The 70,049-nt window shown below is 33.1% G+C and overlaps 9 protein-coding genes across 25 annotated transcripts; 3 read left to right on the forward strand and 6 right to left on the reverse strand.

Moving 5' to 3' along the window:
- Positions 1-434: 434 nt before the first annotated feature.
- LOC127253836 (uncharacterized) lies at positions 435-6,458 on the reverse strand. 2 transcript variants are annotated; one of them, XM_051278617.1, is made up of 15 exons: positions 6,335-6,458; positions 5,259-5,407; positions 5,067-5,178; positions 4,855-4,974; positions 4,234-4,338; positions 3,585-3,668; positions 3,376-3,491; positions 3,029-3,130; positions 2,800-2,913; positions 2,661-2,717; positions 2,101-2,167; positions 1,855-1,908; positions 1,559-1,633; positions 875-910; positions 435-786 (listed from the first exon to the last, which is right to left on the reverse strand). In XM_051278617.1, the coding sequence occupies exons 2-15, from the start codon at positions 5,276-5,278 to the stop codon at positions 688-690; spliced, it is 1,161 nt and encodes a 386-aa protein (XP_051134574.1). In that variant the 5' UTR covers positions 5,279-5,407; positions 6,335-6,458; the 3' UTR covers positions 435-687. The 2 variants fall into 2 exon arrangements, with proteins under 2 accessions (XP_051134574.1, XP_051134573.1); XM_051278616.1 differs by having other exon boundaries at positions 6,232-6,431.
- Positions 6,459-9,430: 2,972 nt separating this feature from the next.
- Positions 9,431-13,088, reverse strand: LOC127253751 (uncharacterized). Of its 2 annotated transcripts, XM_051278507.1 has the most exons (5): positions 13,050-13,088; positions 11,688-12,846; positions 10,921-11,594; positions 10,273-10,840; positions 9,431-9,933 (listed from the first exon to the last, which is right to left on the reverse strand). In XM_051278507.1, the coding sequence occupies exons 2-5, from the start codon at positions 12,800-12,802 to the stop codon at positions 9,483-9,485; spliced, it is 2,808 nt and encodes a 935-aa protein (XP_051134464.1). In that variant the 5' UTR covers positions 12,803-12,846; positions 13,050-13,088; the 3' UTR covers positions 9,431-9,482. The 2 variants fall into 2 exon arrangements, with proteins under 2 accessions (XP_051134464.1, XP_051134463.1); XM_051278506.1 differs by lacking the exon at positions 13,050-13,088 and having other exon boundaries at positions 11,688-13,025.
- A 5,911-nt stretch (positions 13,089-18,999) lies between these two features.
- On the reverse strand, positions 19,000-25,299 carry LOC127253527 (receptor-like serine/threonine-protein kinase NCRK). 5 transcript variants are annotated; one of them, XM_051278168.1, is made up of 13 exons: positions 25,173-25,289; positions 24,193-24,242; positions 23,957-24,103; positions 23,047-23,173; positions 22,751-22,842; positions 22,396-22,512; positions 22,010-22,126; positions 21,530-21,802; positions 21,193-21,434; positions 20,807-21,103; positions 20,471-20,707; positions 20,158-20,385; positions 19,000-19,585 (listed from the first exon to the last, which is right to left on the reverse strand). In XM_051278168.1, exons 5-13 carry the CDS (start codon positions 22,818-22,820, stop codon positions 19,268-19,270), a joined length of 1,899 nt encoding a protein of 632 aa, XP_051134125.1. In that variant the 5' UTR covers positions 22,821-22,842; positions 23,047-23,173; positions 23,957-24,103; positions 24,193-24,242; positions 25,173-25,289; the 3' UTR covers positions 19,000-19,267. The 5 variants fall into 5 exon arrangements, with proteins under 5 accessions (XP_051134125.1, XP_051134124.1, XP_051134128.1 ...); XM_051278167.1 differs by lacking the exon at positions 24,193-24,242 and having other exon boundaries at positions 25,173-25,299; XM_051278171.1 differs by lacking the exon at positions 24,193-24,242 and having other exon boundaries at positions 23,047-23,190; positions 25,173-25,299.
- Positions 25,300-29,515: 4,216 nt separating this feature from the next.
- LOC127253890 (E3 ubiquitin-protein ligase WAV3-like) lies at positions 29,516-34,789 on the reverse strand. Of its 2 annotated transcripts, XM_051278695.1 has the most exons (3): positions 34,690-34,789; positions 34,281-34,550; positions 29,516-31,827 (listed from the first exon to the last, which is right to left on the reverse strand). In XM_051278695.1, exons 2-3 carry the CDS (start codon positions 34,515-34,517, stop codon positions 29,932-29,934), a joined length of 2,133 nt encoding a protein of 710 aa, XP_051134652.1. In that variant the 5' UTR covers positions 34,518-34,550; positions 34,690-34,789; the 3' UTR covers positions 29,516-29,931. The 2 variants fall into 2 exon arrangements, with proteins under 2 accessions (XP_051134652.1, XP_051134651.1); XM_051278694.1 differs by having other exon boundaries at positions 34,281-34,788.
- Positions 34,790-37,888: 3,099 nt separating this feature from the next.
- LOC127253644 (mediator of RNA polymerase II transcription subunit 20a) lies at positions 37,889-42,222 on the forward strand. The gene is made up of 5 exons (XM_051278317.1): positions 37,889-38,126; positions 38,233-38,375; positions 39,013-39,191; positions 39,453-39,542; positions 41,833-42,222. The coding sequence occupies exons 1-5, from the start codon at positions 38,113-38,115 to the stop codon at positions 42,073-42,075; spliced, it is 669 nt and encodes a 222-aa protein (XP_051134274.1). The 5' UTR covers positions 37,889-38,112; the 3' UTR covers positions 42,076-42,222.
- LOC127253643 (pentatricopeptide repeat-containing protein At2g16880) lies at positions 40,714-47,936 on the reverse strand. 6 transcript variants are annotated; one of them, XM_051278312.1, is made up of 8 exons: positions 45,527-47,936; positions 45,294-45,361; positions 45,128-45,211; positions 44,866-44,960; positions 44,412-44,494; positions 43,921-43,962; positions 43,233-43,397; positions 40,714-40,906 (listed from the first exon to the last, which is right to left on the reverse strand). In XM_051278312.1, the coding sequence occupies exons 1-2, from the start codon at positions 47,856-47,858 to the stop codon at positions 45,354-45,356; spliced, it is 2,340 nt and encodes a 779-aa protein (XP_051134269.1). In that variant the 5' UTR covers positions 47,859-47,936; the 3' UTR covers positions 40,714-40,906; positions 43,233-43,397; positions 43,921-43,962; positions 44,412-44,494; positions 44,866-44,960; positions 45,128-45,211; positions 45,294-45,353. The 6 variants fall into 6 exon arrangements, with proteins under 6 accessions (XP_051134269.1, XP_051134273.1, XP_051134267.1 ...); XM_051278316.1 differs by lacking the exon at positions 40,714-40,906 and having other exon boundaries at positions 43,041-43,397; positions 44,866-44,953; XM_051278310.1 differs by lacking the exon at positions 40,714-40,906 and having other exon boundaries at positions 43,041-43,397.
- Positions 47,937-56,877: 8,941 nt separating this feature from the next.
- Positions 56,878-61,326, forward strand: LOC127253687 (septin and tuftelin-interacting protein 1 homolog 1). 4 transcript variants are annotated; one of them, XR_007839305.1, is made up of 4 exons: positions 56,878-57,054; positions 57,409-60,050; positions 60,902-60,954; positions 61,044-61,326. XR_007839305.1 is itself a non-coding variant. In XM_051278396.1 (3 exons), exon 2 carries the CDS (start codon positions 57,434-57,436, stop codon positions 60,017-60,019), a length of 2,586 nt encoding a protein of 861 aa, XP_051134353.1. In that variant the 5' UTR covers positions 56,878-57,054; positions 57,409-57,433; the 3' UTR covers positions 60,020-60,050; positions 60,902-61,326. The 4 variants fall into 4 exon arrangements, 2 of the variants coding, with proteins under 2 accessions (XP_051134353.1, XP_051134355.1); XR_007839306.1 differs by having other exon boundaries at positions 61,076-61,326; XM_051278396.1 differs by having other exon boundaries at positions 60,902-61,326.
- Positions 61,327-62,105: 779 nt separating this feature from the next.
- Positions 62,106-65,796, forward strand: LOC127253733 (putative late blight resistance protein homolog R1C-3). Of its 2 annotated transcripts, none has more exons than XM_051278470.1 (2): positions 62,106-64,408; positions 64,493-65,796. In XM_051278470.1, exons 1-2 carry the CDS (start codon positions 63,518-63,520, stop codon positions 65,693-65,695), a joined length of 2,094 nt encoding a protein of 697 aa, XP_051134427.1. In that variant the 5' UTR covers positions 62,106-63,517; the 3' UTR covers positions 65,696-65,796. The 2 variants fall into 2 exon arrangements, with proteins under 2 accessions (XP_051134427.1, XP_051134428.1); XM_051278471.1 differs by having other exon boundaries at positions 62,107-63,566; positions 63,969-65,796.
- Positions 65,797-66,850: 1,054 nt separating this feature from the next.
- On the reverse strand, positions 66,851-69,695 carry LOC127253780 (elongation factor 1-alpha-like). Its single transcript, XM_051278547.1, has 3 exons — positions 69,631-69,695; positions 68,513-68,989; positions 66,851-67,738 (listed from the first exon to the last, which is right to left on the reverse strand). The coding sequence occupies exons 2-3, from the start codon at positions 68,972-68,974 to the stop codon at positions 66,851-66,853; spliced, it is 1,350 nt and encodes a 449-aa protein (XP_051134504.1). The 5' UTR covers positions 68,975-68,989; positions 69,631-69,695.
- Positions 69,696-70,049: the final 354 nt, after the last annotated feature.

The following is a 70,049-nucleotide window of genomic DNA, read 5'->3' on the forward strand; positions in this document are numbered from 1 at the left end:
TAAAATAACTAAATAGTTTAATTAAGATTAAAAAAAAATAAAATTTAAAATAAGATTAAAGTGTATAATTATATTTCAAAAAAAAAATGGACAAATTACTTGGGACGGACGAAAATATAAAATAGGGACAAATTATGTGGGACAGAGGTAGTAATTTTCCCCTTAGAAAAATCCTCCAAATCCTTTACGACTCACAAATTTCGCAAGTTACTAATACACACGTGGAGATAAAATCCAACGGTCGTCTTTCATCAAACTTAACCAAACCAATATTCAGCTCTAGCTCATCAAACCAATGTTCTTGAAAATAAATAACCCTTTAAAATCATAACTAAGGTCCAATTATGCTTTAGATGTCAAAAATAATTATGTTTATATTTAGCCGATCAAAACAAAACTACATATTAGGCCAATTGCAACAACACATAGATCCATAGCAATAATATTCATCGATGGCGATGGCGATAAAACCGAAACAACCTTCTCTATATATATGTATATATATCTACTACTTATGCACAAGCAAAGGAGTCGCGTACCTATGGCCGTCACACAGCTATATATACAGACATCACATAGAAGGATCGGGCAGGGGCTGCTCTGCGGAGATGATGAAGCAAAAAATATCTCAGCAATATACAGACAAACAGACACGATAGATCTGTGTCAGATCCGGCAAAGCATGCTTCAAAGATGCTTGCCGTCAATTTGTGAAAAATACGACTTGTCTGCATTCGCCAGGCGATCCTGGAAAAGCCCCCACTCATATTTGCATCGCTCTCGTACCTGTTTTCAACATACGTTAGCACGTATCATAGAGTTGCAATGATCCACTACGATGAGCCAATTTTTAGCAACTATACATACAACATACCCCTTTCCATCCGGCTTTTCCACTGTCTGATTCACCCTGAGCATTGATAAGAACGAAAGAAGGAAATTTATGGAAGAGTAGATATACGAGCCAACACATGTAATTGGGCGAACCAAATGAAGACAATAATATAGAGAAGGTAAAGTACACAATTTGGGTAAATTAAGCTTTCCAACAATTAAGGTTGTAGTTGTAAAGATCGGTGAGTTGTGACTATTAACAGGTTACCAAGCCATTGTTGATTGCCGTTTTCGATTGATTAAACAGTATATACTAACGAATAAATAATATGCTTCATACAATAAAAAGGCAACTCCTAGTCTTGCATTAGTTTATTCTTCAAAAACAATAGGCAACTATTGTGGCCACGTTATCAATATTATGTCTATTTATAAAAATGGAAATAGATTTCTTTCAAGTTTCCCGGCAGTGAGTGCATGATCTATGTTAATTGAATTCCAATGACTATAAAACAAAGGTTATAGCTCCATTGCTCCAACATAACTCCAAACGCTGAAATTTCTATTAAATAAATCTACATCCCAGAGAAATAGTAAATGCCAGTGTCGAGAAATCTAATCCTAGGTATCTAGTATATTATCAAGGATACTTAATTCATTAAAAATATAAGTGATTATAACGATGGGTAGTAAAAACGCCCTTAGAGAATTGTGGGTTCCTGACCTGATTTCCAAGTGAAGGAATCACTTGATGCACAATCCACTGGGAATCTACAACACCAATTTTTTCATGTGGTGGCTGCAGCAAAAATTAGTGCAACATTTCAGGATTAAAATTGCGCTTTAGCGTTAAAAGTTGGATCACATCTTGTAAGCACAGTATTATATCTAGATCTACATTTTTCTTCATCATATCACTCAATTTGAGCATTATATTGCATTGTTAGGTGTGATCTTTTTTTACTGATATGGTTATAGTAGTGGCAATGGAGAGAGAGTGAGGGAGAGAGAATCACTGACATCCACACATCTTCTCAAAGCAAAATCCAATCCCCATCCGTGAACCAAATCATTCTGCAAACATATGATTATGTGAGAATTGAGTGACTAAAATATACTGACAGCAGAAACAGAACAAATAAAATGATAATGAGTGCCAAAAGTGATTCCGTTCGTGTCATGTAAGTTCTCACAAGATACAGTCTCAAGAGGATGAAAGGGGAAGAGATCAGGGGAAACATATTGAATGCCCACAAGATATGCTACCTGAATCATATGCCATACACATTTCCAAGCTTGACGAGAAAATACTGGAGCCATTATTTCCACAAATCTGCAAAACAATCATAACAATAAGCTATATATCATGAAGTGTTCCAGTTTGTCATCATAAATAGCTAGGCTAATACTATAATGGTGTATGCCTGTAACAATGAACATCGAAAACTATCATCCCCCTTAGCCACTTCCAGTTATTACATTCACGACAACTAAACCAAACACCCAAAAAGGGTCAAACTAATAAAATATAACCATGCCTATAATACAAGTATCTGTTTCTTCAAATAAAGCACATGTTCGCTTCCTTCTCTTCCATCCACTAAGACGACCTCACACCCCAACCCCCACACATATATATTATTTGCTTTTCACCCTTTTTGTTTTGTTCTTTAACACAACTTTGCTTTCTGAATGACTTTATTTTACAATTAAAAAAATATAAAAAAATTTCTTTACATGGGATGAATAACTTTTCACACACATGTATAAACAAATGCAAAGCCACAAACAAATGTTTCTAAGCAGCCCAGGGACGAAGAGCTTACGCTGCACATGGAGGCAAATTAGGATCACTACACCAGCCTGGTTTCTCCTCTGTATTCCTGTTATAAATATGTTAATCTTTGGGTTAATATGCCACAGAAATCGATGTCAGAAGAATTTACAGTAAACCCCTCATCCTACTTGTGAACTTCTCTGTCACCTCGCCTCTTCGTCATTTGCCAAGTCAGTCCATGGTTGGGTTCAAGGCCAGGTTGGGAAATCTCTAACCCATGCTTCTTAACCAATTCAATATACCTTCCATATGAATAAGGGTTAGTAGTTGAGTTAAAAGAGAATATAAAAAATGAAATACAACATAAAAGGCATCGCATATGAAACTCAATGAACTAGTTATAGGGGAGATTCTTACTTCTCCGCATTAAAGTGTTCGACTCCAAGATCTTCATCCCAAATGAAAATGTAATCATAAGCTGCTACAACATCTGGATGGAGAAATCTCTTTGCATACCACCTACAAGTTCAGACAATTCATCGAAGTATCTTAGAGAGGATAATTTTCATACCTCAAAGTGAGGCTCAAAAATGAAATTGATGGAACATATTATTGATTTAATCTTTAACAGCGAAAGCTTTGAATCTCTTTGATTTGTCAAGTTATAAGGATCAAGTATAGTAAGATTCTATATGCTTATAATTCATAATGAGCTTTGACATATGGAGAAGTCCAGAAGCTGGAAAAGTTGAGCACAATATTACCATTTTGTTTGTTTTCTAACACTGACATGCACAGCACGCTGTGACCACTCAAATTGATCCCATTCACTTGTCCGCCCATCATAATGAAAAAGCATTATCTGAAAATCCTCAGAGAACTGTAATAACACAGATAAATTAGTGTTGCGATGTCAGGGAATGTAAACACATGGAAATCTATTTAAGGAGAGTAATTTTAAACTGGCTTTTACCTTTTTCACGGCTTCATTAATATTTCTCTGCTGATCAAAACCAACTGTAAATGTTACTAGGTACTTCGGCTTCTTTTTCAAATCCTGAAATTCAAGACTGCTTTGTGAGAACACTCCAACAACCTAATATAATGACATTACTTCTGCAAAGCCCATAAAACAAAGCTCAAAAAACATAACATTAGGTCCCAACCATCATCATCATTAATTATATACACAGAAAGACCACATTGAAGACACTTATAAATAATGGGGAAAGATGATCAATGAAATTGCTACAAGCACAAAACCGACAAGATGCACACATAATGCAGCAAAAAAAGCTCTGTTTAGACAACAATACTTTTGGACTTCGGCACTATTCAACTTTTCAAAAATATTACATCAAATATATTTTTCTCTCACAAAACATCACATCAATTACTAACTTTTTACTATTTCCGAAATTTCAAAACTCCAAAACTCTCCACAAGCCTTTGTCTAAACAAACAATAGTATAATTACAAGAGCATCTAATTATACTAAAAATATGAAGAATGAAGCTTCAAATAAGCACAGTGATCAGCATTACACAAGGAAAATCAATAAAGCATGTGCAACCAATAAGAGTATATAACTATTACAAATATGTACATTTTTTAAGCCCTACCTCACTAGGATCACCCCATAAACGCCTCAGATAAAAATCTGATTCTGAGACTATAATTCCAGGAGGTAAAGACTCTGCGCCACGAGGATTGGTAGGAACATATATCTGAAAGCAAAATATGGGTCAAAATGAACATTCTGCTGAGTGCTGACAGGACCAAACAGAACAAAATCCATATGAAATTTAATAAAACAGTACGGAATCAAGAAAGGGAACATATATTCAAAAAATGATATTAAATAAGGTTTGTTAGGAAATTACAGTGGTAAAGAGAAGGACATCAGAAAATTTGTATCGATATGCAGAAACCCCAAACAACATATGCCTTTGTTGGAGTTAACAACACATTTTACAGAGAATGAGGGAAAGCATCCCAATCCTTGTGCAAAGACCACCAAATAAATGGCAACGTGAAAGATAATAAATAAATGAAATTAAAAGTAACTTCTTTCCTCATTGGCATGCATCATTAAGGAGACATTCATTACAAAATCTACTGTAGGTATATAGGATGGATATTATCCAACGACATCAATCATCACTTTTATATCAGAATGATGCCCATGACTCACTATAAAAGCAAATATATAGTAAATGAACACATGTGAGCAAAAGAATTACCTTGGGTGTCATAGGAGTACTACCTGAACCAAGATTTTCTGGAAAACTACGACTACCACTATGATCATTGTCATTAAAGGCCGAATCAAGAGACGATATTATACTTGAATGTAGATTAATCTGAAAATGAACATATGGATTACAATATGTCTATCGTATTTGATGATGAACAACCTTCAAAGACCAAAATTTAAAGATAATCATGTCCGTACCTTACTTAAAGAAACAGAAGGAAATGAAATTCCTATAAAATATCCAAATACCATTCCCATGATGGTTGTTATGAGGAGCCGTGCACCATCATTTGACTTCTTGAAAACCCCACTGCATAGCCACAAAAACACCAGTAACTAACAAATTACAGGATCATTCATCAATGTGATTCAGTGTGTAACTCTTCAAACCTTCGAAGTGAGGTTCCCATTGTGCCAAAAAGAATCGGTCAAGTCAAAGTCCAAGAACTAAGGCAGAAACCAATAATTTGAGTACTTGATTAAAAATCGCATCTACCACTTAAAACAAAGCTGAAAATGCGCCTTCAGAACTGATAATCCTGTACAACATGTTCACAGGAAACAAAAATTATGGAGGTTACGGTTTGTTTTATCAACTGAACATCAAGGTATCAGCAATCAACAATCTCTCCAGAAAAAACTTTCGAATTACAGCACTCTACATCAAAAATCTTAACAGCTCAAACTGTTCAAAAAGCAGGAGAACGTACAGATCGAAATCACTACACCAAACAATCAAGACAAGCGCATATAAAACCTTAAATCAGACTTGGATCCACTAGAAACAAATCCTGAAGCACATTACTACCGTCCCAATTACCAAAACCTAAGACCACATTTCCATTCGATGAATAATCCCAATAGCTGAATTCATATCAACTTTCTAAACAATTCAAATCTTTCTAGAGACAGATTAAACATCACGAAAAAAACCCAAACAGAATTAAACGTCCACTCACTACGGAATCAAAATCAACCTACAAAACCTCGAATCAAAGTTTGATCTGCGAGACACAAACCAAAACCAGATTCCACCAACCGCACTAAAACTCAAACTAAAAATCTCTCCCCACCGATTAAAAATAACCCAATCATACACTCATACGAAAGTTGCAGCTAATAAGTGAATCAGTGATTGAATAAGCACATAAATCCTAAACCCAGATGATGAAAAAAAAAATTAAATAAAATTAAATACAGAAAAATAGCCGAAGCAATCAAATTAACTGTAGGCTATTAGCAAGCAAAACTAGATTAGGGCAAAGAATAGGACTATAATTAATAGCATTATCGTAATCATGCTCCTGTTTCTAAGATCGACAAACCGAACTCATAAATGCTCCAGAAAAGGAAGAAAACGCACATCAATTAAAGAAGCCGCAGATACGAAACAACAATTAAGTTAATGAAGTTGGAAATGAAAGTAAATCAAATGTAGGGTGTAGATTTTCGCAATCAGGGCTCACAGATTCGGCCTGCGGAGAGAGAAGTGGAGAAGAAGAGCGAGAGAGCGCATTTGCGTTCCATACAGCTTGCGATTGCATCGAATCAATAACCCAAAAAAGCGAACGTTTGGTGCTGCAAAAAGAATATGGCAATGAAAAAGGTGAAAAACGAATATCAAAGTGGTTTTCGTAATTACGTTTTTGTCCTCTTCTTTTATTGTATTTACATTTGCACCCTTAACTTAATTTAACTTGACCCATCCTCTTGCTGTGATTGCATTAAAGTTTTGGCGTTAATTATTTTGTGGGTTGGTTATGACTACACGTTTTTATAATGGTAAAAAAAGTGGGTACCGGTTCAAATATAAATTGGAAGTTGAGTTTGTGAATACTTTATTTAATTTTTAATATTTAATTTATAATATCATAAATATAAAATTAAAAATTTTAAAATATATATTTTTAAATATTTTAAAAATTTGCTTCCCGTGAATACATATTTTAAATTTCATAATTTATATAAAAAAAATTATTTGTTTATTTTATATTTTGATTTAAATGAATTTTCTTATTTGAAGTATATAAAATCTTATAGATAATATAAAAATAATAATTATATTTTTTTTTTTTGGAAAAATGTGAATTATTTTCACAAAAACAACACACTTTAATTAAATTATTTATATTGTATTAAATCATTATTTTAATTTTAATAGTATAAAATTTTGAATTTAAATATAAAATTAATTTTTAATATAATATAAAAAAAATTTAAAATTATTTATTTAATTTAATATATTTAAAGTGAAAATATTTCTAGTAAAAATTATATACACATCCATTATTCCAATTAATGCTATTTATTTTTCTTAATAAATATATACTAAACATCCATAAAAATATAAATAGATTAATATAAGTGTTAGTTGTATTTGTTATGTTTCTAATTTCGAGTTTTGATTTAATATTTTATTTAAAAAAATATAATATTTTTATAGAGAAAAGAATATTGGAATTTGTTCACTTTATATGTTTTTTAATAATATAAACATTAAATAGGATATATAAAAATAGTTCTGCCTAGTTTCAAATATCCTTGCAACATTTTTTTTATTTTTGTTATGTCTTAAATACTTTGCAATATTTTTAAAATAGAAAATAATTAATTATATTTAATTTCTAGTACATATTTTATCACATCGCATCATCCAAATAAAAAAATAAAATATATATTTCTCTCTCCATCGTATTATCTAATTTATAAATTATCATACTTAGTACTATCTACCTAAAAATTCGTGCCAAAAATAAATATTACATCTTATTTGGGACGGAGAGAATATTGTTTTAATATGACATTAATAAATTAAAATTTAAAATGGGTTTGTATGCTTTGATTTGAATTTGATTTGTATTTATTTTTGCTTAAACAACTACTTAGAGTGTTTGTTTTGGGGAATTGAATTTTAAATACATTAGTCATCTCATTTTTTTCTTTTCAAAAATATCAAATCAAACACTTATTTTTTATTTTTTATATTATACTAAAAATTAATTTTACATTCAAAACATCACATTAACATCTATTTATATCACATCATTTAAATCCCAATTCAAAATCCAAACTCCCAAACAAACACAACCTTAATGTAACATTCTATTTTTGAAAAATACTATATTTTTATAAAAAAATCGTTTGAATTGAATACCAGTAATTTTAATTGAAAATCAAAACTAAACTATAGAAATAAACAAACAACAAAAAGTAAAATAAAAAGTAGGAAATGCATGGAAAGGCGTATATGGGTAAGGGAATATTGCTTTCACTTTACGGATAACATTAGTTGGTTTCCTGTGTTTGTATTTTAACGATTATTTATTTATTTATTTATTAATATTGGTCTTAAATTTGATTAAATCCGTTAGAGGAATAACATTTCAGCTCCAGAACTATAGCTTTAATTGGATTTGGTACAGGAGAGTATAAAGAATATTGATATTATATTAATAGTTGATAAAAAATATAGATAAAATACTTTTTTGCCCTTGTGAGTATATTAGTGTAAAAAATAGTGGCAATTGTGTAATAAAAATAAAAAGAAGTAGGGATAGTTTTACGGTGATATGATTATTTATGAAAATAAGATTATTGTTTTGAGACGGACAAAAATAGTAAACAAGACTATTGTAGTGGGACGGAGGGAGTATTAAATTCCCACAACAAAGACATATTATTCGAGTTTATTTGTATGTTGTCCGTTTTGGATTGAATCCGCACAAATTTATTTTTAACATACTAGTGAAATTCATATGGAACTTATAAGGAGTTAGATTTTCTTCTGGATCTTAGGTCTGCACCCACCAGTTTGAATAGTTTTTTCTAAAAAAATATTTTTTATTATGAAATATGAAAAATTGCAAAAATATTATATAAAATAATATTTTGTATATTTTTATTATTATGTGTATATTGTATATTATATATTGTATTTTTAATAATATATATATTTTTATAATTGTGCCATTCTCAAATATAAAACAAGGATCCTTTATAATTTGTTTTTATATCAATAGTTATTTGAACGAGTTTGTTTTTTTTGAAGTTATGTTTGAAAATATTAATAAATTAAAATAATATTGATACAATATAATAGATATAATACATGTTTTGAATAAAAAATATCTTTTAAATAATTTGAAAATATATATATATATATAATGCCATAACATAATCAAACTCAAATAACTAAGGGTACGTTTCTTTAGACCAATTTTCTCATATTTTACTACTTAAATTTTTCAAAAAAAATATATTTTTTTCTCTCACAAAATATCTCATCAAACATTATTATAATATAATCCCAAACCAAATTTTCTCAAACTCAACGAATAGGAACACACCCTTAGATCTGAAAATATGATTTTTAGACCGAAATTGTTATACGTATGAATTTGGCATTACTATTATTATTATATTTTTTTCATAGCATAAAAATGGCACTAGATAAAAATGACATCTTTTATTTTGACCAATCGACATGTTTTAAATTTTCCTCGTATTTTTACAATTGACATAATGTAATATAATGCATGTATTCATCCTCGAATAAAATGAAATCGAATAAAAAAAATAAAATTTTTTAGTAAGTACAAAATAAATTAAATTCAGTCAGAATGGCGCGCAATGCGAAGGCAGGCCGGTCAGGTAGTCGACGGCGACGACCTGACCGGCGCTGCATTCGAGCACATCCTGCCCGAGCTTTGCTCCGGCGGCCTTAAGCCCTTTAAGTGACACCGCCTGATTGAACAGGTTCAACGACGGCAACTTCGACGCCGGCGGGAGCTTCCCGTTGGGCAACAGGGACCTGAAGTCCTGCATGAGTAGCGGGACTTCGAAGTCCGTTTTGTCGTGGCGGACGACGTTGTCCTTAGCGTTCACGTGCGCCCCCGGCTCCATATGATTCGTCGAGAAGCTTGCTTGCCTCGGGAAGTTCGGGTATAGGCTCACGTACCCTCGTAGGTACATCATGTCGATCAAGAACTTCTTCCACGATGCTTGCCACCCGTTCGTCCGGGATTTCGGGATTTGGACCGGATTTTGCTTCGCATCCTCGGTGAATCTGTCGATGAAATGAATTAGTTTTATGTTTCTGTTAGATGATTATCTGACCTAAAAGTTTAAGTTTCGTATTCTCAGTGAATTTGTCGAGCGACATGATATGCGACGAATGAAGTATTTTATTGTTTATGTTTTAAATTACCATTTTATTTAAAAATTTAAGCTTATAGAGAAATGAATAATTAATAATATATGCGATGAATGAATTAATCTATCGTTTCTGTTAGAATTACTATTTTACCTCAATGTTTAAGCGGCTAGAGAAATGCATAATTAATTATATATTATATAATTTTTATTTTTATTTTTTATTTTTTATTTTTTATTTTTTCTGAAGTACCTCATGTTCATGTAGACGTAGAATTCTCTCCAGTGTTTAGGGAAGAAAACCGCGCCCCAACTACACGGGAGTTGGTGAAGATATGGCGTGTTCGGATGGATACGCCTGAAGAAGTCGGTCGCGTTCCATTTGGGGCGTTCTTTAACGACCTCGACTATTCGCGGCGTGTAGAGTGAGATCGACGATAATTCCGGGAGGGACACTTGAGGATCGTAGTGATACGACAAGATTGCGTATTTGATCCATAGATAGTAATACGGCGAGACCTCGATGTCATCCTCGAGCAAAAGGCCAAAATCGTCGTCCGACGACGGGTACCAACTCTCACTCACGGCGCGGATTAGCCCGCCTTGGATTATTCTCCGTCGAAGGGTTTTAGGCCCGTGTGGCCACTCGAACGAGCTCACAAGCTTCACTGTTGCCTCGTCGACTTTGCTATCCATGTTAAACGATATCGGGACCTCGTCCCCTAAATAGTACGCGTTGGTTAGCGACTTGAGAAGCCTCGTTAGAGAATTCGCCCGATTTTGCGTGATGATGCTTATCGAAAGCCTCATTCGATTCCAATCTGTTGGTCGAACCATCGAATGTTACGATCTGTTAGAGAGAATATGATGTGAAAAAGACACAGTAAATGAGAGTTCTTACTAGGTAAAGCCGTCGAGCGAAGATCGGCCATCCATAGGGCTTTTGGAATCGAGGATCTCCGTAAAAGTACCAATGACGAGGTGTTTGCGTTGATCTCCGACGCCATTTTCAAAGCTTTTCTAACCGTCGGATCGATATCCGATGTCGCGATCACCAAGCTCGGGTTATGGATCTTGATCAACCCTTTCATGCTAGCATACACACCTTGCAATACCGGCACCTCCGACTTCGAACTAATCGTCGACAAAGCACCTACTCCGAGATCGAAGATCTTGAACCGTCTCTCCTTGCACACGGCTTTCGACCATTTCAACGCTGCGGCCGCGCTTTCGCAAGGGCAAAAATCACCTCCCGAAACGACAATGTATGCTTTCTTTCCGACGTTGGTTCGGAATTTTTCGAATAGCGGCGACAAGGCTTTAACTTCTTCGACGGAATGCGCGTAGAACAATGCGTCAATCTTTTGCGGGTGCATCGCAGCCCATTGCGTAATGTAGCCCGTCGAGAGGGCTTTCCACCATTGATCGTCGCGAACTTGAACGATATCTTTGAAGATCACCGTCGTCTCGGACACATATGCCAGCCGGTGCTCGCTATCGCCCCATGTTTCTTTGTCCTTCGGATCGACCGGCAACACCAACGATCGAGCATCTCGGTACTTCTGTAGTTGATAGCTGCATTCGTAGTTTCATACGGTTAATTGGTCAAAATATTTAACAAAACATATCGAAAGGAACGAACAAGCCATCCGATCGATCGATCGATACCTCAAGTGCAAGTCTTCTCCCGTCATGAAAGTGAACGGCGTCTCGATGAAAAGAGTTTTAACTAGCTCGGCGGAGAGAAACCACGAGCTCGAAAGAAAATCGACTTGCACGACGCGATCGACATTGATGTCATAAGCGGGATCGGGCAAGTAAAGGCCAGCCTCTTTCGATCGAAACTTTCGATAGCTCGGAAAGGTGAAGTCTTTTTGTCGAAACGGTAGAATCCTTCCGATGCTCCCGAGTACCGAATTCTTGTACTTTTCGGTCCCGGCGACGTGCGACAAGATCTCCAACATCTTTCTTCCCGGGATCATATCATCGTCGAGTACGTACACGAAATCTGCGTCGCTCTGCAGCGCGATTTGGAACCTCCCGTAGTACTTGAAATCGTAGCTTGAACTTATGAAACTGATTCTTGAGTTGTTGTAGCCGTCGACGATCATCTTCAACGATCGCTCGTTAGGACTCCCGAACGAAAGCACCCAAACATGATGGAACGGGATCGTTTGGTGAAGCAACGAGTCAAGCTGCGAACACAACGTCTTACGCTTGAAATGGTTGAGGATCACCGTGATTTTCGGGGAGTTCGTTCCTCGTCGATCCCATTTCGATTTCATCGACATTAGCTCCGGCAGCGTCTCCGATCCGAGCGACTTCCTCTGGAAATCAAGCACTTCTCTGTAAAGCTCTGTTTTTAACTTGATCATCATCGCATCGCTCGATTTCTTTTGCTCGAAATCGATCTTCTCGTGCTCGCAAACTTGGGTTAGGTCGATCGCCACCGCCGTCACCGTCGCATTAATTTCTTGATAGCGATTCACGACGTGTGGCGCGACGATCAATTGCCGCCATTGATGTGCGAACTTCGTAGCCCACGTGAAGTCGGGTTTCGACCTTAAGTCGATTGCGGGGCTCATGAAGTACAACAAGAACGTCGCATATACGGCGAACCCGAATTGTAAGCACGTCAATGCCGTCACGAGGCGCGCCGGCGAAGACGATGACGACGACGATCGTTGTGCTTTGAGGTGCTTAGCCTTCCCTCCCATGTAATCGCTCAACATTCCTTCCAAGTAATCGCCATTCCTCATCGACGAATTTCGCGACAACCACATCGTCGTTGTCGTATCGTCGTAGCGATCGTCGAGTCTTCACTTCACTTCTCCGATCGATCGACGACGACAAAGAAACGCACAATGTCAAACTACGGCAATCAATCGAAACAACAGATACTAGTAATCGAGACTTAATTCGACGTCGGAGACTATCGAAAAAGCTCGATAAAATTATTTCGTATTAAAGTTAGAGGAGAAATAAAAGGAAAGGAAGTTTGCATAAAGTAAGAAAGTAAGTTGAAGATACCATGAAAACTGCAGCAAACTCACATGGGATATGTTTAAAACTATTTCAAAGCAATGCAATGTATCCATGATTTGAAAACTAACTTAAAAAGATAAATAAAAAAATAAATAATAATAATAATTAAATTAAATTAAATTTAAAAAATAAAAATAAAAAGCCTTCGCGGCCGCCGAGAAAACAGCAGTTTTATTACAGCATTAAGAACCCTAAGTGTTTGTTTTTGTTTTGCCAAAAAAAAAGAAGCTCAGATTTTACTCGTAGAAGTTTAGAACACAGAAATATAAATGCAGAAACAAATAATAGTCAAGATTCAGTTACCAATAATAATAATAAATAAATAAATAAAATAAAAAAGGAAAAACTTGAGGAAAACTCAAAGCCTGAACACAAATACCCAAACGGGATCGAACAAGAAATAAATGGTTTTTCATTACAACATACGTACGTACCTTAATATCAAAGGCAAAAAAAGTTATATATATATATGTATGTATGTATATGTGAAGAATTAATATATATATATATATATAAAGAATTGAAGAAACCCTTTTCTTCTTGAGCAAATTAAGGTTAAAGAAGGGTGAGAGAACATGGGATGATGAAGGGATATTTCATGAGCACCAACAAACTTATATATGAATTTAAATTAATTATTGCAAATTTAGGGTTGACTTTTTTATTTTAAAATAAAAATAAAAATAAAAATAATATTTTTTAAAAAAAATTAAAAATAAAAAATAAATAAATAAAAGGGAAATTTGGCAGCCACCTTCTATGGGGTCTTGTGAAATTTTGATTCTGAGAGTTAATGGAGATTTGCCAAACATGTCTTAATTTGGCGCTTGTTTGGATGGAATAAGAAGAAAAATAATATTCAATAATGTGTGGCGTTTTATTTTGAATAGGAAGAGAGTCAGCAACCAAACATGGTATAGTTAATACAAGAGTTAGGTATTTGGAAAATAAATAAATATTAATGCATGCAATTATTTTATTTTGTTACATTTCTGTTAATACGTACCCTCCCTCACCTGCAACATTTAACAATGTTTCAGCAAATATTATAAATTCAAAATTTTATCAACTCATTTTCTTAAACGAAAGCAGCTTCTATTTATTTATTTATTTATTTATTATAATAATAATATTAATTAATTGTTATTATTGTTTAGGGTAGTTATCTTTCAAAGCCATTGCAAAATACCTCAAAGATACTCTCACAACAAAGCTAAATAAATAAATAAATAATTATGTGTATTTTGATTTTTTATTCTTTTTTTTAGATAAAAATAATTACTACATAGAATGTTTTGCATGGTAAAATATAGGGGAAAAATATCCATGGTTATTACTACCTCCGTCTAGCCACAAAGTATACAGTAGTTTTTTTGGGTTGATATTTAAATATTAATTATTATATCAAAACGAAATAGAAAATGACAAAAATACATCTATTAGTATGTTGTAATACAAATACAATCTTATTTTTTGAGTAAACTATACAAATGTAAGAATATTTTTAATGTTAAATACAATTGCACAAAAACACATTGTTACTTCATAGCTGGACAAAGGTAGTATTATTTATTTTAAATATATATATATATATAATTATCTTACATTATTTATATATACATATATATATATATAAAACATTCCTTTTTATATAAATAATATCCCATCAAAAACTTACTTTTCATTTAAAAGTTACATAAAATAAAATTTATATTTTTTATTCAAGAATCTCATTCGATACTTATGTATGTTGTATCAAACATTTGTTTTTGTATATATTCAATATCTTTTACTATTTTTTCAAGTTAATTTAAATTCTCAAATTACACATATTTATAGCCTATAAATCTTGGATTTACTAGCATACTTATGTAATTAATCCATATTAGAATATAAATTTTGTATTTATTGATTTTTATACCTAAGGATCTAAATATTAATTATATATATATATGAGTGTGTAGGGGCACTTTAAATTTATATCTATGATTCTAACTATCTAAAATAATATATGGTGTGGAGAAAGAAACTACAAACTGAATTTAGGTTCCTAATAACTCAGGCTATGTTTCTTTAAACTTCATATTTCAAATTTTTACTATTTAGATTATACGTTTTTCGTTCTTCTTACAAAATATTTTATTACACGATTCAAATCAAAATTTTTCAAACTTCGAAAACACACCCTCAATACATCAAGAGAGAAAGATAATAAAAAATACTACTTCCGTCCGGCTCTAAGGGTCACATTTACTTTTCGCGTGTTGATATTTGAATATTAATTATTATATCAAAATATAGTACAAATTAAGCGAAAATTGCAACATTACTTCTATTAGTGTCTTATAATAATAATATAATAATATTTGTATAAAAAATTATATAAATATAATAATATTTATAATATTAAGTACAATAATGCAAAAATAAATATAACCCTTAAAGGCTGGCTGGAAAAAAAAAAAAAAAAAGGTATATATATTTAATTATTTACATTTTAATCTCAATTCCAAGAATTCAAAGTCAAACAGCCTTGATTGTTGAGAAATGATAATAATTTACTTAATCTTAGAATTACTTCCATAGTTTGTTATTTTGGGTCCCCATTTTTAGGGACAAAGACAATCCAATTGTTACACAATTTGTTCAATGAGATAAATGTTTTTCGCGGTTAATATAGTCACAAAAATTTAGATAAAATATAATTAGTATATAATTAAAAAATATAATAATAAAAATAATTATTTTTTTTTGTCTATTAGAATTAACCTACTTTCAACACAAAAATAAAATAAAATAAAAAATAATAAATTAATATTTTATTGAAAAAATAATAAAAGTAAACAAATAGTTTATGATAATTTTGAATATTTAGTTAGAAAATAAAGTAACTGAAGAGGAAAAATATAATAAATGTAGCGGTATTATCGTAAATAAGTGTTGAATGCAAAATGAATTAAATATTAATTTGTTGACTTTGTCAAAATTAGTAATAAGATAAATTTAGCTGGAGAAAGTATAAATTAGATTAAGATTGAAATTACTAAATAATTTAATATAAAAAAACAACACATATTATTATTGATTTTTTTTTGTTATTATTACCAATTTGGGGTGTTCCAAATATTATTGTAATTTTCTTTTATTTACATACATTTTTTGTTTATTTTTTATCATTTTCAATACATTTTATAGAATTATTCTAAACATAAAGTAAAGATAAAATGATAAAAAAAAAAAAAAAAAAAAACTTATTTATTTAATTTTGGTTCAAATTTAAATTTTAATTAAACAATATTTGATATGATATATTATAAAATTAAAAAATATATATATAATACTATTATATTTTTATTGAAATTGTATGAGTTTAAAAAAAAAAAAATCAAACATACAATATACACGCCAAAATAAAAATAATAAAGCAAACAAACAAAATACCGTGTGTTCATCCAATATTTTTTAGGCGACATAATTTTCGTAAATATTATAAAAAATATAATATATACTTCATTCGTCCCAATTCAAAATATTATTTTACTATTTTCATCTATCTCATTTATAAGTATTTTTTTCTATTTTAGTAAAAAGTAATCAACATTAATACCAAAATACTTTTAATTTTTACCTAAATTATAAATATACTATTTACATATAAAATTAATTTATACATAGGATAAAAATGTCAAAACTTTTAATACACTTTCACTAATCAATAATATATTACTTCTTCCGGCCCTTAACAATCTATCCATTTTTCTATTTTGGACCGTCTCATAACAAAATATTTATTTTCTTTTTTAGTAATTGTATTTTCTACTAACATTAAAAATACCCTTACAACTTACCATATATTACACAAATGTCATTACATTTATATCACACAATACTAATAAAATTATTTTAATTTCTTCTACTTTATTCATACCACACCACGATATAATACTAATATCGTTAAAATTTCGTGCAAAAAGTAAACAGATAAATAGATAAGAGACAAAAAAAATATTATTTTTTAATCTCCTAGAAAACATCAAATAACTTTTTTGGAGTGGGACAAAAAGAATATAATATATATTCACAAAAAGTTAATATTTTGTCCAAAATATTATTTTTCGTATTATCGATATAATTCATTATACCTAAAATAAAAAAAATACATACATTCAAAAACACACAAAGCGACACGGTTAAAAGAAGAATATATATATGTTGATTTTTAAAATAATAATTTGAATCTAATATTTTATCGGAAAGAATAATAGGGTGTGACACTATTATTCATTTTGTATTATTTTTAATAAAAATAATTTATTTTTCTAGTAAAATCAAAATATTATTTAACTAAAAATTAAATAAATATCCAAATTGATAATAGGAATTTACTGCCTAATAATAATAATAAATGTAATTGAAATTTTAATTTGAATTTTCGAATAAAAATGAATTGTTAGGCATACCAAAATTTAGGATCCTACTTCAAAGATGTTTTTTGATTTACTTTAATCATTGTCATTAAAAATGAATAACTAACAGTAGCTTTATTTCTTTATTATTATACATTTTATAATAAATAAAATAAAATCATGTGTAATTATTCAAAAATTATATAATTTTACATCCAGTTAATAAGTATACATTTTATTAATTTTTAAATATAAAATAACAATTTTTATTTAAGTATATATGAACCTTATTACATATTACAAATACCACAAATTTATAATTATTTACATCTATATTCTCGTATTAACTTTACAGGGTAAAATTGTTTTTATATATCAAAACTACCACCAACTATTATTAAATACAATATTTACTAAATTTAATACAAAAAATTGATATATATATATATATATTCTAAGTGGACGAACTGAATGTACACTCTCTCGTTACAATTGAAAGTATTTTTTTATTATTTTTGTACGTCTCATTAAAAAATAATCATTTTTTATTATTGTAAAATTAATAACACATCAATATCAAAGTATTGTTTAATTTTTACATAAATTTAAACATATAATTACAAATACAATTAATTTAATCAGAATCATCTTACATACTTTTATTAAGTTAATACTTTAATAAAAATCTTAGAGTCTGTGTGGGCTCAAGATTTAATTGCAGACCTGTACCTGATCAATTAAAGTAATAAATTTTATTATTTTTAAATTTTAATTTCTATTTTCAATTTTATTTTTAGCTTTGGTGGTGGTGGTGGCCACGGAGGAGGCATCAAGGTGGTATTAGTGAAAATTTATATTTGTTATATATATTTAATTTATTTTTAAAAAAAATATATAGATATTTTTTTAGTAAGTCAGTCAAATCAAACTTATATTTAAATTTTTTGAATTTGACGGATCTAACATGTCTGGCAGATATGGCATATACATCACGGTAGAGTCCGAAAACATTAATATCAAAGTCTTGAATATAGTAATATACGTATGAATAAAATCATGAATCCATCCTGATCCATACCCAACCCATTAACATTCTTACTCAAATTTATGCCAACTCATTGTATTTTTAGGTCCGCTGAAGATGCTCTAAGGCCATCTCCAACAGGGCTGCAATTTTGACGCCGTACTCCGTAAATGGAGTTCACTCTCCAATTCTACGCTATTTTTTAATCAAAAATGGTGTTTGCACCGTAATAACGCTATTTTTATGGCGTTCATATATATATATATATTTTTTTAATTTGTATATTAATTAATTAATTAATTTTTTAATTTTTTTTAAAATATTAATTGTAGATATAAAAAATAATTTAAAATAATATATAAAAAATAAAATATTTAATAAATATTACTTTTAGAGTAAAAAATAGAGTTGTGAGTTAAATAACGGGAGTAACTGTAGTTTTGGAGTTATCGCATAAGTTGAATTGTCGGTTGGAGAAGCCTAAATGAATCAAATCAAGACTCAAACCGAAGCAAAATTTGAAACTCAAGCCCTTATACACGCCCTAATAAATGAAACCAACGAGCAAAGGCTAATATCGAACAATTTCCCCGACATTAGAAAACATGCAAAGGAATGAAAAACTTAACTCATCAAAAAGATAAATAAATATGCATTCTCTCATCCATCGTTCTTTGATTTTTCTACTACATACATATATATATATATATAACCTATCTTTCTGCCTATGGCTTCTTGCTCGTCGTCGCCCGTATCGGTCATCCTTCGTCGTATCAGTCCGCGTGCGATAAACAGAAGGACTCGAACCTCGGCTCCGTCAAATCTACTACAACATCGTCTTCCACCCGGCAGCTTCGAGATTTCGACGTCAGGAGCGTCAGATTTTCGACGCTAGCCGATGACAAACCATCGGCTTCTTTCCCCTTCTCGTCACAGGGAATGGCCCCGGCAATGGCATTGGCAGGAATCGAGCCTCCAACTGGAATTTCCGACGTAATTTGCTTGATTTCCTCCGACACAGAGCTGTCGCAATACTCGTCGTCACTTGCCACCGGATTCATGCCTCCGTAGGATGACGACGAAGAATGACGCTGACAAAGAGAAGACAATTTAAGATATGTATGGTCAGAGTTGTTAAATGAATCGAACGAGCTCAAATATTTATTGTTTGAGTTCGACTCGAACATATTATCGGTATAAATTTGACTCGGCTCATTTAGGATCCAAACTAAAATAGTGGTTCGATCACTAATGAGATCAATCAAGCTACCTGCTACATGAGCTCAAACTCGGCTCGTTTATAGAAATAAAGAATTTTCTAGCACGAACTCGGCTGGTTTATCCCTATAAACGAATCAAATTAAGCTCGGCTCATTTATAAAAATAATAATGTTCTAACTCGAGTTCGGCTAGTTTATCTCTATAAACGAGTCAAGTCACACTATTAACAAATCGACTCAAGCTCGGGTGGTTTATCTCGGCTTGTTTATAGAAACAATAATTTTGGAATTTGAGTATGGCACATTTAATCCCTATAATCGAGTCGAGTCGAATTGTTAACGAGTCGAATCGAGCTTAGTTTGCAAGCTATTGGGTTCATTTAATAGCTTTTTGCACGCATGTAACAGATAAATGTACTCTAATCATATGATAGATAGATTACCTGAAAGGCGTGCATCGACAAATTCTTCCGTTTAGATTTGTCCGGCGCAATTGTCGAAAGAATTTGGACTACCTCGCTCATGCTAGGTCGAGAGTCGGGATCCAATAACAAGCACTCCTTCGCTAAGTACGCCATAACTTGCATCTCCTCTTCTTGGAATCTTCCTTCGAGTCGAGGGTCGGGTAGCTCGGAAATCACTCGCTTACTATCGTGCAAAAGAGGTTGCGCCTGCGCGACAAGATCGAAATGTTTCGGTAAAATAAACTTCACAAACGGTAAAAAACTTAGATGACTGAATTTAAGAAACACATACCCAAATCACAAGGCTTTCTTCCCCTTTATTCGACGACTTTTGGATGGGATTTCGACCCGTGATCAGTTCAAGAAGAACCACGCCGAAACTGAAAACATCGGATTTCAAAGAAGCTCGACCAATAATCGCGTATTCGGGCGCGAAGTAACCAAACGTCCCTTGCATTCTAGCCGGAGAGCTCGAACAGCTGAGAATCCCGTCGTTGTGTAGGTGTTTAGCCATCCCCAAATCGGTAATCTGCATACACGTCGAAACGATGATATTAACGGGTAAAAGTAGGTCAGCATAATTCCGTATATCTTCAACGTCGACAATTATAGGCTTATAGCGACGTACCTTGGCTCTCCAGTTCTCGTCCAGAAGAATGTTTGTTGATTTTACGTCTCTGTGCAGTATTCGCGGCGCAGCAGCATCGTGTAGATATTCCAAGCCACGTGCAGCTCCAAGAGCTACGGAAATCCGAGTATTCCAGCTCAAGCATTGGCCGGTGTCCCTGTCGAGGCATTCCCTGAGATTACCGTTGGGAATGTATTCGAACACCAGCAGCCTCTCGGCGTGTTTTCCTTGGTGTTCCGAGCAGTATCCAAGCAACGGCACGACGTGACAGTGATGAAGTCTTGATATCAATTCTATCTGAATTCACAGAACACGGTTTTTTTTAACGTAACTTCCATTTTCACGGCGCAGATAATATAAATTCGGTAATTATTCGAAGTTACCACCTCCGTCAAGAAAACGTGCTCTGCATCGGGGCCGCTTTGAGTTCTCATTCTCTTGATCGCGACGACTCTACCATCTCTGAGATTGCCACAGTAAACATGGCTGCTTCCGCCAACTCCAATTATGTTAGTATCGGAAAATCTGCTCGTCGCACTTTCCAGTTCGAGATACGAGAATTGTATTAATGTTCCATGTATTGTTCGTTTGCCGTCTCTGAATAAAAAGTTAGTCTTGGGAATGCATCCTTCACATATAAGTTAACAACATTCAGCTTCAGATGAATAATCTTATGGCAAAATACAAACAGGAATATATATATATATATATGTGTGTATATACCTAAAAATGGCGAGAACGAGCTATCCACATGTCCTTTGTAAACAGACACAGACGAACCTGCTCGGCTCGTCAAGTTGGTCGCACTGCTACAACTTGTTAGTCGCTCCGAAGGGGATAAAGTCCATAAAACCGAGCTTTTTTCCTTTCGATATAAGTACCACATCACTGAACCAATTATTGCAATTGCTGTGAGGAAGATGCACAGTAAGAGAACTATCAAAACAAGCTTGCTCCCGATATGCTTCTTCGAAGTCCTTAATTCAGATAATGCCCCTGTAACATACCCGTAGTTGAGTGCATTAAGCCTAAGCCAACAGCAAATGTATTTTCAATGCAATGTGAATCCAAATTTTACTTATATATGAACTGATCGATCCTCAAATACCAAATTAGCAAACTTGGCGAAAAGTCTATGGCGAAAACTGGAGCATAGTAATCTTCGAAGAGAAATTTTACTCGCGTAGCAGGAAGGTAATTTACCAGCATCACAGTTGCATGCAGTAAAACAGCTATTTTTACTGTTGTCACTGACTAGTCTCGGCAATTCGCCGCTGGAGCAAACGCATGACCACCTGTCCTCAGTGGATCCTCCTGCAGCTGTAGGTGACGGTATGATCATTGAGTTTTTCTAGTAACGACAAAATCAATTATGTAGACCTACATACAGCTCCAGTTTTGTTAAACTAATCGAATTATATGCCAATCCAAGCAGAAATTTCATTTTAACAGTAAAAACAAACTTGAGATTCGATTCCTCTACAGATGGCTACTAAAAGTACGGGTAACAAGCTCGTTCTTTTATTCCCTTTTTCACAAACAAGAGAAAGTAGCAACGATGACAGAACATTTTAATATGAGATGTGTACCCGGGCTGCAATCACAGGATGAAGAGCAGTTTGTAGAAATGAAGTTCGAGTCCGCATGGTGCACAACAGAACAGATGCATGTCCAGTTGTCTGCCTTGGACTTCACTGCAAGCTCATCTGAAAAATAACGAAAAAAAAAAAATTCGGAGATTTGAGATTGTCTATCATAAATTCCATTTCATAATATGCTAGCATCAATTATAGCAAATGCAACATCCAATAAGCTAGTTCGAGTTTACAAATCCCTCGTACACATATATATACATAAATATACAATTAGGGGACTATCTATTCTATCTACATTAATTTTTTTCTTATTTTCATAATCCACAAGGATAGGGGACAAGGTTGTTACCACAAAGACAGTTCTGAATCCAGATTGCATTAATGATGCAAAAAAATGCAAATTTCGAGTGAAGCCCCATTTGTCCGAAACCAGCAACTAACCTGCATTTAGTAAAAAGAATAATTGGAAAGAATGAAGTATATTATAACTAAGCAGAAAGTGACATAATGTAAATGGAAGAATTTTGAAAACAAAATATTCCATCTGCATTCGAGAACTCGATACGTTTGAGAAGAACTTGAGAATGTACGAATCCAAGAGTATGCTGTTTCATCTATAAATTCAAAAACGTATGTATAACTTACTTTCATTTGTTACACCTTTAATCAGAACGTTCGAATTGTGCCCGATATATATATCCATTGAGCTGTTCCAACTATAGCCTCAATAAATAAGGTTTACTCCACTGTTTCCAACCTATAGCAATTTGATCTGCAAATGAAATTCATCTTCATCAAAAAAGAAAAGTGGAGCATCAGACAAACAATATTGAACAGCTGACTTCACTAAACAGTATCTATAACCAACTTCCACAATTAAAGAAGGCCCTACTAATATTCATGCTTTCTTCTCTAGAAGAAATCGACATTGCGACATCTAACAACATTCACACTTGCTCATAGCTGGAAGAAAAACTATGCGGCGCTTTAAACAGATTTATGATCAAATCGTAAAACTTTTTCTTGAAGAACCTACAAGAAGCAAACTAGGGAGAAGTTTGAGGATCAATTTAGCTTCATTCGACAATGGCTTGCTTAACTCTGCCAAAAGATGAATCTATTGACAATGCAAACCTTTTAGAAATCAAAATTTTAAATAACAATATCACAAGAAACAATAAAGTTGGAATACTGGAGTCATGAATTTTCAATTCTGCACTGTTTATGCCAACGAATCCTCGACTTCTTTGCCCCATTCATTGGTGTTATTTAGCATTGAAAGTTGAATTATCTTTAGTGTAATTCCGTCTCTTTCAATAGTTTCAGCAGAGAAAGAGCTAAGATGTGAAAATTGAAACACAGAAGCACCAGGTAACATCTAATTCCAAGGAATGTGGAATGATTTCGACAAACAGACCCTTAAACAGATATTCAGAAACACCCTTAAGGTGATTTAACAGTTCCCATCACATCACATTCACAAGTAACTCTTAATTTAGCAATTCAATGTCATGATCACAAAAAAAGTAGAAACTAAAAGAATTGCCATTCTTACCAGTTGGATGCTTCAAACTCCAAGCGTGAAAACCTTGGGGGAAGTTGAAACAAATACCCAAAAAGATTTCCAGCCAAGATTTCCAGATGTGGAAAGACACCTCAACAAACCATGAATGAAGTCGAGGGTAGAGCAGAAACTGGATGTCTGAAAACAATGTATACAAGAAAAAGACTTTCCTGATCAGCAATGATTAAATCAAAAAATATCAAAGATAATATATCTAGAGAACTGACCAATCAACCACACGCTGAAAGCTACAACTTTCAAACATGACAGAGACCACCTAACAAACAAACTGGATAAAATAAGCACATTATATTAACAATTAACAACCATCTGTTCTTGAACTTCTGGATTAATATTTGGGTATAAATATGGGTGAGCTGCATAAAGTAACCACATTTAAATTGTGTAAAGAGGGCGGTAAACAACTCAAATTTCGTAAATGGCTATAAATCTCAACGGTTTTAAATGACTTTGCTTCCAAGACAACTTGGGAAAGGTTAAAAGTCATGGTTTACAGTAGACAAGCTTTGAATATATATATATTTCTTGGGAGGATGATGAGGTGTTAGATAAAGACATCTTGTTCTTTATGAATCAGCCCCACCACCTCCCTCTCCATGTCGGTAAATTTATAATAATCATTGTTTATTAAAGAAACCTAATAAATATTTGAGGAATTCATGAACCACAAATCCCCAAATTTTCATAGAGCATGAACACAGCAACATATCTACCTAAAGAAAGTTACTATAATATATTCATTTTTTCAAATCGAAATCCCTAATTTCAGAGCTAATGCTGATAAAAACAGAAATACATAATTAGTTAATCATAAACAGAAAAAATGCCCAACAAATCAGCTGCAAACCTGAGTTAGTAAACATTCATTGAGAAAATCGCAATAAAATTAGGGTTTCAGCGAACTCCTAAAACCCTAACGATTCGAGCTTCACTCTAAATTGAACAACCAACGCCAGAGACAATGCAGGAAGAGCAAGCTAAACAAGGACTAATTATGCACGTTCAAAGACCTTTAGAGCCAAAAATCTCATGAAAAATCGTACACTGACATACACACTATATGTATATATCAACAAAATGTATGTAAGCACATATTATTGGATAATGTATCAATCCAGAACTATTCCATAGCCAAAAAAAAGAGAAAACTATTCCATAGACAATTCAGGCAAAGAGAAAGAGGGACCTTGCAGCAGAGAAAGTAGGAAGGGCAGTGAGGGAGGGTAGGGGTAATGTGTCTGGAAGATCACGCTTGCACAGATATCTATGGCGAATCCTAGCAGAGGTGAAAGGAAGAAGAAGAAGATGGTGATGATATGACTGAAGCTCCCACGTGGAAATTTGTAGGTTTTTCCAAAACTCTAAATATATTAATTATTTTTTTAATATTTCATTTCAAATTTCTAGACGTTAACAAAGGTTTGTTAAGTTTTAGCGTTTCTTTTTTATATCAATTTATAAAAAGTATAACTAACAAATAATTAAAAATAGATTAGTAAAATTTTTATTATACGATAAAAATAATTATTAATTGAAATTAAGATAAATAATTTAAAAATTAAAAATAGTATTAAAATATACTTTTTTTAAAAAAGAAAAAGTAGAATAGACGGAAAAATAAATATGGTAAATGAAACTAATATAATATTATTTATTAAAAAAAATTATTGAAATATCAAATTAAATATTTATTTTTATTTTTATATTATATTACAAATAGTTTTATATTTAAAATATCTTGTTAATATTTATTTATGTGACATAGTATTATTTTTCAATTCAAATTTTATATTATTCAAATTTCAACAAAATAAATAAATAAATACAAATCTCCAAACAAACACAACCTAAGTTTCAAACAAGAAATGTTGCTCTCTTCTTTAAATTCAATAAATGTATTTGTTCCCTTATTTTTTTACTCATTTATTTGTATTTATTTCAGTTAAATATATATATATATATATATCTTGATAATATTAACTTTTTATTTTTATAAATTTATATATTTTTATTAATTAATAAAATATTTACATTAAAATATGACGATGGAGTAGTATTATTTTGATCAATGCAATTTTTAATAAACAAATTATTTTTTTTAATAAATATTATTTAAAAAAAAAAAGTAAATCCAATAAAAAATTATTCTCCCATAAATAGAAAGAATATACTTACTTGTACTATAAAGATAAAATTAGTAGTCTATCTAAATTTTTTATTTTACTATTTTAGTAAAAAAATAAATAAATTTATTTGTAAAAGTCAAATAAAAAATTTACTAGCTGACAAAAAGGTATTTGAATATACAAAAAATTATATAAGTAGGGTTTAAATAATATTATTCAATTTAAGTATGATTTTGATAAAATAATAGTATTATTTTTTTTTATAAAATACTACTCTCTTCGTCCCAATACAATAGTCTTGTTTACTATTTTTGTCCGTTCCAAAACAACAGTCTTATTTACATGAATAACGATATTACTATATAACTATTCGTACTCTTTTATTATTATTATTATATAATTGTCACTATCTTTTACATTAATACACTCACAAAGGCAAAAATGTCTTTTATCTATATTTTTTTATCCATTATCAATATAATATCAATATTTCTTAAATCTCGTGTCCAACACAACTAAGAATATAGTTTTGGGACGGAGGGAGTATTATACTAAATTATTATTGAATTTAAAAATCAAATAAAAAAAATTAGACTTAAACCAAAATTAAATAAAACCAAACGTTCAAAATCTGTAAGTCTTATCTATCATACATGATTTATCTTGTCGAGTTTAGTTTGCAAACTATTATGTTCGATCGAAATTTGTGTTTGTTTGGGTGGATTATTTATCCCATTTTTTTCCCCAAAAAATATCAAATCAAACACCTATTTTTTATTTTTTATATTATACCAAAAAATCAATTTTACATTCAAAATATTACATCAACACCTATTTATATCACATCATACAACTATTCAAATTCAAAATATTTACTATTCAAATCTCAACTCAAAATCCAAACCCCCAAACGTGCTCGAAAAAAAACGATTACAAATTCTCACATCATTAATATATATATATATATATATATAATTTGACAGGTCTAGTAGGATATAACTTGGTGACATTGGATGACTTGACTATAAGTTTATGAGGTTAAACTTCACGTTTTCGGGTCTTCTCTGTCAAATATGATTTGATTTGTCTTGTTAAACTTAATCAGGTTTTACCAAACCTAGTGTGAACATATCCCTTCCTTGTTTTTAGCCTTTAATACACATGTTAATTATGAATGTGTAAATTTTTACTACAAATTATTAAAATTCAATGTGTGGTTAATCCTTATAAATCAATCTTAATTACTCTCTCTTAATTGACAAGATGACCTCTTTAATTAAGTACACGATATTTTAGGTACCGTACATTAATAAATTATAATATTCTTTTATATTTTAGATAGTCTTAGTAAGTTATTAATAATAAGTTATAATATTATTTTTTTTAATATAAGTAATGTTTGATATTATTAATATCTTTAGTATTATTTTTGTAAAGAATAAAATTTTATATAATACAAATAAATACCGTTTGGATTGGCTTCTGGTAGGAGCTTTTGGCTTCTGCTTGTTTGCATTGGCTTTGTTCAAAAACATAAGCAGCTTTTGAGGTTAAAAAACTTTTTTTTTTTTTTTTTTTTTTCGGAAGCACATTAAGAATGGCTTCTGAAATAAGCAGAAACACTTTTCATTTAAAGTTAGTGTTTTATTCTTAATAATAATAATAATAATAATAAATACAATAAGATAGTATAATATAATATAAAAATAAATAACTTATATATATATATATTATATTTTAATAAAGATTTAAAAATATAATTAATTTATTATTGTTAATTTAAGTATTATATTTGGATTAAAATTTGAAATTTAAAATACTGAGGAGTATATAAATTTTTTAATTATACTTAAATTACTAAATATAATTTATAAAATACAAATTATTTAATATTATATTGTAGTTTTATGTTTAATCGATATATTATCTTTAAATTAAAATTTTTTAAATTATAAATAATCAAAATTTAAAAGTACAATTTTTTATACTTTAATTTAAAATTTTTAAATATAATTTATAAAATTTAAATTAAATTATAAAAGTGTTATAGAAAAATACTATTATATTAACAATATGTCATTTCAAATAATTTTAAAAGTTTAAAAGCACTTTCAACAATATAACATCCAAACAGTTTTTTTTACAAAAAGCTGCTTTTATAATGATTTATCAAAATACAAAATCGATGTTTCTGCTTTTTGCTTCTGCGCCAATCCAAATAGGCCCTAAGTCATTTAGACGGACAAAAAAAATGGGTCATTTGTAATGGCACAACGGGAGAGTAGGGATGTCAACGGGACGGGTTCGGAACGGATTTTGCAGGTCCCGGGACCCGCCCCGCTAGAAAATATTAGGACCTAAGACCTGCCCCGTGCTGCTTCAACCCAGCCCCAGGACCCGTCCCGCTCTTAACCCTCCAGGTTCGAGGCCAACCCGACAAACTCGTTTTTTTTTTAAAAAAAATTAAAAATAATTTAATATTAAAAAAATGCGTCAAAATACCAAAAAATTATAGTTATAAAATAAGAACAATCAAATATTGACGATAATACTGATGGCGATAAGCAGTAGTCCCGATTATAAAGAGAGTCTCGATTATAAAAAGAATTGTAGTATAAATAAATGTGAAGATAAATTTGAATTAGAACTAAAGTTCTATTTCATATTTAAATTTTTTTAAATAAATAAATAATGCTCCATAATTTATATTGTGTAAAAATATGAATAAATTATAATAATTATTAAAATATACGGGTTCAGGTCCAGATCCGAGGTGAGGCTGGTTTATAGTAAAACCCGTAACCTGTTCCAAACCCAATCGGGTATAAAACTCAAAATTCACAACTCGCCCCAATTTAATTTTTTTTTACCCGAATCCAGCCCACTAAAACTGAGTCCGGGACGGATCTGAGGCTAACCCGCCCCATTCCCTGTCGGAGAAAGAGACAATTTAACCGGAATACAAAGAGAATATCTAATTCAAAGGTTCACATTTTTTTTTCTCAGAGTAACTGTGGATTCTACCTTTAACTACTAATATTTTTTTTATTTATTTATCATTTTACACTTTTTTTATTATAAACAATTTGATGTTTATATTATTATATTTATCTACTCCTATTGAAATATTAATATTTTTTAATTTGCATGAAAAAATAAATAAATGTTAGAGTTGGACTAATATATTTTTATAATTCACATTAATATAACACAGATGCATGATATATACAGATAGTACATAAAAGTAACTCGCACAATACACCAATGGTGTGTTTGATTTATATTTCAAACCTAAATCAACACTATTTCATTTGCAATCAATAAAAATATTCTATTTTTCTAGTAAAATATTACGTCAAAATACTATTTAATTAAAATTAAACTGGAAAACAAACCAACCTATAGTATTTTAATTCCAATCATATATGGAGTAATAATAGTTCATATACTATTTAAAATAAAATTACTGATTAACCCTAATCAACATCCTAACCACAGTTAAATCCCAACATTATCAACACCCAAATCTCTAACATTCAAATTCATCCATGTACATTTCAATCCCATATACCCCACCAACTCTGCATCTATCTATATATCTATCTCTCTCTATATATATATGTATATATTTAAGCAGTAGAACTATCTATCTTATTGCAACTTCACCCAAAATTTCCAGAATCACACAACAAAAAATCTTAATGCAGCATAGAGATTGAACGCAAAAAACTTACTTGACAAGAACTCACCATTGCTGCTGCTTCGTGAAAAAGACCCACAGAGGAAGATACCGAAATCGATCGATTCGATCTAGACCATTCATAGCCGTCCGGGTGACGAGCTCGGCGTCGGGCTCGGCCGATGGCCGCCCAAAACCATCGACTGCGACAAGTTCACCATGTCGACCATCGATCGCGTCTTGTACGACTGCAGGAGGCTCGTGTTCTCCGTGGAGTCGCCTCTCGCCGTCGCCCGCTGCCACGAGTGCGAGCTCAACCCCGACAGCACGTAAGCTCTCCCCGACACTTCATACGTCTGTCGGTTCGACATGCGCGACATCATTTGCAGTAATTCTGCGTTCAGGGAAACGCACATTCTGTCTCCGGCCTGAGCCGACCTCGTTTCCGAAATTGCCATGCGGCAGCAGTGGATAATCGTCGTCGCTCTTTCCAAATCGCCCCGTTCCGCCGCAACCCTCGCTTCCGCAATCGCTTCCGCGCAGCGGAGTCGGTTCTTTTGCCTGTCGACTTCGATGGATTCGGTCTGCGGTCCCACGTCCAACGGCCTTTCGATCACAACTTTCCCTGCAGATCGCAGAGTGATCGGAGCTTCCGAAGACGCGTTTTTGTAGACGCACTTCACATTAATCAGCGCCGTTTCGTCGCAAGTGTCATCGGCGATTGGGAAATCTGTTGTTACTAGAAAGTCCCTTTCTTCTTCCGCGTACAAGCATCCGATATCGATCGAGCCTTTGCGTCGACTTTCTGCCAGTCGAGTTACGTAGCTTCCCGACTTAATCGAAGTGAGCCTCACCGCGCGGTCGATGCACATCACTTCGACTCGTAAATCCCGCACGACGACGCTTAAAAGCCCCCCGATGCACTGCGCGAAAGCGTCCTGCATCACAGTCTCGGATTCGATAAAAGAGAACGTTCCGCCGGATTTCTGAGAGATAAAATGCATCAGCTGGGCATCATGATCTGCGCCGAATCCGAATGTATACACGGGAATATGAGAACCCGACGGATTATCGCAGCAGACGGAGACCGGAAGCAACAGCTGATAATCGGTGAGGTTCGGATTCGGATTGTTGACGGTGCGCGTGTCCTGTCCGTCAGATAACAGAATGATACTACCAATCGGGAATTTACATTTACGATCGGTCATAACCTTTGCAGCCTTTCTGAGACCCTCGGCGATGTTCGTCCCACCGTTCGATCTTAGAGAATTGACGGCTTGCAGTGCTTCGTGCCTTCCGGAATCAGTCATCCGACGGAGAGGGAAAAGACGCCGCGCCGATGACGAGAAGGCGATCACAGAGAGCCTATCAGAAGGTCCCATGTTTTGAATTACGAATCCCATTGCTCGTTTAAGCAGCGCAAGCTTTGTCCCGGCCATGCTGCCGCTGACATCAAGAACCGTCACAAGATCGATTGGAGTGCGGGAAGTCTGCGATGTAAGCGGGAAACCTGGTCCATCGATCTCAGAAGGCCGTCGAGCAGGGGCACTCGGAGCTTTAAGATTTATAACGATTGAAAATTCGCGACGGTTTTCTGACTTCGGAACAGCAGGGACTTCTGGATATGTTTTGACGATCACCGGTCCGGTAGAATGATCATCATTAGAGGTGTTACTGGTTGAGTTACCCGGGCTGACGCCAAATTGGTGACTAGAAACTTCATCGTCGTCGTCGAAGATTGCAGGTTCTGGCGCCGCTTGAAAAATAGAAGAAACTTGTCGATCGGTGTCTACTCGTGGAGAAAAAGGTTGTCTTTGCATCAAGATATCATTTTGAGCAGCCGGGTGAGATTTATCAGCTACCGGGCTTTGAAACGGGACTTCTTTCCAATTTGCTCGGCAGACGGGACAAATTTGCTTTCCATGCTTCACATTAGATGTAATGCAGTGGAAATGAAACGAGTGCGAACACTCTGCTGTAAAAATGGCGAGCCCATTGCCAGGCCTCATAGTCCCCAAGCATATTGTACAGATCTTCTGCAAAAAGAGAAATCGAAAACAAGATGAGAGAAATAAATGAAATAAAGTCGAATGCTCGCGGAAATTGGAACACAAGACAGCATATTTAGTTGATAAAAGGGAGCAATGTAAGTACGATTGTTTGAATTCTAGCTCTTAAAACATGCTTAGAACACACAACAAAGGCTGAGGTACAAAAATATTTCCTGGATATTCGGTTACAAAGTCGCCACATCCCAAAAGCTGATTTAGAAACTAATGATTCACAAGAAATGAAATGCTAGGTAATTCTACAAGACATGAAATTCTGCACATCATTGATAAGTAAGGAACTTGCGAAACTAGACGCAGTTTCATGCGTTCATGTGTGGTAGAATATGAAACTAAAATTCTCTATTTCAATCATAAGAATTCGTATATATTTATAATGACATACGAATCATCTAAATAATGCAAGGATCCTACAAATCTCTTAAATGACATAACTACCATAAATATAATACTCCCTCTGTCCCGGAACTAAATATCCATTTGCTTTTTGCAAGTAATTTTAGAAATATTAGTATTATATTGGGATATAGTAGGAATAAAGTAGAAATGACTAAAATAACCTTATTAGTATGTGTGATATAAATGTAATGGTATTTGTGTAATATATTGTAAGTCATAAAGGTATTTGTAATGTTAGGTAGACAGAACAGTTACTAAAAAAGGAAATGGATACTTTGTTATGGGACGAACTAAAATGAAAAAATGGATATTTTGTTATGGGACGGAGGGAGTATATATTTCATAAATATATTTTAACAATGTGTATCCAGGCAAACACAAAATCAATCCAACCAAACAATAATGACTATATATGGCTTGAAATTGGTCTGATAAGATGCTACATCCTATGATATGCAAGAACTCAGTAATTAGTTTGCCATAAAATACAAAATGAGCATATCTTGACAGAAAGAGTATATAAAAATTTAATTAGGTTCACTAATTGACAATCATGCTGTAAAAAATATGCAACAGTTATACAGATTCTTGCAAATTCAAGAACAACAATTCACTAAAGTCAATCCGAGCAATTAACTTTTAAAATGTAAAGCACAATAAGCAGGCTATCAAAGCTCATAATGAAACTTTTGAGGCATTAAAAATTGTAATCTATGATTTAAAGCACACTATAATGTATCAAAAGAAGCAGAAATCATTGAATCACTATAGCACTGCCTTCCACTTTACAAACCTTTGGCCTTGCTTTGATGTTCATAGCATGAAAGCTCTCAATCAATGGTCAAGTTCAAAATAACATTCATAAAAAGGGGTGAGAAAAAAATGGGCAAATGAACATTGCCGTGTGTGCAGTACAGTTATGGTGCTGACCAAGAAATCCACTTTCTTTTGCCCTCTGTAAGAAGGGCAGAGAAGATAAGTAAAGGATTTCACTGTTGCCATCCCTTTTAAGCCTTTTATAATAAGGTCAGATTACCATCGTCCTCAAAAGTCTCCACCCACATAGAGAAACAAAAGACTACATCACAATCCACAATGCAGACCCCATCTCTCCTTCACAATTCCTACACTAACAGATCCATTATCAACACCATGCCCACACCCCTACCCCACCTGATTGGAACCCCTTAGACAAAATTCAGTCAATGATCCATCAGTATAAAACCAGACTTTTTGGATTTTCTTTTAAGAAAAAAAAAAAAAAACAATCCTACATAGAGAGGTCAAGTGGAAGAGTGCTGTAAAATCTAAAAGATTACAGGAATCAAGTCAAGGTGAAAATCTCTAGGAGGAAGACATTGAGCCCTTTCTTTAATCATTGATAAAAATCCTTGAAAAGGACTTGATTCACATACTTTGATAAGAGCATCTTCAAAACATAGCTTTGTTAGAATCACCAAAACTTCAGTTCAAAGAATAATCACACTCATAGAGAAAACAAGACTTTTTGGTTTTTCTTCAAGTAAAAAACAATCCTACATAGAGAAGACAGGTGGAAGGGTGCTGTAAAATCTAAAATATTACAGGAATTAAGTCAAGGTGAAAATCACTAGGCGGAACACATTAAGCCCTTTCTTTAATCATTAATAAAATCTCTAAAAAGGACTTGATTCATATCCTTTGATAAGAGCATCTTCAAACCATAGCTTTGCAAGAATCTATCAAAACTACAGTTCAAAGAATAATCACTCACTAGAGATCTTTTAATTAAATACAACAAGGTAGAGATACAAATATCTCATATACTTCCTCATCAGCAGCATAAGATTCTACACAGATTAGAAATTTACTTTTCACAAAAGATGAAACCGATAGAAACCAGGCGCAATCTGAAATTATACTTTCTCCCCTGAAAAGTGAATTTACGTAACTCGATGATTTCAACCAAGAGAAAAACACTATCATCGAATTCCAAGCTTAATATCATAACAAAAACGCAATATAAATCTACTATATTTGACCTCGCCGGGTTTGGCAGAATGATCAGGCAAAAGGATGCCGGAGGAAGACGGCGTCGGAGTATAAGGCACATGAACTTCACGATCCACGTCTTCAGCCAACAAATCGCTACCAGAAACCGTCGCGACGTTCCGCGGCGCCGGCGCCGGAGGATCCTCGATTGTCCTCGGCGGGAGAAGACAGGTGGTGAGCTTCAACCGTAGCGCTCGCTTCGCCTTGATCCATTTGCTCAGCCACATTTTTGTCCACCACAATTGAGGCACCAACCAGACCTAGAAACACATCATCATCATCATATTATTCATATATACAGTAGCAACAGAAACAGAGATCCGGACGCTCATTCATGCATTTGCACGCGAGTTTCCGAGGCGAATTGGATGGCATTCCACACAAAAAAACGGATCTCGCCTTGACCGGAGAGGGAAGGATTCGTGTGGTCAGTCAGTGGCGTTCGCTTTTCTGAATGGGTATTTTGCGCTCTCCTCTCTCCCAACACGGCAACCAGTAGCGTTACGTTACTTACATATATATATACACACACATATTGTATGTATTTATGTGTGTATTCAATAATATATATATATATATACGTATTTATTTATATGTGTGTGAGTGGTTGTGCGCATAAATACAAAAAAAGTTTTACCTGCTAAAATATTAAGTAAAATTTATTGTGGCGTGGGTGGTGATGGTAGTGGTAGTGGTAGTGGTAGTGATAGGGGCAAAATTGAGAATTCATATTGACCATTAAAGTTTAAGCTATTATTTGGGAAATGACAATTTATTTTTCGGATTTGGTCCGACAAACTTTGGCTTAATTTTAATACTCCCCTGTCCGTGGTATTACAATCATTAATAAATTAATAAAAATATGCTAATGATCGTAGTTCTCTAACGAGCAATCGAAACGATTCTGGAGGATCTTCACGATTAAGTATTGTCCCATCAATGATTGCATTACCAAGTGCTTCTTGGCTCGCCATAATATAATTCGTATTATAAGTAAACATCTTTTTATAAAGGGTTATTTGGAAAATAGCTCTTTTAAAAGCTTTTAACTTATTGAACAGTTTTTTTGCTGTTTGATCAGTTAAAAAGTTAATTTAGGTGTTTGATAAATTAGCTTTTTGAAATAATTTTTTGGATCCAAAAAGCTAATTTACCCAGCGTTTTGAAATAGCTTTTTCTGTAAAAAAAAATTGTTATTTCTTATATGCCCTTAGAAATTTATTATGCATTTTGCACAAATAAATATATTTTTATTATTTATTAATTATATTAAGATATTTTATTATATTATAGTTTTATTTTTATAAATTTAAAATAATTAATTTTTATATAAAAATTATTTTAATTGTTAAATATATAAATTTATTAAAATCAACATAAAATAGAAAATATTAATATTAATAATTTCTTTTTATATTAAAATTATATTATATAAGTTTTATACTAAAAATAAATTAAATAAATTAACTTTATTAAAAATTATAAATATAATAAACTAATCCATAATTAACATAATAAATATATACACGAAAAATTTATTATTTTATATTTTACAGCATTTTCAATAGAAAAAACTATTTATATATTTTAATAAAAATATATTATTTTTTAAATCTAACTATAATAAAAATAAATACTTTTAAAATTTTCAATAACTAATAACAAAAAATTTTAAACATTTTAAACTCAAAAGAACATAATTGAATATATTGGAAACAAAAATAAAATAGAAATGTCCTCGATTGTCATTTTACGTATAAACAGATAATATCAAACAGTTCTTTTACCAAACATTTTAATACGAATAGCTAATCGACTCAGCTAGTCAAACCAGCTAATTGAATCAGCTAACAGCTAATTGCCAAACACGCCCAAAATGTGAGCAACACCAAATCCTTCTAGAGCTCAAACATCTATATCTCCTACTCATTGTCCCCTTTGTTTTGCTCTTCCTCTAAAGGATTGTTGTGTAACAAACGCATAATATCTACTGGATTTTATCATCAACTTGATGAATTAGCTTCAAAATATAAGGAGGATTGTTCAAAAGGTTTCCGGTCCTTCTATCAAATATTTTGCTTTTTCCTGGATACACGAGTTAAAATATCTACGGATTCGATGTTTGCTTATTGGCTTCATATCATTAAGAAAATATTAGTTTTTTGGAAACTTCTTGTTCATATCTCTCATCAAAAAGAACTATTCGATAATGTCTGTCTAGCAAACTCCCTGCTAACTTAGCAAGTACAAAGCCGAGGTTCGGAAGCACATGAGACAGGTTAGCAAGCTAAAAAGACTATCGAATAGGAACGGATGGATTGCTACTTCGATAGCACCCCACTTTACAAGAAGCATAGTCGGGAAAGAAGGTGAACGGATAACGGCTAGCAAATAGATGGTTGCCAGGGCCTGAAGCTTGAGCCCGACCTCTCAGTCGTGATAACCATAATATAATAAAATTAATTATAAATTAGAATTAATATTATTAATTAATATAATTAAAAATTTAAATTTAAATTTTTTAAATATAATTAAATTATGTAATTTCTTTTTTAAAATAAAAGTGACATAAAATGTGTGATAGACATAAATGAAAAATATTACATTATATATGTTAAGGACAGAGTATTAAAATAATACTTTTTCCGTCTAGTTAAAAATATACATTAAATTTTAACCCAAAATTTAAGAAATAATAGTATTTTTAATTATAGTGGTATTTAAAAATAGTATTTCCTCTGTCCCACATACCGTGTCTGCTAAACTGTAGACACAGTATTTTAGGAGGGGTGTAATTAATAGATAATTAACAATGTATTAGTGAAAATAATTATCTTATAATATAAATAATTATAAATTAAGATTAAGATAACTAATTAGTTTAATTAAAATTTTTAAAAAATAAATTAAAAATTTTTAAATAAGATTAAAATGTGTAATTATTTAAAAAAAAAAAAAATAACATAGTACGTGAGACGGAGAGAGTCTTAAAATAACTTTGTCCTTATTTTTTACCCTCCTAAATTTGGAGTATATGCAATAAATATAGCACCATTAGCACCCTAAACCCTAAAGATTTATTACTCCCTCCGCAGTCGCATAGTTTTGTAGGTATCAAGTAATTAGTAACTAACACATTGAGAAAAATAATTATAGATTAGGATTAAAATAAATAAATAATTTAATAAAAATAAAAAATATAAATTATGAATTTTAAAATTTAATTAAAGTATATAATTATATTTAAAAAAAAAAACAAATTATATATATATATTTTTATAATGTGGGAACTGCAGCAGCTACACAATGAAAATGGAACCTTCCCATGGAGTATCACTTTTATTAGAGTGTGTTTGTTTGGAGTTTGAATTTTGAGTGAATAGTAAAAATATTGAATTTGAATAGTTGTATGCTGCAATTAAATAATATAAATAAATATTGATATAATATTTTAAATGTAAAATTAATTTTTAATATAATATAAAAAATAAAAAATAAAAAATAGATATTTGATTTAATATATATATATATATATTTTTAAAATAATTTATTTAAAATCCAATGCCAGACAAACACGCCACCCTAAGAGTACCATAAATGAAAAATGGAACCGGACTGAGGGAGAGTAATAATAATAAACCCTAAACCACGCCGGCCCCAACCCCATCGCCGTCTGTTTCCTTCTTCTTCCTCACCTCGTCTGCCTCTTTCATCTCCGGCGACCTTCGTCTGCTGTTTCTTCTCGAACCTTATTAAGCCTTCAAACTGTTTTTTGTTCATTCAAGCAGCGCAGTGCAAAATTGAAGATCCCAAACCAAAACAATGCCCATCAAATGGTAATCTGTTCGACAGGCAGCTGAATGAACTAGAATAAGTTGTTGAATCTTCATTGATTTCGGTTCCAACATTCAATTGGTCATGAATTAATTTACAATTACGCAGGATATTGCACTGGCAGCCAAACCCGGGGACAACCGTCAACACTCAGATCCTTTCGGAAGTGTCGCAGTGCGCTGAGAGCCTCAATGGCGTCAAGGAAGGCCGCTGGAAGTCCACTCTCAGCTTCTACCGAGCCAGTGTTCGAGGTACCTACCCTACCCTGAGTTCTATTGTTCTATTTAGGGCTTTTTTTTTAGCCGATCCGATTTTGGATAATCTTTCGAGCACAACAACAGTATCATGATGCTATGAGATGAATTTATTTTCTGTTATCTTTGGTTAGCAATTAGTACAGCCGCCATTTCTGTGGTGCTATGAATTTTGTTCATATGTTGATTTACAGTAGGGGAACACCTTTCTTTTAGTTCACAAGAAACTCCATTAATTTTCGTCTCATAAATAACACAACTCAGGGTTTAGGAATTTTGATCCCATTATTTACTCTCTAAATTATACATTTTTCCATTGATCATAGCAGGCTGAAAAGAATTGGGACTAAAATGATTGAAACTGGCTGTATATTGCAGATACATTTCAATTATAGCACTAAATTGACTACTTATTGTTCTAACCTAATCACTTGTTTGCTTTGAATTACTAAAGCTCTGTGATCAATCCTATATCCTATCCCATCAAAGATGCGGAATACGATAATTCGTCAAACTATGATTACAAATAATCCTACCATTTTGGTAAACACATAAATATAAATACTTCATGTGAGCTAAAAAGTGGAATTTTGTTTGCAACCTAAACATTGTTTTGTTTTATGTTGATTGTAAGACCAAGCAGTTGGGAACGATTTTCCTCGTGATTTTGTGGGGATACTTCTTGGGGATCATCCCAGTAAATATTTCTTGGTGATTAGAGGTCAACGACTTGTGGTGGAAGCTGATTTAAGTATTCAGATGATAATGGAAAAGCTGCAATCCTATAAGACACGGTTTGCTCTAAGCTTTGAGGTTAGTGGTTTTAACGTGCTTTTCTTTTCTGTTCTTTCTTTTTTAAAAAAAAAAATTTGCAATGGATTTTTATGAAATAAAATTGGTTTGTTCACTTTCAGTACTCCCCCCCCCCCTCCTTTTTTTTTAAAAAAATATATATTTTAGTTATATTTCTGTAGTTATTTGGTATCCCATCTGATGTATAAAAAGGATGGTAACTGAAACTGTGGTTGCTAGATGTTGATTTTGTACATGATAGGATGTTTTAATTTAATTCAGGGGAACCAACACCAACTTGGCGACTTTCAACTGCGAGTGGGGAAGGTGGTTCCGATGCACTCTGAAAGTTTGAGGGGCATAGTAATGGAGGTAACACCATTATTGTACTCTTTGGTGCTAATTATGTATGCTAGTGCTGGATAAAGGAATAAACAAAAATAAAATAAAATAGACAAATGTGCTCGTTGAAATTATAGATTCTTTAGAAGAAGTTGGTAGTTGTTTACTTCGTTGATTATTTTTATGGTCCACTAAATACAATAAAGCCTAGATAGGGGTTTAGCTTTTTATTTGCTGGAGGAATTAAATGATTCATTTCAATGTAAACTTAAGTTTTTATGTTAGATAGTCGTTTAATTTGTTGCGCTCGAATCCTCGTTGTCACCCGTTACTGTCATATACAGTTATAAACTAGGAAAAAGAGAGGAACTAAAATTTGGAAAGAATCCTACCTACACACATGGGAGTGTGCCAGGGAATTAAATACGAGTGTGTAAACAAATGTAATTGAAATGATTTTCTCCTGATTAACTATCTTCGTCCAAAATGTGTTTTTGTTTTGTTTACTTTTAGCGCGGTTGTTTAGGTGCTATGAGTTTGATAGTTTTTTACGGTTTGTCCTTGCTTTTTATTTGAAATGATTTTATAAATTGCACATATAGGGATAAAAGATGGGAAAAAATGGATATAAATATGAATAAAAGTTACAAATATTTTGGGACGTCCCAAATTAGACATAATAGCAATTACATGAGGATGAGGTAGTATAAGCTTTTGGGTGAGATGACTATATACATATATATTTAAAATGATTCCTCCCCTGGTTAATATTTAATAGTCTTTTGGGTGAGACGATCATTTGAGAGTATTAAGTGGTTTGTTGTTGTGGCATTTGAAAGAAGGTAGTTTGAAACTTTTAACTGTGCCTATGGAAATCAGTGATATTCCTAGATTTAAAAAAAATGGTGTTTGAAAGTTCTGTTACAAGTCGAAAATTTGTTCCCAACTAAATTTTGGACCATAAGTTTTAGTTTTGATTACAAGACCTATAATCAATGATGAAGATGATACCTTTACTTATCTTGGTTATGTATAATTCATGAATTGCAACAGTTGTAATGATATTCGAGGAATGGTGCTCCACTTAGTATAACAATGCACATGGCCTTTTGTATGAAAAAACTGTGGTGGAAATTTGCATTCTAGTACCACTTTTGGAACAAACTAGCATAATAAATTCCCAAGTGATAGTCTCTCCGAGAAAAATATCTATCTGACTTTTTTTTTTTTTGCAAAGATTAAAAACAATATTCAGTCCCACTTACCACGTCCATGTTTCCGTTTCCGTTTTCTTCCGTTCATTTGTTTTGTCACTTTTCTTTTTTGAAAAAGAATTATACTCCCTTCGTCCCAAACACTCTGCAACATTTTCTTTTTTGTTTATCCCAAACTCACTGCAACATTTTCAAATTTAGAAATAATTAATATACACTTCACTTTATCCCAACATTACTGAAATAAAAAAAAAAATAATAATCATTTATCTCTCCAATCACGTCACTTAATATCCAAATTATCTCAAATTACCGTACTTAATACCCTCCACCTAAATTCCCGTGCTAAACACAAATGTTGTACGGTGTTTGGAACGGAGGGAGTACATTTTAATCTTATTTTAAAAATAAAAGTTAATTTTTTTTATAATTTTAATTGTATTAATTATCTTTATCTTAATCTATAACTATTTTATTATACGAACAATTCTTTCTGCTAATACATTCTTAATTATTTACTAATTATACCCTTCTTAAATTCTCATGTCTACAATAAAGTGGACATACTAGTCAGGACGAAGGGAGTAATATTTATTGTATAAAAAGTAATTGTATTAGATGAAAAGATAAAGATGTCCTTATTTATGCTTTTTAAAAATACAATAAAATAAAATATTGAGTAATATTGTTGTAAGGATATTATTTATGAGATGAAAAAGAAAAAGAAATCGATACATTTGTGACGGATGACCAAATAAGATAACAAATATTTTCTCTTGGATGGAGTGAGTATTTGTTAACATGTTGGTTTCTTAGTCTTCTTCGGTTTCTTGATTATAGCTTTCAAAAGGAAAGTGAAAATTCTTCAAGTGCCTAGATGAAATCAGTTTGCTGTTTAATTTTGTCATGATAAAACAATAACTGTCGGGTTTTCTTGGAATACTATCTATTAGTTGCTGCATAATTAGCTATGACAAGACTGTTTCTGGTATTTCTGCGATCTCTAAAACAGAAGTTTGTGTTTTGATTCGACTTTAGCTTTGCATTTTAACCGTATTTATAGATAGAGAACTGTCGAATGGTGAAGATCTTGATTTGTGTTGCAGATGGAGTATATACCGATTTCATCGTGGGAAAAATCACATCAAATAATGGGGGAGTTCTTCGATCTGTGGCAGGAAGCTCTGTCGAAAAGATCATTGCCGGGTCATTTTGTGCACGTGGAACCCAATTTTGGGGAGTACGGTCTGTCGGACCAGTATAGCCTACAACATACGGCAGTTCAATATGCAAGCATTACAGCTCAAATGATAGCCACATCGCAGTCGCTACAGGCTACTCGAACTTAGACTGACTGATCGATCGATCTTTGTTATTGTTACTGATCGATCTTTGTTATCGATCTCTATCTGTGATTGTAGTTGTACATACTAATGTGCTACTTTTGCACTTCTGCCTGAAAATGTCAATTACAGTGCTTGAAGTGTATGAGTTTATCTTGATGTGTATTCTTTTTTTTTTTTTTTTTTTTTTTTTGTCTTTAAATATAGAATTATATACTCCGGCTGTCTTAACTCAAAGTACCATTCTTATTATTTTTGTCCATTTTATTCCAAGTATCTTGTTTTTTATTTTTTTATTTTTTTTAATAATAAAAGTAATCATATACTAATATCAAAATATTTTTAATAAAAATGTCCAAATTTCTTACAAATTTTCGCTAATTAATAAAATACTAAAATACTACTCCCTTGCTCTCTCCGTCCGCTCTAAGATCAATATAATTGTACTTAACATTAACATTAGTATTATAAGACACTAATTGAAGTATTTTTATAATTTTTTTTTTAAATTTTGTACTAAATTTTAATATAAAATTAATATTTAAAGATTAAAAATGAGACCTTAGAACAGAGGTAAAATTATTTCTTAATTTATTACAAAATTCTAAAAGATCCCTTGAACCGACAGAGAGAGTATACTCTTTCTTTCAAGAGCAACTTTCACATAGCTCACGATTTTCATATTCAATTTCTTATTTATACTCCATACAAATTGTAAGGAATAAATAGGGTGATGAGAGGAAAAATTATATGGATATGGATTAATAAAGAAAACAACTTTAAGAAGTTGAAAATTTTAAGAGAATTAATCTTATTAAAAATTATATATATTTAAAATAACAAAATAGACTTGCTAAAATGATTCAAATTAAAATTATCAATTTTGATTTTTATATTTACATTTAAACTTTGCCTATCTTATTGATATTATTATAATAAAATATTCCAATGAATTGTCGAATACACCAAAATTATTAAAAGATTTCTCTAAAATCCAATAAGCTCTATATTCGATACAGCCGCCTAAGATTCTTATGTGGTTGTGACATGAATAATACCAACACATCACAAACTTGAGATTCTTGTTTGTTCAACTAAAATTTCAAGAGAAGACGACCTGCCTAATTTCCTCTTCTATGCTCTGTATTTAAAAAAATTCATACCTTTCTCTCAATCGATAACTTGCGCCGGATTTCATCCTTTATCTCTTCTGGCGTAGTCTTTTCTGTCGACATGAGCTGATGCCCTTACTCATCAACTCCCAAAACAGCTTTAACAATGAAAGACACTCGACTCTATTTGGGGCGCCTCAGATATTGAATCATCGTCTGCTTCAAAATGCACAACATAGAAGAATTGAAGTCTATTGCGAATATTTTACATATGGAAACACAACCCTTCGAAACATACAAAAAAGTCCAATAGAAGTGTGAATTGCATATCAATAAAAACGTAACACAATTGGGAGAAGGAAGGAAGACATGGAAGTGGATTGGCATTTTACCGGCGAAAATCAGAACAGGTAAAATTAAAATAATAATAAAATTAAGTGATAATGTAAGTCGCATTGAAAACTTACATTTTTTTTGAAAGGGGATTTTTATTCGAACATTTATTCTTTCATGAGGATTATTCATAGCAAATTGCATAATTTTCAAGAAACAAATCACAGTCACAGCAAATGATTCAAGAAGTCATTATATTAGTATTATACTAATAAGTATTTTTGCTATTTTTACTTGATTTGTATTAAGTTTTGATATAATAATTAATATTCAAATATCAACACACAAAATAAATGTGGTCTTTAGAGCCGGACTAATGTAGTATTTGTTATTGAAGTTCGCTAACCTTCTTGTAGATAGAAATGCATTGTAAACGAGCGGCTGTCTCCTGTTTTAAAAGAAGCATAAATGCATTAAAATAGATAATGAAACCAATCAAGCGAACAAGTATGTTAAATAACGAAACATGCATATTATTTGTGAATGCCCTAAACAGTCAAATGTGTCTATTGTTAGCGGACAAAGAGAATACTAAGTATCACTGAGAATGAAATATGGCAGACTATTCAATTTTAGAATGCTTAGACACAAATAGAGCACAATTCGGGTGTGTTCATTTATAAAATTTCATTAAACTCCTACAATTCATAAAAAAGATTTCCCCCAAAAAATCAAATCAAACATTCACTTGTTATATTATATTAAAAATTAATTTTACGTTCAAAACATCACATCAATACTTATTTATATCGCATCATACAACTATTCATATTCAAAATTTTTACTATTCAAATCTCAAACTAAAATCCAATACTCCAAACAAACACACACCCTTACTAGTATAAGCATTGCTGATCGAGCCCCTTTCCTTGTTTTCCCGGGTGCACGATTGGGGAACGAGTAAGGGATTGTTGAGCTACCTGTGGAAATCCACTCAAAGTAAAACGAAATTTCATATTGATTTAACACAGCCATACATCTTAAATAATGAACTGACAGAATCACCGAGAATATCAAGGATAATAATGTCTGAAATGTAGTAATTGGCAGTAAAAGGTAGATTATCAAGTGGTTGAAATTAGTTAAAATGATCTGCAAGCAAAAAGTGGAAGATGAATCTAGGTAACACGAACAAACCAAGTTTTTCAAATCCACACAATTGATTATATTGTGTAAGTTAGCATTTCAACTTTGCCTAGATAAGATTTCCTCATGTCTCTAGTCATGTTTACGCATGTACAATTTGAACCAGAGGTAATAACTGATGACTAAAAGATTCGGATAATCTAACCTTACTGAATTTGTGTAACAGATATTTGGCAATGTCAATTTCAGCCATAGCCCAAGAAGTGTTGGTTTTGGAAGGAAAAGTCCATTCGCTGCATTCTATCAACAGCAGAACCAGTTGGTCAGACAATATTCTTCCAGGAAGACAGAGAAACACTAAAGGGAACAGCAACAATTCCGAAGAACAACGGGTTAATCGAGACTACTTAAAAATAACAGTTTTAGGGAGGCAAATGGGAAGAAATAAAAAAATTTTGGTCACACACTTGGAAGCCTCATAGAGGCAGCAACAAAACACTTCTAGCTGAATGCGATCAACATGAAGCAAGCTTTTTCGAGCATCAAGGCATCTGCTCAATGAACAGTAAAATTGTAAACGTTAATTCTTCAATCATATCGACGTAATTTTATTCTTCATCGAGAGTGGCATACCTTTCTAGTGCTGGGATGGCCAATGCAAGCCGTTCAGCTGCAACAACTGTGTCCAAAGATTTACACCCCTGCTTCGAAATATAGGTTTTAGATGTACTGTTTCTTAGAAAAATTATTTATTTTATAGATTGCATAGTGTGAAACAAAATCTAGAACACAAACAAATACACACAAAAGAAATCGAAAACACACAACCATAAAGAATACAGATAATAAGTCGCTAAGACACTAACCTCGATTCACAATACTTTTCCTTCTCTTTATGAGCCCATTCATCAAATTAATGTACGAGGACTTATCCAAAGCAAGACCCTTCTCCGTATGTTCGAAAAAGATAAGCATGGCATCTTTGTACCTTCCCTCAGCACAAAGCTGATTGATTTGTACAGATTTAGTGGAACTCGATTCCGACTCCTCAGAAGGATTAGAAGCAATGTTTTGGTCATCATCAATCTTCTTTAAAAATCGACTTACTTTACCACTCTCTAACATTTTAGATAAAAGCTCGTCAGCTTCCTGAGTTCTCCCGGCATCATTAAGAGCACCAAGAATGGCATTGAATGTATAATTATCGGGACCCAATTTCTTTTCTTCCATTTCAGTAACAAGAGCCAAAGCTTCCTCCAGCCTCTTCTCTTTACACAAAGCCGCGATTAATGTATTGTACGTCACCGTATCAAGACTTTTCCCTCTTGAAACCCATGAATCGAAGAGTTTCATAGCTTTTTCAAGCATCCCTTCCTTGCACAAGCCTCGAAGAAGAATGTTGCAAGTGTAGGTATCAGGTTTGAACGACTTTTCAACCATTTGGTTATGAAACTGAAATGCTTTATCCAAATTCCCCTCCCAACAATAGCCGTGTATAATGGTGTTGTAAGTGGTCTCGTCGGGAACTAACCCGTTCTCTAAAAGCTCATTCAACTTGTCGATTGCTTCTTCCGTCCTACGCAGCTTGCAAAGTCCGGAAATCATTGAGTTATACGTGACAACACTAGGAACTACCTCTCTTTCTTTCATTTCATCCCAAATCTTCATAGCTCGGCCTGCATTTTCTTCTTTTAAATACCCGACCATAACCGTACCATAACTTACTTCATCCAAAATGTAGCCTCTCTTATTCGCAGAAGTCAGCAACTCATACGCGTCCGCAAGCTTTTTCTCCTGACATAGATTCCGTAGAGCAGTGTTAAGCGTCACCGTATCCATTTTCAAACCTTTGCTACCCATCTGAGCCATCGTTTTAAAAGCCTTCGCCAAATCGCCCGATTTACAAAACCCACTTATCAACGTATTGTAGGTGACACAACTCGGAGAATTTCCTGCTTCTTCCATCCTCGTAACGATCTCACACGCTTCGTTCATCCTCCCTTCTTTGCAATACCACTTGATCAAGATGTTGTATGTAACCTCGTTCGGTTCCACTCCTTTCTCCTTCATTTCATCGACCAATTTGAGCGCCTCTGAACTTATTCGAGCTTCAAAGTAACCATTCACCAAAGTGTTGTACGTAATCACGTCAGGCGATATCTTCAACTCCTCCATCTCAATCCTCACCCTATTTGCCTCATCGATCCTCTTCGCATTACAGAACCCGTTAATCAGCGTATTATATGTCCAAACATCCGGCAACAAATTATCACGAGTCATCAATTCGATAATGTTAGCAGCATCCTTCAAAAACCCCATCTTACAATAACCATCAACCAAAATATTATACGTATTCTTATTCGGAAAAAGTCCCTTCCCCTTCATTTCGATCAACAATTCTCTAATGTCGAGCAACCTCCCCTTCTTACACAATGCATCCAATATTGTGTTGTAACTCACATTATCAGGCTTACATTTGTACTCATCCTCCATTTTTCTCAAAAACTCCATGGCTTCCTTAAGCTTAAATTCTAAACAGTATCCACTAATCAAAATGTTACAAGTAACTACAGTGGGAGGAACACCAAGCTTAATTGCATCAGCGAATAATTCTCTGCAAAAACGTGTAGAGTGAGAAGAAGGGTATTTCCTTACCAACGAACTCAGCAAAATGTTGAGAATCAGCAAATTGGGGAGAATCTTATGGCGCTTCATTTTTTTGAAAATCTGGACGGCGTGGTGGGGCAATCCGGACCGGCAGTAGGCGGCGATACACGTGTTCATAAGAGCATTCGTCGGCAGCGGCAGCGGAGGCGCTGGGTGGAGGAGGTAGCGGTGGAGGTGGTGGTTGGGGTGTTCCGATCGAATTTGGGATTGTAGTATGTTTCTGGCATCGCTGAATTTATGGTGGGAGATGAGGGAAGAGAGGACGGCGAGGAGGGCGGGGAGGGGTAGAGGGATTAAGGAATTGAAATTGGAGTGAGTCTGAGCCCAATTGAGGAAGGAGACGACGGCGTTGGGGTGGCGGCGGAGGGCCGGGGAGGAGAGGACGGAGTGGATGATTGGCTTGTTCAGGTGGGGGAGGTAGCGAGAGAGGGCGGCGGAGGTAAAGCCTTTCTGGAGGAGACTGGTGATGGTGGAGACGAGCTGCGCGTCGTTTAACGGCGGCGGCGGCGGTTCGGCGGTGGCGGAGGGCATTGCACGTGATTTGATTTTGCTAGAAGAAAGAAGACGACGGCGTTGGGGTTTGGCCGGCGTGGTTTAGGGTTTTAATTGGTTTAGCTGTGGTTGTTTGGTTCAAATTTTTTTTTTAAAATATTAATATTATTCTAAATTTATTACAAAATTTTTATTTATATATTTTTAAAAAAATAAATATATTTATATACGTTAAAAATTACTATTTATTTTTTAAAATAATTTATATTCCTAATCATAAATAAATATTTATTTATTCTTATTTATATTATATAAAATTTTATTATTATAAAATAATATTCATATTGTTTGTTGGTTGATTTTTGTTTATAGATAAATAAATAAATGATAGGTATCCTAATAATTTAAACTTTTAGTTGAGTCCATTATTTATATTATCTAACACTATTATTAGAATCATGGTACCATATTTATTATTTTTGTATGAATTTTCGAAAACTATCATCTCGAGAGTATTGGATTAGTTCACTTTTATGTGGATTATTTTTTAACCTAATTTTTAAGTCCACTTGTAAGTCATATTAGGGGAAGGGGCGGCACATCATAACAAGCCTTAGATCAATTTAGTACACAAAATATCGATGAGCCAGCAACACACTGCCAGTCTCAGAGAATTGATGATTGGCTTCGTCGACCGTTGGATCAGAGTGAAATTTGAACACAAGGTTCGTACACTCTGTTCTTGGTTTTTACCCGTTGAATCGTTGTTTGGAGGTCTGTAGCTCGAGTTATTTGAGGCAGACGGTAACAATTATTTTTGAGGAATAATTTAGTTGTTTTCTAGTTATTTTGTGTTGTTACTTTGTTTGATTAGTTTGGAATTGTTGGTGCACTATTTGGTGCTATAGCTTGGAACACTCGTCTACCTTGATTTGATTATAGTAGAGTCGTCTCATTGGTTTGGACGACCTGTGGTTTTTTCTTTCGATTTGAAGGGTTTTTCACGTTAAAATTTTTGTGTCTCTTACATTGTTAAATTATTATCTTTATTCGATATTATTCCTCCTAATTGATTCTTGCAAGGTTGGATTGGTTTAATCCTATCACATGGGAGTGTTAAATATATCACACATTGAAAAAAATGTGGGAACTCCCTTGACTTATAAAGATGATCTACCTATCACCGATTGATTTTTAGGTTGGAAGCCCAACTCCCATCTTAACATGATATCAATGCCTTATTGAATCTGATTCATTATTAGAGATGGTGTGGTGTTTAGGCAACGAGTTTCATAAGATATTGATGTGGTATAAAGAGAATATGTTTATCATTTTTTATTTTGTTTTTATAATTTGGGATTCGTAGTCATTACTCGAAAGTGCACACTAGATAAAGAAAAATTTGTGACGGTAAAAAAGATTGATGGCAAGTTGTCTTTTTTCTAAAAAAAAAAAAAGAAAAGAAAAAAAAAAAAGGGAGCAATTATTTGAATAATAAAAAAATTCCAAACATTTTTTTATCCTATAACATAGACAAATCAAATTAAAGGAATAGAAAAAAGAGTGGAACATTTGTTGATAAATTTACTTGATTGAGCTATCTATTATTGTTGTAGATCTAATAAATAGTGAAAATATTATAGAGAATATATTTGAATGTTTATATCGACTTTGCATTTTTTTAAATCTTTTATAGTTATATATTATTTTTCAATGATATTTTTAGGCAATTATGTAGTGTTTCTTTGAAGTTTTATTTTCAATTTAAATTATTTGAATTATGTTTTGTTTGATATTCTCTTATAAAGTATCACATTATATATTATTTCATTATAAAAATTAAATCAAATATTCTAAAAAACACATATATTAACATTCATACAAATAAATCCAAATGAGTGAAAATTGCATAGTGCTATCAAAATATGTCTATTCATTGCTATTGAATTTCATTTTATAAATTTCTTTTCTATTTAAAAAAATTAATCATGCATTAATACAAAAATATTTTTAAATTTTTATTTAAATTACAAATATATTATATCATCTTTTACTGTCAGCTCTCTTATTATCTTTATCATTAGTTTTTCAGTTTTTACTATAATAACTAGTTACCATTCTCATTACTTTTTTAAAAAAATACAATTATTCACAATTCTTGATTATCTTCAACACAAATTAAAACAAAAAATAAATAAATTTAATTCAAAAAATTTTAAAATTAACAGAAATTATCTAATATATATGTTAATTTATTCGAATAATTTCAATTTTTAAAACGGTAAATTATATGTTTCAAAATATTAAAATTTATATAGATTAAAATTTAAAATTTTAACATAAAATTATATAAAAATATTATTAGACAATAAAAATATACAAGAAAATATATAAATAAATAATTTATATATATTATGCAATAAATATATATAAAAACAAAAAAAATTAGTGTGGATCCTATAAAATAGTAAAAAGGTAATGTGTTGAAGGTGATTACTATAACTAATCATAAAAAAATAATATAAATATTTAATTGGATATAATAAGAAAAATAGAAGAGATAACTAAATAGAGGTAATTTCTGTAACTGATGCTCTCGTTAAGTATCCATAAAATCAAAAAGTAAAACTGTCAAAACCTCTTACATATTTTCATCTATTTCAATTGGGATGGACGAAGTATATTTATTGGAAAAATTGTTCTTTTAGTCCACAATCGACTTCTTATCATTTTATCCCGTAATTAGAGTGTATATAAAAATTGTTTCGTAAAAATTTTTTTTTGGCTTAACTGGTCATCCGACGCTGAAGATGTGCATGTAATACCCCCGCATGGCGTGCCGGAGCACACGTGTCCACCAGCTAGACACCATCTTACGGACACAAGATCTTTTTAATTTTTTTTTTTATGAAATAGATAATGTTAAATTTCATCAAAATTTAAAAATTTTTTAGGCGAAACTGTGCTCCAGTGTTTCACACATATGTCATATGCACATCTCTACGAATTTCTATACTGTTTCAGTTATGAGACTGAAATGATAAATTAATCGGACTAAAAAAAATAATTTTTTCATATTTGTTTGTCGTGTATATATATATATTACATTAATGTAAAATACAGCCTTCATTCCAACTGGAAGTGGGGTAGAATATTTTCTGATAAAAATGGTCCCATATCAGCTACACTATCCACCCCCCCCCCCTCCCCCCCCCCCCCCCCCCCCCCCCCCCAAATAATTGACCCAATCACCATATAGGAACTCATCAAAGAATTCATTGATTTTTTCAGGAGGGACTATATTAAAATTTAGTAACAATCCCCCCTCAAGGAAATATATACATACATATATATATATAACAAAAAAAAAAAAAAGAAAAAGGCTTACATCAAACTTAAATTGACATTCCAATTTAGAAAACTACTGCAGACAAACCAAAGGAGAATTTGAGGAGAATATATAAAAAGGCTAAATGGCTTTCCACACAGAGACAAAATTAAGAGCAGCAGAAACAAAAAAGAAAGATAAAATTGAAAAGAAAAAAGAATCACTTTTTTGTAGCCTACAAAGAAGTTATATACAAAAAGGATGGGTTCATGATTTGATGTATCAAACACAAAATTCATTCCCTGATTTATCACAAAATAAATCAAGCATGGACCACTATTTTAAAAAAATAAAATAAAATTTACTTCTTTTTTAGTGTAAGTAATTGTGACTGATCTCTCTACTGGTGTTAGCCATAAGGGGTGAAAATAGTTAGATTTATCTACAAACTAAAAGTGCATCCACAGCACAAAAAGGGCCCCTGCAAGTGAGTGAAGTTGATCAAATGATAAAAGTTCTATTGACACTAATGTTTATTTGGTATGGTTGTGAAGGTGAGCTTTCAGAGATATATATGATATATACATGCCCAAGAAAATCCATTTTCATTACAAAGTTGAGATTTTTCTTGGTGGTTCTACACTTCTACTTCTACTCAACTTTATCTATCTATATATATACAGATACAAAGTGTCTAAATTCATGGGGTTAGTAGAGAGCCTAGAATGGATGCAGAATGTGGGGAAGAAACAGTGCTGGAGAATAAGAGCAGCAATTAAGAAGACAGTAAGGAAAAGAAGCAAGCATCACTGCAAATTCCAGTATGATCCCTATAGCTATGCTCTCAATTTTGATGATGCTTCACACCAAGAAATCAGAGGGGAAGAAACAGGTTTTCAGAGAGTGAGATTTCAGAAATGTTCTGAAAGGATCATTTGGGTTTATGTTGTCTTGGTAGAATGAGTTCAGTTCTTGGTAAAGTATGGAAGGATAAGCTAAGGGTATCATCACTACGGGGGGTGGGGGTGGGTGGGGTTGGTTATGCAAGAATCATTCCTAAATTACTGTTACTGATTTTGTTATTTTTCAATGCATATGGAATGTTGAGTAGTTTCATATGGGCAGCTACTAGCCAGGGAATTTTTATGCATTTTTATTTGGCAAAATTGTCTATAACTTTCCTCTAATTTTGAAACTCAGCGTAAATTTCTCCTATACTTTAAAAATTACATAACTCCACCTTATACTTTAAACATTGTTGCATGAAATCTCTTGCCATCATCACACAAAATGTAAAAAGAAGTTTCATACAATATTTTTTAAAATATAAAAATCACTATGCAATTTTGAAAGCATTGGATGATTAATTTAGAGTTTCGAAATTACAAGAGAATTAAGGCTTTCGAATCACTATAGAACTTGCAAAAGGTCTAAATCCAGACAACCTTTAAGGCTATTATGAGCAGCTACTAACACGGGAATTATTACCCATTTTTATTTTGACCTAGAATATGAACATAATTCCACAATTGGGATCACTATAGAACTTGCAAAATGTCTAAAACCAGACAACAGTAGTTAAGGCAATTATAAGATCCTCTAAATCATCAATCATCTTAGCAGTAAGAATTTAGAGTACTGACCTTTGATCTGCATTTCATTCACTTTTTGCCTCTCAAACAAACAACAGGTTCTTCAGCAATCTTCTAAAGTGTGATTCGAGGAAAACTAACGTCGACAAAGAGGGTCTGCTGCTCCCACACCAGCAGCTTCAATAAATGTGGAATCACAGGATCTGTTCGAAATTATGAATATAATACTGATAAGTGAACAAGGGCTGGATCAACAATTTTTCTCATAACAGCATGAACTAACCATTTTTGTCGTCTCCTTGTGCAAGAATGGCTAAACTCAGCTCATAAGCAAGATTACGAACACGGGATGTGTCGAACAGTTCACTAACAGGAGAATCTTCTACGTCGTCGAAAGCTAACAGTGCCATAGTCTGCTCATACTCTTTCACAAGGTCTGCCTAAAGATCAAAATATTAACATTACAATAAATCTTATGCTCCCAAGGAAAGAAGAAGTTTCTATACATAGTTAATAATAAGATTCATATGTTAAGAGGTAGAAATGATATCATAACAAGGCCGGACAAGAATCGTTGTGCTACGCTGAAACTCACATTGTTCTCTACTAGAGGAACAAATTCTCTCACTGAAAGATCTATAGCCTCTTCTATGCTTCCATCACGCAAGTATTCGATAAAGTGTTGCTGATGGAACTTAAACAAAAGAAAGCGATTTTTGTCCATGAACTGCATACAGAACAGAGAAAAATGTGGTACATTAGGAAATACAATAAATTCAAGATCAGACATACTGTAACTATATTAAATCCAGAGTATAATTCGAAAAATTTAAGATAATCATCAGCAACAATGATGTGACAAAATGATTTGAAATGATCATACATCACTTTCACAATTGCGGGTCAGCTCAATAATAGCCCTTGTAAACCTGCGACTTTGAACACTGTGGCTTACTGAAACAGAAAGAGAGAAAATTGTAGCATCTACAGGCGCTATCGTCCATTAAGGATAACAAATTTGTGAAGTAATGCACAGATAAATAAATTGTTAAAATACCAGAGTACAATGTAATGATATATTCAAAAAGGATACGTTCAGTGTTGGATTCTCGTGCAAATGCTTCAGCAGCCTCTACACGACCCGTAGCAATCAGATATTTCATAACCGAGTCATTCATTTCATCAGTTGATACTCTGGTCTCTCTGAGTCGACGCTCCCAGTCTGGTGAACTTATCACTCTCTTAAGGAACATTAGTCCTCTAGTCGCCTGCAACCAAAAGATTTCGCAAATGCATAATTGCTGATAAAATTCGGATTACCAATGCTACAACGAGGATCACATCATCTCTGTCAAGAAATCGAAGTTATTCATCAATTAAATTAAACGAGTAGAGTAGACACCGAAATCTACAAATATCAACTAAATTAAACGAAAAGAGTACACACCAGCGCTAATATCATTCCAGGTAAATCCGCAATCATCAATCTCAAACATAATTGCATAACCACACCACGCACATGTTTCCTCTGAATCGAAGTAATACAAGAGCAGCACAGATTGAACGATAGGATTCGTATACAATAATTTATTATTTTATATATGAGAAAGTCAACAAAATACGGTTGGTTGAGGTTCCCTCCTATCAAAATTCGCGGTGTTTACGTACAAGAAGGCGGGACTGCATGCTTCGAATCAACAAGAGCTCGATCTAATGAAAATTCCGAACAGAAAGAAAATCGAAATTCAGCACTAACCATGGAATCGAAAAACAGTTACCAGTCGCCTTAGCTCTCGTCCTCTGAAATCGGTTTGCTCACTCCTGTAAGCTTTTAGGCGGGAATCACTGAAGCAGACACCTCAGGGCCGTTCTTATAATTATATACTCCCGTCCACTAATAACTAACTTTTTCATCTTTTGCAAATTAAGATATATGTATAAATATACTTCTTCCCAAGGACTATAATGTTAATTGGACTGGACTTGGACGAGTATTGACATTATACGGATAGTTGATAAAAAATATAGATTATTATTATTATTATTTTTTTTTATCCGAATTGATAATTATCAACTATCCGTATCTCTTTATCCATATTTGAGTGTATTCGCGTAAAAAGTAGTGACAATTATGTAATAAAAATGAAAAAGTAAGAATAATTTTACATGAAAATAAGAAATAATAAATAAGACTATTGTATTGGACGGATATAGTATAATATAATAAAAAGTAAATAATTCTATTTTATGCAGTAATGTAAAAACTAAAATAATAGATATTTTAGTATTTAATTTAAAGGTAATTTTATTAAAAAGAAAAAAATATAGTATAATTACATTGGACCAAAAGAGTATTATTTTCTAGTATGTCCCTAACAATTTATTAATTTATTTTTTTTATAGTAATTATAGTATCAAATCTAACCGTATAAATACCGTTTCAAAGCTCATTATATTTTATTATTTACCAAATTATATTCCTTCGAGACAATCCAATTAAATATATTTATTTTAAATACTTTGTCAATTTCATTTTAATTGACATATTTTGTTTGTGGCATGGTATCTAAAGTAGTAGAGTTATAATAGTGATTCATGATAGTCGCACTGTTCTCTTATCTATATATCTGTTTATTTTTTTCACGAAATTTTAGAAATATTAATATTATATTGGAGTGTGATATAAATAAAATAAAAAAACTAAAATAATTTTATTAGTATCGTGTCATACAAAAGTAATGATATTTGTATAATATAATATATTGTACATTGTAAGCATTTTTAATGTCAGTAGAAAATACAGTTATTAAAAGAAATGAATACTTTTTTACATAGACTCACCAAAATAGGAAAATGGATAGATGATTAAGGGACGAGGGAATATTAGTTTATTTAATTTTTATTTTTATTTGAGTAATGATATTGATATTTTTAAATTAAAAATTAATATATATAATAAAAAATTTAAAATATGTATTTTAAATATTTTATAATCTATATCTCAATAAAATATCTACTATAAATATCAATTTATAGAGAATAAAATTTTATATAATAAATTAAATAAAAATAATTTTATTTATTTATAATTAACCAATTTTATATAAATCAGTTTATGTTAATTAAAAATAAATAAAATTTTGTTTATATAAAATTTTATTTTATATACAATAATATCCCTATTATATATATATATATATTTTATTGAAATATAATATTAAAAAGATTTAAATACATATTCTAAATTTTTATATCGCTAACCAAATGCTCTATGTAAAGTAAAATAAGACCGATAAAATGAAAAAAAAAAATTAGTTAAAATGGGACGGAGCAAATACATTATAGTAATATTAATTTTATTTAAAATATTTAAAGGTAATATTTTAAATTTAAATTTGATTATACTCAAAACATATAAATTCAAAATTGAATAGAACGCAAATTACAAACATCCAATATTAAAATTAGAATGAAATGTCCTAAATCTCATGGTTGTTTTGTTCAAAGGATTAGATTTCATGATATTTGAATTTTAAAATCTCATAAAAATTATGTTTGATTAAAAAAATGAGTATGAATTTTAAAATAATAAAATTTAAAAAAGGACTCAAAATTCTACAAATAAATATATACATATTTTTTTTTTAATAAATACCAATGCTACTTTTAAATTTCATTTTTGAAATTTAAAAGAAATAATATTATATATTATAAATTATTTAGATAAAATAAAAATTAAATAATTTTAAATATTATATATTTAAATTATATATTTAACATAATAAATATTCTTCCATCTTACACACTGTATTACACAAATGTCATTACTTTTATATTACACAATAACATTTTCGTCATTGTCACTACAACCCATTATAACACTAATATTAAAAAATTACGTCCAAAAAATAAACAACAAACTTGCATCGAAACAAAAAAGATATAATAAATTTAATCGTATATATTTCTATATATATGATTAGATTTATTTTATTTTAAATTTATATAATTTTTATTGGATGTCTTAAATATAATTTCACCGAACATAAGCATAAGATATAAATTCAAAATCTTAAGTATAATAAATCTAATAATATATAAATCAATCCAAACAAAAAAAACAATGTACATAAACCAAAATAAACCGAACAGCCGTCACACTCAAATTTAGATCCCACGGTTTCCTTGTGGAATAAAAATTGGATGCGCTATTCTGTCTCTTCTCGTCGTTAGGGTTTACAACGCATCTCCTACCGCCGTCGTCGCCGTCGCCGCCGCCGTATCCGCGGCCTCACCGTCTTGTTCTCGATCGTCGGTAACTTTCTCTTTGCCTTTTTTCTATTTTCGAATTATCCCGTAGCTGTTTTCTTCTGCTTTGGTTTGCTATTTTGCACAATATCTGCTTCATCGATCCAACAGACGAGTTCGTTGCGTTTCAAAATTGCTGAAACTTTAATTTAGTTGTTTTTCTGTTTGTTTTTTAGAAGGCTGAATCTATTCACAATCGCTTTTTGAATTTGCCCCTTGAATCCCTAGTTACGGTCGGTATTTAGGAATTATAAAATTCTCTAATCTGGAGATGTAATTTGTCCTATATTTTATTGTGGCGACGTTGTCTGTTTCAATTTGGTTTACAAAGTCGTGAAAAATTTTCGTTTTTATTTTTTAGGCTAAGAAAAGAGAAGTATCTGAAGATGAACGATTATCAAGAGATGGAAAGGTTTGATATGGATAATGACTATGAATATGGTGAGTGGATTGGTGGTGAGTTTTATGGTAAGCTCAGGCAGAAACGTGCTCCCCAGACCAAAGATGATGTTCTTTATGGTGTGTTCGCCGAGGGCGACAGCGACTCGGACTCATATGGTGGGCTGGGCTCGAAGAAGAAGAGAAGAAAAGATGCTGGGAAGAAGATAATTGACTATACCAAGCCAGTCAGTTTTATTTCGACTGGTTCTGTTTTGCCAAATCGGGAGATCGATCATAAGTCCAATGAGGATGAAGCAGAAGATGAAGATACCTCCAAACCTGCTGGTTTAGGCGTTGGAGCTTCGGCGGGAATTGGATATGGGGCTACCTCATCCAATGCTGGTATCGAATCAAAATCTTTACCTGATGAAGATGAAAGTTTCTTGCCTTCTGCTTTTGGGAAGAAGATCGAGGAAGGTGCCAGATTGCGACGAGAAAGGGAAAAAGAGAAGTCCATACAGGCCAAAAAAAAGCCGTTTCAAGCTGCTGCTGAGAGAGATTCGAATCAAAATGGTGTTGGTGAGTTTGAGAAGCATACAAAAGGTATCGGAATGAAGTTGCTTGAAAAGATGGGCTACAAAGGAGGTGGCCTCGGGAAAAATCAGCAGGGTATTATGGCTCCTATTGAGGCAAAGATGCGCCCGAAAAACATGGGAATGGGTTTCAAAGACTTTAAAGAAGTTACTGTTGTTCCGCCATTGCAGGAATCAGTTGAGAAGTCCTTGCCCCTGCCAAGCTATGCTGTGAGCAGTCGCTCGAAAGAGAAGCTTTGGTCAAAGAAAGCTTCAAAGAAGAAGGCTTATGTGACAGCGGAAGAGTTGCTGGCTCAGAAGCAAGAACAAGGTTTTGAAGTTGTTCAGAAGGTATTCGACATGAGAGGACCACAGCCCCGGATACTGGTAAATTTAGAGAACTTGAATGCTGAAGAAAAAGCCAGAGAACAAGATGTTCCTATGCCGGAACTTCAGCACAATATTAAGTTGACAGTTGATGTGGCTGAGCTTGACATACAGAAGTTGGATAAGGAGTTGAGAAACGAGAGAGAGAAAGTGGTTGCTTTACAGGATGAAATGAAGAAGCTGCAAAATGTGGCCAACGAGCAGAAGTTGCAGCTCGAAAACATGAGAGAAGTAATGAATGTGCTTGACCAAATAGCCCAAAAAGACTCTTCAGGAACATTGACACTAGACTATCTTGCAGCATCATTCGGGGATTTGCAGACAAGATTTTATGACACATATACGTTGCGCAACTTATCGTGCATTGCGTGTTCATACGCCCTGCCATTATTCATAAGAATATTTCAGGGATGGGACCCTCTTCAGAATCCCACCCATGGAATGGAGTCTATATCCCAGTGGAAGAAGCTGTTACAAGAGAAAGAATCATTTAGTTTCTCCGATGCAGTCTCGCCATACGTGCAGCTGCTTATGGAAGTAGTGCTCCCGGCAGTGAGAATATCTGGCACCAACTCTTGGGAAGCTCGGGATTCTGAGCCCATGATTAGGTTTTTGGAAGATTGGAAAGACCTTTTGCCGTCCCCTGTCCTACAGACCATACTGACTAATATAGTTATGCCGAAAATAACAGCTGCTGTCGATTCTTGGGATCCTCGTAGAGAAAGAATTCCTATTCATCACTGGATTCATCCATGGCTACCATTGTTGGGAAACAAGTTAGAGCATTGCTACCACACTATTCGAACGAGATTAGCCAGTGTTCTTCATGCTTGGCAGCCTAATGACATGTCTGCACATTACATGTTGTCTCCATGGATGAAGGTTTTCGACGCAGCGAGCTGGGAGCTACTAATGGTAAGGTACATAATACCAAAACTGTTGGGGGTGATGCGCGAACTGCAGATAAATCCTGCCAATCAGAATCTCGACCAATTCAATTGGGTAATGGCATGGGCAAACGCTATTCCTACTCATCATATGCTGCAGTTAATGGATGTTTTCTTCGATAAGTGGCAAGAAGTCTTGTACCATTGGTTATGTTCGAAACCTAATTTTGAGGAAGTCACTAATTGGTACCTTGGCTGGAAAGAACTTCTCCCCCAGGAACTTCAGGCTAATGAGCATGTTCGATATAGGCTGAATGTTGGCCTCGACATGATGAACCAGGCTGTCGAAGGCTTGGAGGTGGCCCCCCCAGGGTTGAAAGAGAATATTAGTTACCTCAAGGCGCATGAACAAAGACAGTTTGAGAATCAGAAGAAAGCAGCCGCTCAAGCTCAGCAACGGGCCTCTCCTGGTATTGATAATGGAATTCAAGCGGAGAAACTCGGAAGTGCGGCCGAAATGAGCTTGAAAGAAGTTATTGAAATTCATGCGCAGCACAACGGTCTGCTGTTTCGGCCTAAACCTGGAAGAACACACGACGGGCATCAAATATACGGATTTGGAAATATTAGCATTATTATTGATTCTCTCAATCAAAAGGTGTTGGCACAAACGGAGGACAGATGGACTCTCGTATCCCTCGAACAGCTGCTGGAGTTGCATAATCTTTCTAGGATGAAGCGATGATGAGCAAATCTTGCGTCACGCGGATTAACAGGTTCCTATTTTCGACCTTTTTAGATGACCTGATTATGTCTTGCCTCTATTGTTATATGCTTATATGGTTGTTTTAACTTATGGAATTTCGATGGTAACTAGGTGTCGAATGATTTAATTAACTCCTTTGATTAGCTGCTGAGTTGTTAGTCCATCTAATTAGGCTGCATATATGGTAGTGAATTTTATGTGCTGACGTTACGATTACATTATGATAGATAATAGATAACGTGTAATTTATGTTAATATAATACATATATAGCACATGGGTAGTAATAGTCTACACAGCCATATAACAATAGTTTACACTAACATATGACAATAGTTTTACGCAACATATGATATGGTAATAGACAACACAAGTACAAAATACATAAACTATCAATATGCGACAATAGTCTACACAATAAGATGATATGATAGTATCCGACACATAGTTAACAATTTATGATAATAGACCATACAACCCATGAATTAAAAATACATGACAATAGTCTATACAATATATATAATATGATAGTAGAGATAACGCATAATTCATATTAATATTATAAAATATAGCATATGAACTAACAGACACATTGACAATTCCGCACAATACACTATAGATATGAACATGTTTTTTGAAATCATATGTTATATGTTATTTTTTTTTATTTGATTTGTTCCAATCAACACCGTAACCAGTCCCTTTATGCGCTAAAACATGAACGAATACCGCTTCGTGTCATTCGTTATGTTTCACCTAATGTGGGGTATAGAGTCATCAAAATGTATAAAATATGCGCTCGCTCCATCAATTCTTGATGGGATTGATGAGTTTTCTCTTCTTATTATTTCCTTGCAATGCAGATTTAGGTACCGATGGCTTCTCTCCCAGTAATTTTCACTGATGCTGATTTAGTGTAAGCACGACATTTCTCTCGATTATTTGGAAAGCTGCAATCATCATCATCATCGGGTTTTTGTTCATTATAATATCATTTACTGCAAGGTAATACGCCGTTGATCGATGTTAATGTACAGTACCTGAAGTGCAATGAACTTGCTAGCTATTAGGCAAAGCAATCGGGACTTTCCCAACAAGGAAAGCGTCGGCTGGGCGTTGGTACGAGCAGCAAGAAAGTGTAATGTTTATTGCCAATTCTAAGATAGTAAAAGTGCAATTAATTTTCCATTATATTTGTGTATCATATGAAAGTGTGTGTGTTGATGACATGAAACATGGCACAGTTTTGAAAGAATCTTTAGACCTCTTGTAAGAATTATCACAAAAATTCTCACCATAAAAATTTTTAATAGAGAAAAAATATAAGCATCATACTCCTTCACGTATTGAAAGTCTATTTAATTTATTATGTTAGGTATGTAGTATATGTAGTACAATTATTAAATTATGAAATGGTAATGTTGTTTTAAAAATAGACAAAAATAGAAAATAATAATATTTCAATGAGACGGAGAAGGAGAAGTATTATACGTCAATATAAGGGCGTGTTTGATTTGTGGTTGGAAGTTGGGCTGGATGTGAATTCAGTCAGCATTTTTCAATAAAGTAAATTTTCATAAATACTTTTTAAAAAAAGACAATAAATATATATTATACATTCATAAGTCAATAATTTAATATAAAATATCTTTTCTTTTTATATTACCAACAGTTATTCATATCAAACATAATAGTACAAATAATTATATAAAATATATCTTTGAATAATATATATATATATTTATAAAATCACATAAAATATTACTCATTAAAGTGACCACTTGTCTCATATAATCTATTCATTTTTTTTTAAAAATAATTATAATTTTAATAATATTTAAATTTTATAATTTACATTTTTTAATTTTTATTAAATTATCTACAATAATTGACACTAGAGAGACTAGATTATATTATTTACATTTTAAAAAAAAATTTGCAAAAATAAACAAAAATTTAATACAACATTTTAATAAAATAATATTATAAATAAATAATTCAAAAAATAAAAATAAAAATACGGTTAATATGTATAACATCATACAAAAAAAAAATAAATAAAAAAAAATAAAAATTAAGGGTGTGTTTATGCAATAATGCAACAGACCACTGCAAATATTGAATCAGTTTTTGCCAGTCATCTTCAGGAACTTTAATCAACGGCACCGGAAAATGGTTCAGAATCCTGAAGCGGATGAGCCAGAGTGTTCTCCCAGGCCGCCTTTCGCGGTTCAATTGCTACAATTCATTCTAATCATTTCGTGTTTCTTATGCGATTGATCGATTTTTGTTTTTTGTTACTTTAATTTCTTCGTACTGATTAATGCAAATGGAGCCTGGTTCGATTATCGAGTAATTGGTTGGAATATGCTTTATTCGTTGTCGAGTAAACTGATTAAGGATTCTCCTCTTTCATTTGGCTGTTTGTTTTTCGATTTATGCATCGAATCCATTGTCGCAGATCAAAATTAAGGCTGAGTTTTTTTTTTGTTGTTAAATAATCACACAGTACTGCCACTTGATATATAAACAAAGTTGTTTGCATATTTTTAATTAGCATAGATCTCGATGAGTGAGTTTGATGTCGAAATCAGAGTTGCTTTAACCCTTAGCATAATTGCTCAAATAGAATATTACGAGTATGCTTTCCTATGTAGTGGAGTCTTCTGCTTTTCTGCCATTCACATTATTGCTAACCAATCCTCCATCCATCCAATCTAAATTAATGAATATAATATTATATTGGCTAATTATTATATAAAATGAGGGCATTTTAGAAAGTATTTCACTTTGTTTTCGTCATATGTTTGTTGATCTTTATAGTGGTCTTAGTATTAATCTATATATCGAATAACAAATCAGCTAGTGGTTCTTCCATTGTTGTGCAAAACAAAATCATAGTACCTGCAGATTGCATTGCTTGTTTTGTATTTGGCTGTAGGAGTTCAGATTTCAGAATACCTTGAGGAGATGGCTGTTGCTGCTTATGCATCTTTGGTTTCTCTTACACATGTCCTTGACAACGTTCTTTGTCGCTCCCAGCTTCGGCGTCTTCATGTGGATGTAAGACAGGTCGAAACATTCCAGAGAAGTGTAAAATTTTTGTTGGAATTTGTTGAAGTTCATTCAGGAAGAGAAGGGCAGAGAATAGATAGTTTGTGGAGGCAAATATCTAAGATTGCGTTTGAAGCCGAGGAGATGTTTGACTTACATGTGGTGAATCAACTTCAGCTTCGATCTGAGGGAGTAGAAGTTGTTTCAAGGCCTTTCATCGTTCAACGAAGATATTGAGGGAGTGATCCAAAAGATTGACTCCATCAAGAAAGAATTGTTAGTGGAAGAAGAGGTATTGGTAGATGGTCAAACTGGAAAACAGCCCGCGCGTGGGCAAACTTCATCGACAAATGCATCCCATGGCAAGAAGAATATCGTGGGATTTGATGCACATGTGGTCGCGATTCTGGATGTTCTGACTAGAGATGAACCCATGCTCCAAATCATCCCTATTGTTGGGATGGGGGGGGATCGGTAAGACTACTTTAGCTAAAGCTGTTTTTGATAATCAATATATTGCCGATCACTTTGATAGACGTATTTGGCTTACAATATCGCAAGAGTACAATGTCCAGGACATCCTAGCTGGTCTTTTAAATGATGGGATAGTTAGACCACATGATGGAAATGTGGATAGGTTGGGGGAATCTTTGTACAAAGAATTATTTGGTAGACGATACTTGATTGTTATGGATGATGTGTGGACTGTACAAGCTTGGGATGATTTAAAGATGTTCTTTCCTGACAATGGTAATAGAAGTCGGGTTTTATTGACTTCTAGGCTCTCGCCTGTAGCTGTTTCTCTGGGCTGTCGTAATCCTTATTTGATGACATTTTTAGACGAGAATAAAAGTTGGAACTTATTTTGTCAGACAGTATTTGCGCAAGAAGATTGCCCGTTTCCAGAATTGGAGAAGTACGGAAGAAAGATTGTGGAAAGCTGTACAGGACTTCCCTTAGAAATCATTGTAATTGGCGGCCTACTTTCAAGATCCGACATGTCTAGAGAATATTGGGAATCCGTTGCTGAAAATGTAAGCTCCTTTGGTAATTCAGGATACAATGAACATTGCTTGAAGATATTATCTTTAAGTTATAACAACTTGCCACTTCATCTGAAACCCTGTTTCCTCTTTGTCGGCTCTTATCCTGAAGACCGTAAAATTGTTGTTACCGAACTAATTCACAGATGGATTGCTAATGGACTGTTAAAAACTGTGGGCGAGAAAAGTTTGGAGGACATTGCTATGGAAGTCATCAAAGATCTCATTGCAAGGAATCTAATTTTTATCCACAAACTGACAACCAGTGGCGAGGTAGACATGTGTGGTATTCATGATCTGTTACGAGATTTATGCCTTAAAGAATTTGACAAGGAAGGTTTTTTTCAATCCCCAAAGGTGCAAGACGCAAAATATGTGGGTAGAGAAGTGTGCTTTCTTTGTGATGGCGAACCCTCTTATGAAGGGGCGATACATTTACCGGGATTTGCCCTTGTCTACCCTTCGTTGTCATCACTAATTAATCCTCCGGCCATTTGTGGTGCTTGCAGAAAGATGTATTCGCATGTTACAAGGTCATGGTTGGTAGGTATAATGAATGGTGACTATGATCTATTACCATTTGTTCATCCTACTCAAGCGCGATATGTTTCTGTTCATTACATTTTTAATGTGAAGTCTGTATTGCCAACCTTGCAGTTGCTCTGGAATCTTCAGACCTTAAAAATTGTTGTGGTTTTGACGTCTTATCCGATAGTTTTGCCGGCTGAAATCTGGGAAATGCCGCAGCTTAGGCATTTTGAAATCACGTCGCTTCCGGCTACTCTGTCTGATCCTGTGGCGACTGGTGTCAAGGGTGAAGAGTTCGTTGTTCTCGAACAGCTGCAGACCTTTTCTGGAATAGAAAACTTCAAGTGCACAAAGGATGTCTTGGACAGAATTCCGAATATAAGGAGACTGGAAATCACCCACGGTTCTAAGATCGAATCTCCGGAACATTCTCTTGGTAATCTTATCCAACTCCAGAAACTTGAGTCGCTAAATGTTAAATTTGCTCGGGATAACATTGCATTCCCTAGTTCTCTTAAAAAGTTGTCTCTGAAGTCGTGCATGTTTAGAATTCCTTGGAGTGGTATGTCAGTAATTGGCTCGTTGCCGAATCTTGAGAAACTTGAATTGTGGGGCGCGACTGAAGGGTCGGAATGGAATCCGGTGGAGGGGGAGTTTCTCCGATTGAAAGAATTGATCATCGGTACATGTGAGCTGGTGCGATGGGGAGCTGATCAAAGCCACTTCCCTGTTCTTGAGCAGCTTGAACTTCAATATTTGAAGTCGTTGGAAGAAATTCCTTCGGGCATTGGTGATATCCCAACATTACGTACGATTAAATTGTTTTATTGCAGCAGATCTCTCGTCAATTCGGCCAATCTTGTATGGCAGGAACAACAGAGCGTGGATAATGAGACCCTTGAGATTCTCGTTGGAGACTTTTGGAGCTCTTGGTTAACCATCAGTGATTACTTGTCACGGGAAATCAGTGACAACGAATCTGACGATGACGATGAAGATGAAGAGATCGAACATGAAGACGAGTCAGAATGAGAGGTAACATCTGAGGAACCATTGTCTAATTCTTTTAAGCTATTTTAGTACTTGCAGTATTTTGTTCTCTCTTTTCTGCCTTCAAATTACTTATTTTTCAAGTCTGATTTTCTGAAAGGATTATTTGCATACTGTTTATTTTCTTGGGTGTTTTTCACCTCCTAAATTGTGTGTTTTTTTCAATGAATTTGGCAATTAATTGTATTTACTGCACTGGGGATATTTGGGAGCATGATTTTTTGTTGTTCATTTTTTTTGCTTTTCAACCACTGCATAATATGCCTATGTTTCTTTAAAGATTTTGATTTAGGTTTTGAAAATAATAAACTTGAATTAAAGTCGTAGTTGGTGATGTGAGGAAGAACTTAGGGTGTGTAGTCCAAATACTAAAATTTTTGAGAAAATTTAGGTAAAAGAAACATAATAATAGATATACACTTTTTGTATATAATATATATATATACATGAATTTGGTGATTTTTTTTTTTTAAAATAAAAACGTTATATATATATATATATTCTTTACACATGAAAGTTTTATGCTTTGTTTAGTCGTATTAATTTTTTTTAATGTTTTGCACTATTTCCGCTTCTTTAATCATATCAAATAGGAGTTTTCTTTTTTTTTTTTTTTTTTTTTCACATTAAAATTTTCAAAAATTTCATTTATGATGAATTAGCAAAAATAAATTTAAAATTTAATACTAACTCCGTTCCACATAATTTATCATTTTCTTTTTTTAAAAATATAATTATATATTTTAATCTTATTTTAAATTTTAATTAAACTATTTAGTTATTTTAATTTTAATAAATAATTATATTATATGAGACAGACGAGTGTAACATTTTCAAAAGATAATATTATAAATAAATAATGCAAAAACATATACATAAGCAAAACCTAATTTTAATCAATTAAATAACCCGAATCCAAAGTTGCTGAGAACAGAAAAAAAAAAAAACATAACTAAATAAAAACTAAACCTCAAACCGAATACGACTCCCGCCGCCGTCTGTCCTTCCGCCGGAGCGCCACCAGCGCCGCCACCACAGACAACGGCTGAAAAACTCAACTCAACACAAACAAAAAAAAAAACAAAAAAAAAGGCAATTAATCAATCGGTGAGATCAGTCAGCCAAACCAACCTCAAATCACTTGCCACTCTTCTTGGCGGCTGCCTTCGTCACCTTAGCTCCGGTGGGCTCCTTCTTCTCCACACTCTTAATAACTCCGACGGCCACCGTCTGCCGCATGTCCCTGACGGCGAACCTGCCGAGTGGCGGGTACTCGGAGAACGTCTCCACCACCATCGGCTTCGTCGGAACCATCTTAATGTACCCTGCATCACCATTCTTCAAGAACTTAGGCCCCTTCTCCAGCTCCTTCCCAGACCTCCGGTCGATCTTCGTCACCAGCTCCGCAAACTTCACAGCAATGTGGGACGTGTGGCAGTCGAGCACCGGCGCGTAGCCGTTCCCAATCTGCCCAGGGTGGTTCATGATGATCACTTGCGACGTAAAGTTCGCAGCCTCCTTGGCCGGATCATCCTTCGAGTTTGATGCAACATAGCCGCGCTTGAGATCCTTCACCGCGACGTTTTTCACGTTGAATCCGACGTTGTCGCCGGGGAGAGCTTCTTGGAGCGCCTCGTGGTGCATCTCCACGGATTTTACTTCGGTGGTTAGGCCGGTCGGGCCGAAGGTGACGACCATGCCGGGTTTTAGTGTCCCTGTTTCGACACGGCCGACAGGGACGGTGCCGATGCCGCCGATTTTGTAGACGTCTTGGAGGGGGAGGCGGAGGGGCTTGTCGGATGGCCTTTTCGGCTCTTGGATTTGGTCGAGAGCTTCAAGGAGCGTCGGGCCCTTGTACCAGTCGAGGTTTGTCGATCTTTCGATCATGTTGTCGCCTTCAAAGCCGGAGATTGGGACGAAGGGGATCTTTTCGGGGTTGTATCCGACCTTTTTGAGGTAGGAAGAGACTTCCTTCACAATTTCATCGTACCTTGCTTTGGAGTATTTTGGCGTGGTGGCGTCCATCTGCAAAATTGGATTGATTTGTGAGCAGAATTTATGAAAAATGAGAGATGACAATGGGCAGTGTATGGGTCGGGTATAGGGACCTATGATCCTACTCACATGTATAATAATGGACCCAAGACCTATTGTACTCGGATACTACCCTTAATCTACCCATTAGATCCGCTGGATCCGCTAAACTTGCAAAATTCAAAAAATTTTACACTTTGATTGGACCAAATTTACCTAATCTCATATGTATATTTCTAAATTCAAAACCCTAATGTACTAAGACACTGTCCGTGATGTATCCATCAGATCCGTTGGATATCCCCAAATTCAAAAAATTTAAAATTTATATACAATAAATATAAAATATTCACCAATATTTCTGCCACTACCACTAATAATAATAATAATAATATAATTATGATAATTATATCTCAACCATTTTCATATCATGGAATCACTAAAATGTATTTGTGTTTTGTTCATTCATTATCTAAAAATCAAAAGTACCCATTAACCACATTTTAAGTGGTTAATTGCCATACAAAATGACCGTAATAAAACCAATAAAAAATTTTAATTAATCGGGCATGGAAACGGGATCCAGGTCGGTCAGGGTCTATTAATAAACCCTGATCCGATCCGACCCAAAAAGATTTATTAAAGGCAATTCTGATTTAATATTCAAATAATTATAATTGAATTTGATTCCAAATAAATGGTAGGGTTTGAATTGAAAAATGACAAAAATTGAGTGAATTTAATTGATTAAAATTTAAAACTGACCTTGTTGCAGCAGCAGATCATTTGCTTGACGCCGAGGGTGAAAGCGAGCAGAGCATGTTCACGTGTCTGGCCGTCCTTGGAGATTCCGGCTTCGAAGCCGCCGGTGGTGGAGTCGATGATGAGGACGGCGCAGTCGGCCTGTGAGGTTCCGGTGATCATGTTTTTGATGAAGTCTCTGTGTCCGGGAGCGTCGATGACAGTGCAGTAGTATTTCGTGGTCTCGAACTTCCACAAGGCGATATCAATGGTGATTCCGCGCTCGCGCTCGGCTTTGAGCTTGTCGAGCACCCACGCATACTTGAATGATCTCTTGTTCATCTCTGCTGCCTCTTTCTCGAACCTTTCTATCACACGCTTGTCGATGCCGCCTAGCTTGTATATCAGGTGCCCTGTTGTTGTCGACTTTCCAGAGTCGACATGGCCAATGACCACAATGTTGATGTGACTCTTCTCTTTGCCCATTACAAAGTCCTAAATCTGCAGAATCACAATATAGTTAATACAAAAACTCTGTTTAGAATTTAGATATATAAATATGTATATGTAAAGCAACATTACATAAACACTAAGGAGAATGAAACTTCTTCGAATACAAAGTGGATTGAACATATTACATACATACATCGCAAAAATTGAATTTAAAAGCACCAGTGACGAACACGAAGAATAAAATCCATGAAATGTACTGTGAAACAAATCATCTTCACGCGGAAGAATCTAGAATGATCTTACTAATTTATAACAAAATTTTCAATCGATATGTGCAGTGAATTGAACGATCCAGCCGAAGATGCACACTACAAATCGCAAAATCATCCATTAACATAACCTAAAATTGCAAAAACACGAACTGAATACCGAACCAACAATGATCCGACTAGAAAACCTACAATCGGTGGTGAATTTCAGCTTTAAACTCCTACAACATCGCCAGTTTCATCCGATTTACAAACGATTACGAACAAACACATTAAAAACACATCTCAAATCAACTGTATATTTCAATAATCCTAAATCATTTTCCGATCATCACAGCATCAAATCAAACCAACAAACACATACCTAAATTAAATAACATCAAATAAATAACAAACAGAGAAAAACAAAGCAAATCGAACCTTCCAAACGTAAAAATATCGAGAAATCAGATAGCAAAGCCGCCGCAGAGAGCAAGAGAAGCCGTAGAACAGAGGGAGGGCAACAGCCGTGCTTCTACTCTTATATAGACGATGAGCCATGCAGTCAGTGGTAGGGCTTTCCTGGTTACACTCAATTTACGAAAATACCCTCGAATAATTTCTAGAGCAATCCAATGACTCTATTATTTTCTTTTATTTATTTATAAGATATGCACTAAATTTATAATTTTTCTAAATAATTATTAATTTTATGGCTTATAATTAATTGCATAATATTAAATTTAATAAGATTCATAATTTTTAATACTAAATAAAATTCATCTTTTCCTTATAATAATGTTAGTTTGTTTTTCTCATTCTATAAATTTTAATTATTTTTTTTTCTTTACATTTAAATA

This window comes from Andrographis paniculata, unplaced genomic scaffold (genome assembly GCF_009805555.1).
Source record: "Andrographis paniculata isolate CXL003 unplaced genomic scaffold, ASM980555v1 Contig51END, whole genome shotgun sequence".
Taxonomy (NCBI): Eukaryota; Viridiplantae; Streptophyta; class Magnoliopsida; order Lamiales; family Acanthaceae; genus Andrographis; species Andrographis paniculata.

Excerpts from the sequence above, each read along its gene's own strand:
- LOC127253780 (XM_051278547.1), bottom strand. The coding sequence starts at position 68,974 with ATGGGCAAAGAGAAGAGTCACATCAACATTGTGGTCATTGGCCATGTC. Across the intron at positions 67,739-68,512 it reads TGATCTGCTGCTGCAACAAG|ATGGACGCCACCACGCCAAA; the intron begins GTCAGTTTTAAA and ends CCAATTTTGCAG.
- LOC127253527 (XM_051278167.1), bottom strand. The coding sequence starts at position 22,820 with ATGGGGCTTCACTCGAAATTTGCATTTTTTTGCATCATTAATGCAATC. Across the intron at positions 21,104-21,192 it reads AGCACGTTTTCTTGACGGAG|ATAGAATTGATATCAAGACT; the intron begins GTGGTAACTTCG and ends CTGTGAATTCAG. Across the intron at positions 20,386-20,470 it reads AAGAAAGCCTTGTGATTTGG|GCGCAACCTCTTTTGCACGA; the intron begins GTATGTGTTTCT and ends CTTGTCGCGCAG.
- LOC127253644 (XM_051278317.1), top strand. Across the intron at positions 39,192-39,452 it reads GGTTTGCTCTAAGCTTTGAG|GGGAACCAACACCAACTTGG; the intron begins GTTAGTGGTTTT and ends AATTTAATTCAG. Across the intron at positions 39,543-41,832 it reads TGAGGGGCATAGTAATGGAG|ATGGAGTATATACCGATTTC; the intron begins GTAACACCATTA and ends TTTGTGTTGCAG.
- LOC127253890 (XM_051278695.1), bottom strand. The coding sequence starts at position 34,517 with ATGTGGCTGAGCAAATGGATCAAGGCGAAGCGAGCGCTACGGTTGAAG. Across the intron at positions 31,828-34,280 it reads ATTCTGCCAAACCCGGCGAG|AAGATCTGTACAATATGCTT; the intron begins GTCAAATATAGT and ends CTCTTTTTGCAG.
- LOC127253836 (XM_051278617.1), bottom strand. The coding sequence starts at position 5,278 with ATGGGAACCTCACTTCGAAG. Across the intron at positions 4,975-5,066 it reads CTTCTGTTTCTTTAAGTAAG|ATTAATCTACATTCAAGTAT; the intron begins GTACGGACATGA and ends GTTCATTTTCAG. Across the intron at positions 911-1,558 it reads TTCCTTCACTTGGAAATCAG|GGTGAATCAGACAGTGGAAA; the intron begins GTCAGGAACCCA and ends ATCAATGCTCAG.
- LOC127253733 (XM_051278470.1), top strand. The coding sequence starts at position 63,518 with ATGAACCCATGCTCCAAATCATCCCTATTGTTGGGATGGGGGGGGATC. Across the intron at positions 64,409-64,492 it reads AACTGACAACCAGTGGCGAG|GTGCAAGACGCAAAATATGT; the intron begins GTAGACATGTGT and ends CAATCCCCAAAG.
- LOC127253687 (XM_051278396.1), top strand. The coding sequence starts at position 57,434 with ATGAACGATTATCAAGAGATGGAAAGGTTTGATATGGATAATGACTAT.
- LOC127253751 (XM_051278507.1), bottom strand. The coding sequence starts at position 12,802 with ATGTGGTTGTCGCGAAATTCGTCGATGAGGAATGGCGATTACTTGGAA. Across the intron at positions 11,595-11,687 it reads GGAGAAGACTTGCACTTGAG|CTATCAACTACAGAAGTACC; the intron begins GTATCGATCGAT and ends CTACGAATGCAG. Across the intron at positions 9,934-10,272 it reads TACGTCTACATGAACATGAG|ATTCACCGAGGATGCGAAGC; the intron begins GTACTTCAGAAA and ends TTTCATCGACAG.
- LOC127253643 (XM_051278312.1), bottom strand. The coding sequence starts at position 47,858 with ATGCCCTCCGCCACCGCCGAACCGCCGCCGCCGCCGTTAAACGACGCG.